We start from the raw sequence: 72,089 nt of genomic DNA on the forward strand, positions 1-72,089 counted from the left end.
GGGGGTACCTGGGTCCCAGGGTCTTCATCCATCTCACTGGGGTAAACAACTAACAGCAACTCCTCAATGTCTCCAGCAAACAGTAGCCCTGGCAGTCCCTCCATAGCTCAGGTACTGCAGTAGTTGCTGTCAGGGCTGAACTCCAGCAACAGATGAAAAATGTCCTTCTCCCCCTTTCCAATTGACCTGGAGGGCCAGCCTTTTATACTTCCGGTTTCTGTCCCGCCCCTCTGCTTCTGGTGGGGCAGGTGTGGGTGTCCCAGCTCTTCCCACCAGGGGGGGCTCACAGCTGTCCCTCCATCCATCCCCGAGGGAGGTCACATCCCCTCGCTACAGACAAGCAGAGCAAGGGGCAGCCCGTTTTGATGGGGTCTCATTTCTTGTGTGGTCTAAAGCATGCCAGCAGAATTCAATTGCCAACATTAAGACTGTGTCGAAAGTAAAATTGTGATTTTGTCAGACTCTCTTCTGACCCACTTACAACAATGATGATTGAGTTGTGTCTGCTCAGCAGCATTTTTCAAGCTACATTATGTCTGACACCAATGTATGTGCATGTCCATGTGTCCACTATGTGTCCCCTGGCGGCAGAATATGGTGTAATTTCCCTGCACTGGGGAGAGGTGGAATTTGATGGGGAAGGGGCATGACACCAACATCATGCAAATCTCTTCTCCAGGATGGCTCTCGGGATGACATTGTGCAAAAGACGTGAGGTGGTAGGACTGAGGCAAGAGTGGGAGGAGTGAGAAAGGCTCCAGATCTGAATCCTTCTAACCTCTCTGCCCGAGTAAAGTGATTGTTTTAGGATGGGGGGCTGTAGGATTCTTACAGGGTTCATGCGCTTGGCAACATTCAGGGCACACCCTGAGTGTTGTGTAGGAGCAGTGCACACACGGCTCCTCTCAAGGGCATGAACCTTGGAAACTCGCCCAGATGACATGAACCGTAGGAAGCCTCCCAGGACTGGGCTCAAGGCCCGAGAGCAAGGAATGCGGTAGATAGAAATTGTTAAATAACAATATTAAACAAAGCCAGTGTATTCCTTTTATCTGTTGGAGTATGTAATGCGCAGGAGGAGGGAGAGAAATAAAAGAAAGGGTGGAAAGCTGACAGGCAGACCAGCCCGTCGGCAGACCAGCCTGCTTGCTTGCTTAAAGCTTTGTGCTGTCTTGTATTTGAACCGCAACAACTGGCGCCCAAACGTGGGGCCCTCAGCACTCACCTCCCCCGGCCAGGGTTTCAGACACGTCACTCATCCGCTTCGCAGATCCCGGTGAGTATTTTTCGTCGTGGTAAGTATGGGAAGCTCCCTCTCTGCTTTGCAAGTGCAACACTGCAATGAGCTACAGTATTTGCTGCGTAAGGCTCAGCATGACTGCCCCACTCGAGAACTCACTCTTCTGCTACAGGAGGTGAGTGCCCAATGCCCATGGTACCCTGAAGCCGGAACCCTTAAGCTAGCGGACTGGGAGCGGTTGGGCCAGACATTGCACAAAGAGCCTCGGGCGGGCTTTACATGCCTGGCACCTCTGCCGCGACATGATACAGCGTGTCGCCTCGGACAGGCCCTCCGTCGCGCCAATAGAGACGCTGATGATCTCGCCACTCCCGTCCGCTCCTGCAGCCATCCCCCCGCCTGGCGATGCGACACAGCGTGTCGCCTCGGAAAGACCCTCTCCCACGCCAATAGAGGGGCTGCCGATCTCGCCACCCCCGTCCGCTCCTGCAGCCATCCCTCCTCCTGCTTTGCCCCCAGTGCCTCAATTACTGCTGCCTCCTTTGTCTTCCCCTCTGGAGCCAGTGAGTGGTCACCATCCCCCCGTGGGGCTCCATGCTCCGGGGCCCCCCGGGGGGTCATCCACATCTGCTCAGGGGCTTTCGCTGGTGCAACAAATGGTTCACGCAGCGAAGACTCGCCCAGATCTTACAACAGAGGAATTAGCTGATCTGGTCTCAGTTTGCCCGGTGACCTAGCAGGATGATGGCCAGGGCAATCAGCTTGCAAACTGGGTCAGTTTGCCTTACTCGGTGATCTGAGAGGTAAAGAAAGCGATTCGCGAGTTCGGCCTCACTAGCACATATGTACGTGGTCTCCTTGAAGGGCTAGGTACTGTGTACACCCTGATCCCTGAAGATTGGAAGGCGCTGTTGCGCATGATGCTGACGCCCAGTCAGTATGTTATTTGGCTTAGTGAGTATCAGCAGATGGCGGAACGCCAAGCCCAGGTATATATAGCGCAAGGTGTCACTTATGAGCAGTTAGCAGGGGAGGGCCCGTTTGCTACCGTTCAGATGCAGTCTCAACTCCCTCAGGCCGTCTTCCCCATTATTTCTGCCTGCGCCCAGCATGCTTTCCGGAAGGTCCCGGATTCTGGCAAGCCTACCAAAAGCTTTGCCAGTATTCGTCAGGATGCATCTGAGTCCTTTATGGATTTTACCAACAGATTGCAGGAGGCTATCCTCCGACAGGTAGATAACCCTGCGGCAGCTCAGGAGATTCTTTTAAAAATGGCGGTTGAAAATGCGAACGAGGATTGCCACCGTGCTCTCCAGGCGACACAAGCCGCTGGCGTTCTAGAGCTGTCGGACATGCTGCGGGCTTGCCAAAACATCGGCACACAAGCACATAATGCTGGGGTTCTGGCCGCCGCCCTGCGGAAAAGCGGGAAGGAGGGGAAGCGTTGTTATCGCTGTGGTAAGGAGGGTCACTTTCAATGGGAGTGCCGCTCATCGACAGCGCCCCGCCCGCCCCTCAAAGAAGTGCCCCAATTGTTGGAAGGGCTATCACTGGGCTAATCAGTGTCGTAGTGGGTCGGGAAACCACACGACGGGTCCCCCCCGAACTCAGGGCCAAACGGGGGTGTTCCCCACACAGACAACTGTTCCTCTGCCTTAAAATCCATAGACTCTATGAGGGTGGCGACTGCCGGAAGTGCAGGGCTTGATTTGATTATGCAGGAGGATGCTGATTTTCAGTTGCCGGGGGAGGTTTGTGCCATACCTACACAGGTGACGGGACCTCTACCTGCCGGATTTGTGGGTCTGGTTCTCCCTCGCTCACACGCTGGGAAACAGGGTTTTTTTGTCATCCCAGGGGTCATTGACGCTGATTACACCGGTGTTATTAAGGTTCAGGTGTGGACCCATCTTCCGCAGTCGCTCCCACGTGGACGGTCAATTGCACAATTGATTTTAGTCCCCTATCAGGTGCCAGCCACAGAGGATCGAGCCCGGGGCGGAGGCGGCTTTGGATCGACGCTGTCTCAGTCGCCGCCTCACAACACGTCCTCTCCACTTGTTGCTCTAACAATGTCGGTCCGCCCCTCGAAACCTCATTTAACACTTCTCTTAAATAATGTTCCTTTTACAGGGCTGGTGGACACTGGAGCTGACGTTACGGTGATTCGTGATCAGGACTGGCCGGTCAGTTGGCCAACAATTCCTTCTAAAGAGTTGTGGGGGATCAGGGGTAGCAAACCCGGGCGCCAAAGTTTGTCTTGGGTCACGGTCTCTAAACCGGGAGGCCGTGCCCTTGCTACAATCTGCCCTTTTGTGCTCCCTGTCCACCTCAATATCTCGGGGCCGTGACTTATTTGTAAAGCTGGACACCACCCTCGATATTAATATCTAATGGCCCCAAACCCTCCCCCACCCACCTTGCCTTCCACATTACCATTGGTATGGCAATCCTTAGAGCCCGTATGGATTGACCAGTGGCCCCTCCCTCTAGAGAAGCTAAAAGCGCTTCATTCACTTGTGCAGCAACATTTGCATGCACAGCGCTTGGAGAGCTCCACTAGTCCTTGGAACACCCCGGTGTTCGTTATTAAGAAAAAATCGGGTGCATGGCGGCTGTTACAAGATTTAAGGGAAATAAATAAACGCATCCAACCCATGGGCCCCTTGCAGTTTGGGTTGCCAAACCCGAATTTAATTCCTCAAACCGATCAGCTTTGTGTGTTAGATTTAAAAGATTGTTTTTTCATAATCCCCCTTTGCCCACAAGATCGCGAAAAATTCACGTTTACGGTGCCAGAATATAATAATCAGTGACCCTCTCAAAGGTATCAGTGGAAGGTCTTGCCCCAGGGAATGCAAAATAGTCCAACCTTGTATCAATTTTTTGTGGATCGGGTCCTTGCCCCTTTTCGTGCCTGATACCCCACACTAAAGGTCTACCATTATATGGATGATATTTTGCTTAGTGGTCCCCAGGTCACGGCACAACAGCTTGAATATTTGTCTCAGATTCTTGGCCAAAATGGCCTGTTAGTGGCACCAGAAAAAATTCAAAGCTCTTATCCCTACCAATATCTCAGGCATAAGGTTTTACAAACCTATGCTGCCCCTGTTCGCCCGGAAGTGGTCCTACCCCAACCCCTAACCCTCGTTAAATTACAACAAATTTTGGGTTATTTAAATTGGATTCAACCCTACTTCTGTCTCCCCACATCGATGCTGCAGCCGTTGTTCGAGCTCCTATGTGGAGCTCGGGCACCGGGCACAGTTATTGCCATCACTGAGGAGCACATTGCCTGCATTCGACAGATCAATGCAGTGTTGAGTCAGCAGTTTGTGGATAGACTCAATGAGGTTCGTCCCCTGCGGTTAGTTCTCCTTGCCACCCCTCATACGCCTACTGCAGCTCTGTTTGTACCTCATACAGACACAGCCGTCTCTATTATAGAGTGGATATATTTGTCATCCACTCTTCCTCGGAACATTTATCCTTATTTAGACGCCCTCTCCGACCTTGTTCGTAAAGCCCGCCACCGTGCAGTGCAACTCACGGGCACTGATTTAGTTGCCATTGTTTTCCCCTTATCACGTAGTGAATTTGATTCCTTGTACCACACCTCCTTGGCCTGGCAGGTTGCTCTTTGTGATTATGTGGGAGAGATTTCTTATAACCCCCCAAAAGATCCTCAGTTGGTGATCACACAAAAGGTGCCACTAATCGTACATCGTCTTAGCCGCTCTCGACCTATTGTTTCAGCTATCACTCTTTTTACTGATGGCTCTCCACATCGTGGTGTTGTCACCTATCAATTAGGTGACCCCCCCTCGTTGGCATTCTCGTTTTACGCTGCCTCAGCATTCTGCGCAGCGCTCAGAACTGGCTGTTGTTATTTTGGCCTTTCAACTTTTTGCTGATTGTCCCTTTAATTTAATTGTGGACACCCATTATGTTTATCAGGTAATTGATCATTTACCCCTTGCCCTCATTACCCCTCAGGTCGATGCGGACCTTCTTCGCCTGTTTTTGTCCTTACAGTATCTTATCACCACTCGTAATTTCCCTTATTTTGTTGCTCATATTCGCAGTCATACCCCTCTGCCTGGGCTACTCACTGAGGGCAATGCGCGCACTGATCGCGCATTACATGGTCAGGTAAATTCCCTTTTTTCTGACCCCATCGAAAGCCATTCCTTTTTTCATCAGTCTGCCTCTGCTTTGGCCCGACAGTTTCACATTCCTGCTGATCATGCACGTTCTATTGTTCGTTCCTGCCCCCACTGTGCCGCTGCTGCGCCTACCTTTTCTTATGCCGTTAACCCCAGAGGTACCACGGCGAATCAGCTGTGGCAAATGGATGTCACTCACGTGCCACAATTCCGCCCCTATTCGTTTTTACATGTTTCCATTGATACCTATTCGGGATTCCTCTGGGCGACCCCACAGCGTGGGGAAGCCACTCCCAAAGTTATTCACCATTTGCTAGCCTGTTTTGCTGTGGGGGGGTCGCCCGACCCAGATAAAAACGGATAATGCCCCAGCCTATTGCTCCACAGCCCTCTCCACCTTTTGTGCCCAATGGGACGTCCGTCTCAAACATGGGATCCCTTATAATTCCACAGGCCAAGCTATTGTTGAACGTGCAAATCGCACGCTAAAAACCTTGCTTGACAAACAATTAAAACAAGGGGAGCTACGTCTCCGAACCTTAGGAGACATTCAGCAACAATTGCATGTCCTTTTGTTTATTTTAAATAATTTAACCCTGAATACAGATCAGCAGACCCCCGCGGATTGGCATTTTCATAAGTCCAAGGTACTGGAAAGACCGCGTGTCTATTACCGTCAGCTGCCTGATCCGCAATGGTTGGGCCCAGTACCTTTAATCACTTGGGGTCGGGGATATGCTGCTGTGTCTCTCCCTGCAGGACCGTTGTGGGTTCCGGCCCGGTGTGTGCGACTGGCACTGATACAGCATGGCGTGGCACCAGGGACTATCGAACCCCATTCCGGAGTTTTAGCTGACCTTGGAGGAGAACGCGGTGCCTCCCGGGTCGACAATGGCGGGACGGAGAAGGAGGAGACGTAGCGTCCCAAGCCAGCCCGTGACATGAGGAGCAGTGAAAGCATTGGTCACCACGGCTCAACAAAGACTGGCAGCAAACCAACAGCCAGAGACTCCTGAGACTCTGTCTGTGGCCATTCTCGCCCAAATCACTGCTAATTCTGTATTGATTGTGTGCCTTATGTGCCTGCTATTTCCTGTAGAGGTTGACTCGGGAGCGCCTCCTCCGTTACGGGCCCGAATGACATATAACCTATGGGAAAGATTGGCCTCAATAGCAAATGTTACCCACTTTTGTTTATTTGATTTTGTAGCAGCAGAAGAATTGTTAGGTACGTGCCTTATTCCAGTATGTTGTCACCCTGAGGAAATTGGGAATGAGATGATGCTCGCTGCTTATGCGAACCTCTCTTCCCAGTACTCTAGCATGGCTAATTGGGGCCCAGCCAACTACACTTTACCTTCTTGGGCTTATTTCTTGCTGTTGCTGTGTGCAATGTATTTCCTTTTTTGTTAAGGCTTTGTCGAGAACCGCCCTGGCAGGCTCCACGAGTTATGACCTTGTCTGTCTGGGAGTTAATGGCTTGCAAAAGCAAATTGATGGCTACCATGAGTTGGCCGAGCACAAATAAAAAAGGAGGGGATGTAGGATTCTTACAGGGTTCATGCGCTTGGCAACATTCAGGGCACACCCTGAGTGTTGTGTAGGAGCAGTGCACACCCGGCTCCTCTCAAGGGCATGAACCTTGGAAACTCGCCCAGATGACATGAACCGTGGGAAGCCTCCCAGGACTGGGCTCAAGGCCCGAGAGCAAGGAATGCGGTAGATAGAAATTGGTAAATAACAATATTAAACAAAGCCAGTGTATTCCTTTTATCTGTTGGAATATGTAATGTGCAGGAAGAGGGAGAGAAATAAAAGAGAGGGTGGAAAGCTGACAGGCAGACCAGCCCATCTGCAGACCAGCCTGTTTGCTTGCTTAAAGCCTTGTTCTGTCTTATATTTGAACCGCAACAGAGGGGGGCTGCTGTAGTTTGGGACTGGATTAGTGACCCTGGAACTAATTAGATTGGGAATGGGTTGAGGATTTGGACCTTAAAGTCACATTACTGGAAGACCCCAGATTTACTTACCCAAAGTAAAACCCAGATTTGTGAATCAGCGGTTTGATATTAATAAGCAATACAATTATGTAGCCACATCATACAGAAGCACATAGTCACAACATTACTTTGTTACTCTACTAATTAAAAAACCTGACAAAGGCTAATACCAAAACATTGTTATGTGTCTGTGCAGGGCCAGCCTTTGGGGTGGGCCGCCAAAGAGGGCCAAGTGCTCAGGGTTTGGAGTCCCACCTGACCGGCTGAGGGCCAGCTAGGCTGATGGACGCGGCAGGCAGGCGAGCAGCAGTACTGGGAGTGGGGGAGCGGGGAGAGACCAAAGCTGCAGGGGACAGTTGGACGACCAGCCGTCCAAGCCAGGTGAACAGATGACTCCTCCTGCTCCACATATGCAGCCGCTGATGTTCCTGCCCAGAGCTGCCCGGCCACTGGGACTGGGAGCATCCTCCTGTCTGTTGGGGGAGGAGGGGCTGATGTTGGGGTGTCCCCTCACCCATGCAGCCGATTTCCACTGAGCTGGGGTGATGGGACATGGGGGATCAGTGTGTGTGCTGCTGCCCCACTGGGTTCCGAGCTGTGGCCGCTGCTTGTGTCTGAACACAAGCCTTCAGGTTACTGACCCCGAGTGCTTTCTTAAAGAGCCAGCACACTCATACACTCAGGCTCACACACATTCCCCTCAACACAACACACATACTCTGTCACACACCCACACATTCTCTCTCTCTCTCTCCCCCTCCCCCCCCTCCGCAACACACTCAACAGCAGGGGTCCTTGCATTCAGGTCACTTCCCCACCTGGGCTGTGCTGAGGCATCAGCAACTGCTGCTCTCCTGCCCTCTCCTTAGGCAGCCCCGGGGGTGCATAGGGCAGAGGAGCAGCAGTCCAGGGGGGAGCAAGCAGCAATGCTAGCTGGTTTGTGCAGCCAGATGTGTCAGTTTCCCCACGTGCATGCAGAAGGGGGATACAGAGGTTAGGGGCTCAGGAGGGAGGTGCAGGGGTAGGAGTGAAGGGGGCACAGTGAAGGTTAGGGGCGCAGAAGAGAGGTACAGGGGTTGGGCTGAAGGGGGAACAGTGCAGGGGTTGGGGGGAAGGGAGGGAGGGTGAGGAGCCCACGGGGGACCAGGGGCAATGGGGAGCACCATGTCCATGGGGGCCAGGGGCACCAAAATGCAAGTTCACCCAGGGTCCCTAAGGCCAGCTGTGTGTGTGTGTGTGTGTGTGTGTGACATTCCCAGTTAAAATAGCAAAGATCACTGTTCCACGCTGATGACAAATTACCATGCAAAGCATAAGGCGTGTAATGCAAATCAATTCTACACTGTAAGCCATCTATAGCTACAGAGAGGTGGCATAGTCTAGTTGATAAGGCACTGGACTAGGAGTCAGTAGGCGTGAGTTTTATCCCTATCTTTGCCACTGACCTGCTATGTGACCTTGAGCAAATCACTTCTTCTGTTTCCCTTCAGACCCTTTGTTTGTCTTGTCTCTTTTAGATTAAGTTCTTTGGTACATGGACTGTCTCTTACTATGTGTTTATACAGTGTCTAGCACAATGGGGCCTCTAGGCACTACCATCAAACAAATAATAATAACATATCAGTAGATTCAACAACATATATGAAATTGTATTATGGCAGGGTACTGGATATCACATTTGTTGCAACTGAAAAACACCTACAGACAAAAAAAGTATGAATTCTGGTGAAGCATTACAATTAATGAAAGCATGGCATGCAATAACTTAGTAGTGCCATACTGCTCAATCAAGCTCTCATTTCCATGGTTTTCACATTGGAAATCATCAGGGACAAGGTCTAATCCACATGAAACACAGAAACCAACTCTGCACTCAAGTTTGTATGGAGATGATATGAAACTTTTCATATGCCAGCTGTCCATCAACAGACCATTAATCATCATTGTAGATCACACACTACTGAAAGCTGATATTGCCATGAATACCAGCTTATTGTACAATAACCAAGACATGAAAGTGCCACTATTTGATTCAACAATATGTGCAAAACTAAATAGTCACCAAAAGTTTCCTTTTTCACTCATTTTAATATTTCAGGGATAGATAGTAATTGGTTTATTAACAATAAAGTCTCTATGATTTGGGCAGTGATGGCTGGGGTGAAGCTAAGAAAGATGGTTTAACTGTAACAGAAATACACATATGTGGATATCTGGGTATCCAAATATGAAAGCTTTAAACTAGCTGCTAATGTATTTCTGATTTTTTTAAAAATGATTTTATATGGGTATAGTTACACCATTTATTCAGATTAGACTGTAGGTGGAGCTAGGTATACAAATGTAATAGGTTATAATATTATACATTACTAGAAAAAAGTTGTTTTGTTTTTTTGAAGAAAGAAAGAAAGAAAGAAAGAAAGAAAGAAAGAAAGAAAGAAAGAAAGAAAGAAAGAAAGAAAGAAAGAAAGAAGCATTGGTAAGGTGCCCCATCAACTAAATCATTAATATCTATAACAGGCAGCAGATTTTTGACAGAAGCAACAGAAAATCTGTTAGTGAAAGAAGGGAAAAAATAAGCCTTAAACACCCAACTCAAGTTAAAATCCAGCCATAAAAATACTGAAAGGAAACCTGAATCAAAACCAAAATTTGAGTCACTCAAGAGAGACGCTAGTATAAATCTTAAATGACTCATCTGCTCACTACCCATACCTCACGCTATGTCATCTCCAAGGGAGAACCCCACTGTGACATCACTACACACCTACCAATTCATCAGAGGGGTGGGGGGAATGTCCAGGCACATGGGGATGCCTGTGTCAGTGCCGCTTCAACTTTTTATGGCACTCCTGCAGCCTTTGTATGCCCCACCCTCCCACGATGGCAAACCCCGACGGGAATTCGATACCCTGCTCCGATTTAAACATTCCTTCGGCTCTGCATCGCCTACACCCAACCTCCTCCCCCCTCCCGATCAGCTGCTCAGCTCGCCCTCTCACACGCCGCTCGCGGACCCTTTCCCGCGGCCGGCGGCTCGCCAAGGGTGCGTTTGGGGAAGGGGGGTTTTGCTGCCGCTCAGGGCAGAGGCCAGGGGAAGGGCACCAGCTTCAGCGGGGCTTCACTTTGGCAATGGGCATGTGCAGACACTGTGCACATGCCCATTAGGGCCGCATGAGGCCGGGCGGATTCTGCTGTTCCACCGGCAAAGCCCTCGCACAAGCCGCATCCTGAGAGAGCGGCAGAGCCAGACAGGGGGAGACCCACGCTCGCACTCACACGCGGCCAGACAGGGCGGGCGGAGGAATCGCCTAGACGTTTCTGGCTCCTGCTTTCTCCAGCGAGCGACTCCCCCGCTGCATGTGTTGGCCAAGCTAAAGGATCGCGTGATCCCAATGAAATACACAAAACTGTATCTCTGTGCTGATCCTGTGCCGGGAACAATGGGACCCGCGGCCGCCGGCGTGGGGCCCAGCCCCCAAAACGTGCTGCTAAGAGGATTTTTGGCGAGGTGAGGCTGGAAACTTTCCGGAGGAGCGTGAATGTACCAGTGACATGCCTGGCTCCCTCCTTCCCTGAGCGCCTGGTGATTTTCTGATTGGCAGCTTGTCCCTTGGAGGCTCACGGCGGCGCTGTCATGGGGCTGACATAAAGCGGTATCATCAGGTCCTCTTATTTCAAAGTGTGTGTGGTGGGTGGGGGGCGAGAGTCCTCTGCCTCGATCGACTCCGTTCTTAGTCATTTTGCTTTGCAACCGATCCGCTGTGACTTCTTCCAGCCAAGTTCCCCGCCCGACAGCTGCGGGAGGCGGTCAGCAACGCAACCCACCCGCTCCCGCGGCGGCCAGCTCCGGCGGGCAGGACACTAGGAGCCGCGGCTGAAGATGGGGCGAGGAGGCACCGCGGCGAGCCGCCGGCTGCCCTGAGGACTGACTAATCGTTTTCTGGGCGGCGGCAGGTGGGGAGGCAGAAGGGGGCGGGGGGTGGGGGCCGCCTGCTGAGCAACTCGTGCTGGAAAAGCCAGGAAGGCAACTGGCCCTGCGCTCCACGCGCGGCCACCTCCAGCCCCTCGGTGCCACGGGGCGCTGGTGTGATTCCCTCGCAAGCGGCGATTCCCCTCCGACCGGCGCGCTGCTTTAAAGCCAGACGGCGCGGAGTGTGTGGCAGGGGGCGGGGGACTGGCCGCCCGCAATCCATTCAGCCCAGCCCGGCTCACACGGGGGATCTACAACCGAGCAGCCGCAGCCCCCCTCCCCCCCCCCCCCCCGCTGTGTGCTGTGTGGGTCTGTGTGTGTGTGTGCGTGCGTGTGTGTGTATGAGGGGGATTGTTGTTGTTGTTGTTGTGGCGAGCACGCCTCCCCTAGCCGCTCCATGAGGGGGAGTGGGCGCTCCGCTCTCCTCGCTGCCTGCGCGGGCTTGGAGACCAGGCGGCAACCAGCGGCCAGCCCCCGCCTCCCCGACAAACTCGGCTGTGCGCTGGCGACAGCCGCGGTGGGCTCGGGGCTTCTGGCGCTCGCCCGGGCTTCCCTTCGCCGCCCCAGCCCCGCTGCCCTTGGGTGCCTGCTCCCCGGGGCCGGCTGGCGGGTGGAAGTCAGACAATGAGGCGCTGGGAAACTCCTCTAGGGCACAGCCGCGTTCCGGGAGGCAACGAGCCTTAGCAGCCCCCCCCAGCGCACACACCCACCGAGCGCCTCGGCTCGGCCGGATTTTTTTTTTTTTTTTTTTTTTGCCCGGGTGTATTTCAGGCCGGAGGGGCAGCTCCCGTCTGCCTGGGCTCCCCCGATGATTTTGCCTCGGCTCCGGGAGAGCTTCAGATCGCACCTCGCCCTCCTGAGCTCCCTCTGCACTAGGATGTTGCGGCAGGTTTTGCACAGGGGGCTGAGGACGTCTTTTTCCAGACTCGGCCACTTCATTGCCAGTCACCCGGTGTTCTTCGCCTCCGCACCTGTGCTGATCTCGATTTTGCTGGGCGCCAGCTTCAGCAGGTACCAGATCGAGGAGAGCGTGGAGTATCTCCTGGCCCCCAAACACAGCCTGGCCAAGATCGAGAGGAACCTGGTGAACAGCCTTTTCCCGGTGAACCGCTCCAAACACCGGCTCTACTCTGACCTGCAGACCCCTGGGAGGTACGGCAGGGTCATCATCACATCCTTCAGGAAGGCGAACATGCTGGACCAACATCATACTGATCTGATCTTAAAGGTAAACCTCTGCTGTATTCCGAGTTATTCGCCTCCTCCACACCTCATCTCTCTCTCCATCCCATCCCTCTTCTTTGAGCCAACCTTCCCCACCTTCCCAATGTGTGTTATAATAACACAGACACTGTCCAGATACACATTTATGCCTCTTGGGGTATGCCCTACCTTCCATAGACAATGTGTGTCTTGTGAACACAGCTACTAAGTCACATCCCAGCAACAGTTGGGATGACTACTTATTTTAAAAATCAGAAATCTCCCTTATTTGTGGATGAAATAACCTAGACAACACTGTGTATTTTGGTGAATAAGGAGGTCAGGGCAGTTTGTTAAACAATTCTTCCAGCATTCTTTATTATTCTTACAGTCATGCCTGTGAGTTAAGTTCACTCTGAATTCAGTAACTGTTTTTGAAGTTTGAGTACAAATCTGTAAACTGCTTGGGGGAGAGGGGGGTTGCTCTGTATGGATTGCCAGGTATGGACTGCCTGTGACTTTCGGGTACAGAATAGCTTGAAACCTCCATTTCTCTTGGAACCAAATTACATACCAGATTGATCATTTTTAACTGGTAGTATTTCCTCCTACACTCATTCTCACAAGCCTTTTTTGCGTTTTTGTTTTTTTTTTATAGAAAAAACAGCCTGGTTGTAAATTTGAGGCATTGTACAGTTTGTGATGTAGAGGATCAAGTTACATCAGGTTGCATCTTGTCATATAATTTATGTTGCATGGAATATGTAATCTGATGTAATGTGACATTTCATAATACAATTTAGCCTAACGTGTCAGAAATATGAATTTCTTTAATTTCATTATCTGGTCTAGACTGCAATAGTTGAGTAGGTTTTGGGGGGCAGGGAGGGAAAGTGGGATGGATGTAAACATTGAGCTGCAAGAGGGTCGAGTTCCAGAAAGAAAGAAGAATCTCTGGAACATTTGGAAATATTCAAGGTGTGGCTCTTAGAATCTACACACTTTAGCATTAAACTGTACGAGTACATGTTAACATTGTTCCCCTGTGGAAAGCATAAAGACTGTCAACACTTTTCTCTTTGCTGAATGTCAAACCATCAAAACACGCAAAAGATAATGTTAATGTGAACAGTAGAGAGTGTCTCTCCTAAAATGAGAAGGGAAGTAAAAAAAAATATATTCTGACAGAGTTCTGGGAGATTTCACTCTTTTCACTAAACTAAATGAGTTTCAGTGGATTAATTTTTCTTATTTCAACTATAGTACTATTGCACTGATCCACCCAAGTATTTAATATTTTTCCTTTTTGTTGGTGACATATCAACAAACAGCAATCAGCAAATAGACTTAATGAATGTAGTCTCAGTAAGTCTAGTAACATTTCAGTGGTAAATAAGAAAACTCCAGAGAGGACAATTTTCATTCCTTCATTTTCCAGTTTTTTCTGAACTGCATTTGCATCCAGGATGTGCATATTCATTCAGTCACAGATTAAAAGTTATAATGGATTTTTCCTCTGTAGTGCTATCTCTAGAAATCTGTAGTTTAATCAATAGAATAGTGACACACAAATAAATGTTACTTTGAATCTTTCCACAAGCAAACTTCTGCATTCGATTTATCATATCAGGGAGAAAGCTATAATTTAGAAAGTTCTATCAGTTTTAAATGCTGCCTCTTTTTTTATAGCTGAAATGTTCCCACAAAATGATTATTTTTCACTTACTGAGATCATGATTAACCACGCTATTGTCATTTGACTCCATTTACTTATTGTTAATCTGACATCATCAAGCATATAAAATACATTTTTACAGAAAATACAAAATACATTTGTTCTAATTATTGGTCTGTTTGTGGGCAGACCCAGGCACAGATAGCAGCCTAAAGAACCCTGTAGATGGCTCAGGAGATTGGTTATGAGCAGTGGGTCTAAACAGATCAAAATAGGAGGCGGAGCTCACAGCTCTTGCTCTTATGTGGTCATGCGGCATTGCATCGTCTTGTGGTGACAGGGCGCAGCAAGTGAAAGAGAATGAGAACTAGATGTAGGTTTTTATGCTGTACCTATCACCACTATATCTGAGCACCAAAAAGAACAAGAGCACAAATGTAATCTGAGGGGAGTTCATGTTTCCATGCAGTCCAAAAGCCAGCCAAACAAAGTACTGTGACTACATATAGTGTGGGTGATGGCGAGGTGCTTACCCCACCTGTTTTATAACCGCTGCCACATAGACATGATCAGGATAGAAAATGTGTTTAATAATATCCTGCATTTTAAAAGGTTAAGACATTTCAAAGAGAGAATTTGAACAAATCATTGTGCATTGTTTGTCTTTTCTTCTGTAGTGGAGGGGAAGTTGGCCTAGGGACAACAAGCTTTAGAGCAGTGGTTCTCAAGCAGGTGTACGCATACCTCTAGGGGTACACAGAGGTCTTCCAGGGGGTACATCAACTTATTTAGATATTTTCCTGGTTTTATAACAGATTACATAAAAAAACCATAGTAAAGTCAGCACAAACTAGAATTTTCATACAGACAAAATGAGAAAGTAAGCAATTTTTCAGTAATAGTGTGCTGTGACACTTTTGTATTTTTATGTCTAATTTTGTAAGCAAGTAGTTTTTAAGTGAGATGAAACTTGGGTACCGCAAAACACATCAGACTCCTGAAAGTGTTACAGTACTCTGGAAAGTTTGAGAACCACTGCTTTAGAAGAGGCAGATGGGAGACTTCAGGATGGGACACCCTGTCTTCTCACATCAGTTGCTGCTGTTCCAGCTACTAGCTGAAGCACTGGGAGTCACAGAAACTCCCCAGCCAGGCACCAGCTGCTTTTGCTGCATCTCCTCCAGATTCCCCTACCTGCTTTCTCCTTCACCTCACCAGCCAAGGAGAAAGGGGAGAGCTTTGGAGTGCTCGCATTCCCCCACTCACAGAAGGAGAAGAAGGAGAGCTCTCCCCCTGCTTTTAGCAGAAGAATGTGTGCTCCCACACAGTCACCCTGGTAATGATATGAAACATTTAGTCTGGTTGGAATCAGAATAAGGTTGATAGCACTAATACTTACCATCTAACAGCTTTTTGGTGGCCTATCTAAAATGGTTTGGTGGTCTGTGTCCAGTTCCCAATGGACAGATGTCCACAGTGAAGCGGGGAGGGAGAAACTATCTTCACAACAGGCGCTGAAGGACACCTTGTTGGCAGTCTGGGAAATGAGGTATGAAATGGAGAATAGAATGGAGTCTGAATCACCCTATCACTGGACCAGTTCAGACAATGCTGCCAAACCTAGAGACACAGCCCTCTCCCCCCAGTGGGCATACTGAGTGTTAGTGTGGTGTAGGTGCTCACGCCTCAGAGCCAAGTACTGATGAGTATAGAAGCTACTACACATGTCCTAGCAGTTTTGTGATGATAACTAGTGCATTCTAGAGAATCAGGCCATCTTGCCCTGTATAACAGCCTGGCATGGACACAATGCTGATTACCCTTTTCCTATTTAAGAGGAAGCCTCCATCCACTGTTCTCCTAACTCCCACCACAAACCAGTTCTAAACACACTGCTTGTTGCCTCCCCGAACTAGCACAGAAATTACAAAGTAGCAACAAAATAGCTTTATGGGCCTGTGACATTCATGAAATGTCTAATCCCTCTCACATCACATTGAGATAGAGAGATAAAGGTAGTAGGGCAGCACAGGAATTTTATAATTCCATTGCCTATGCTGTGCCTGTTCAGTAGTTAAATACAGGGCACTGACATCCTGCATTGTCAATCCAGACCCCTTTTCTGTCCAAAATTCAGTATTTTGTAGAGAGGAGAGAGAAATGTAATAAAAATATAACCAAATATATTGTTTTCACATCTGCACCTCAACACAGACCTGCAAGAAGAAAAAAATATTTGGATATTTGGTCCAGGTCATCATCCAAAAACATTCAGAGATCTTATGCAAAACTTCTCCCATTCTCTTTCATCTAGAAATGAAGCTGACAATACTGCAAGGGCTTCTTCTATTTTAGTGTGGTATTTCCACTTTCAGAGGAAACCAGGAAAATTAAAGGCACACAAAATCTGCAAAAAACACTAGTCAGGCACTTTAAAAAAAAAGTTTGATTTAGATTCAGCTGGAGTTTGATGTCAATATCTGGGTCTTTTGTTTGAGCCTCTTTGCTCAGCCCTAGTCACAGTGAGCCCACTGTATTGCACATTAATTTTAAATTAATCTTTTTTTCTACTCTACCTCTGTTATTATATTGATAAGAAACACTATAAGAATATTTTTGTTAAATTTAAAGTGGCTTAAAGTTAAGGTAAAAGAGTAATATGCCTGAGAGCAAAAAAGGATTTTTATATTCACAGTTGTGTATATACAGATATAGAGATGCTGAGTTTTTGAGAACTACACTAACCTCACATTTTCAGCAGCAATGTTTATTTACCCCTTCTTTCACATAGCCTGCCATAGTGAGAGATAGATATTTAAGTAAATATCTAGATATATGTGGAGGTAAAAATTAGGATAAAATATTTATTTCTGAAATTCATAGCTCCTACTTATTAATAAACAGGTTAATTGTAGGGGTTTTGTACCATTGTACTCCCCCTTGTTATTTGGTTGTTGTTTCTTTAATAGGTTGTTATTTAATTATTTCATATGTCAGTAAATATCACATCTGCATATGGTAGATAATATTTTCTACGATTTTCTCGTTCATATTCCGGATGGATAGTTTCTACAGATGGTGAAACTCATGGGGAAAATAATTCAGTTACGCTCCAATGTTTGCGTTATCTATAATCATTATCTTATAGATATGCTGCAAGTATAGAAAATCATTTTCAAAAGTCAATGGGGGCTGCTGGCTGCTCAGCACTTCTGAAAATAAGGACACCTAAGATTTTGGAGCGTAATTTTAGGTACCCATTTTTGACATCTTGGCCACCTCTTAGCTATAGTTAGTTTTACTAATACAAACACACATACAAATGTACAAGAAATATAGCTACGTGACACTGCATAGGTATGTATATAGCAAATTTTAACTATTTTGCTCAAAAGTTGAAAAACAGTTCTAACTGTGGCCAAACTGTGAAGTGAGCTGAAAATAAAGGGCCAAATCATGCCTTTAGGAAAAGGCTGCAGAAAGAAGGAAAGAATCCTCATGTAAGAGGAAAGTGTATGAAAGCAGTGGAAGTGCAAGACATTTGTCCTAACAGCACAATGTCATGAGGCTAAAATGTGCCTTATGCAAAAACCAAGTGGAATTAAGATATGCAGTTAAGATCTGGGTACAGCCAGGTGAGAAAGAAAAATACATAGGAACATGGTGCAAGAACAGCAAGGAAATACAAGTGCAGAAACATCAATGTCAGCATTAAGTTACAGTGACTTCTGTGTGTGAGATGATACAGGCTGTCAGGAGCAGATCTGTCTGTACCAGGACCCATAAAGTTCCCTGCTGCCTTTAATTCACAAAGACCTCTAATTTACTCCCACACATGTATCCCCTTCTGCCACCATTTAACAATAGCTCCTCCAGCTATTCTTTGCCTTAAAGAGGTCCCCTCTGCACTTCTCCTTTGGCCCTTTGATGATTTTCAACAGCAGCCACTATCCCTTCCCTGGGATGGCAAAGATCATGGCACAACCTCAACAGCATGATGCCTCAGGAACTGAGTGGCTTCAAAGGCACAGAACTTTGAGTAATGCTCCTCTTCCAGTGGAGGAGATGACACGGACCAAAGTTTGAACTAAAATGATCATTGATGACTTTACAGCTTGTGACAGACTCCTTTCCCAAACAGAAAGAGAGTTTTATTTGGGACATTTGCCCTCTATAAAGACACGTACCAAGTTGCCAGCCTACCTTAATAATGACTCAAGAATTAGAACAAAAATTGGGGGGTGACCTAAATCTTCCCATCTGAGTGTTAAAGCTGCAGCATTTTATCTTAGCTGTAGCACAAATGTTCTTCTTTCAGATGCTCCAAACAGGGATCTACCTTGGCTGTGCACCATGTGCCTGTTGGAGCAACAGCATCTGAAACAGGGTAGCCAAATGAATCGTGTTCAGCTCAATGTAGCACACATTCAGCCTGAATTGTCATGACATTGGTTGAAATGAAGATCATATTGGGTACAAAAGCTTTTTTTCCCTAGATTAGAAAAGAAAATTATTCATACAGTCTCCTTGAATTTGGAAAAAGAAAAGGAGTACTTGTGGCACCTTAGAGACTAACCAATTTATTTGAGCATGAGCTTTCGTGAGCTACAGCTCACTTCATCGGATGCATCCGATGAAGTGAGCTGTAGCTCACGAAAGCTCATGCTCAAATAAATTGGTTAGTCTCTAAGGTGCCACAAGTACTCCTTTTCTTTTTGCGAATACAGACTGACACGGCTGTTACTCTGAAACCTTGGATTTGGAGCCACTAGGAAAATGGATGGAAATATGTATACTGGAAAAGCACACATTCCTGTAATACTCAATTGTTAATGCAAATAAAATAGTAACTTAAGTAACTTTCTGTATTTTGAAAATCACTGAAGGATTTTAATTACATTGAAAATTGTTTAGTAGTTCTGTTCCCCTCATGTTTTGTGCAGATTACAAATAGTGCTGGTGAAAACATGACTTATTTAATTAATTGTAATGTCTCATTCAGACTTTACAGTCTGGGTGAACATATATATATATATACACACACGCATATATATAAAAGTCCAGTATCCCATACTGTTTGTTTATTGCATATTCTCAAGTTACAGGTGAATTGCCGTTAGTCTTTAATATTTACTTATGAACTGTTATGGTCTGTTGGTTTCATCCATCTGCTTTGCATGCAGGTTACAAACGCATACTGGAACTTCTTGTGCAAGACAGTGCTTTCCATCGCATTGGTGTACACTGTTACTGTAGACACACAAAAGTGAGGCTGAGAGTAGAATCTGGCCCATTATGAAATGTTTATGGCACAGTTACACATCTTTCCCCTTCATCCTTCATGTGTTCATGTTTTTATAATGAAGAACCCTTATTTAAAACATTGCTAAAGATTCAGGGCTCATTTCTGTCCACATTTGTACAATATGCAAAGTATTTCCCCCTGTAAATTAAGAGAGCTGTGTAAATATGTTCTCTCACTTAATTCAGATGGATGCATTCCTCTTTACTGGGACAATTTTCTGAAAATATTCAATCAAAAAGCACTATGCAAAAATAGATGGAGATCATAGAAAAACAGAAGAACTTTACAGTAGTTCAATAGAGGTTTTTTCCTCTTTTTCCTTTCCATTGGCACAAGTTACCCGTAAAAATTACCAACAAAATAAACTAGACAAAGGCAACTTTAACTTAAAATGAAACCATAGGCTTAAGTAGCATTGCCAGCCGCAAGCATTCAGAAAATCATGAGATTGTAAACAATAATACATTTGGAGTTCTTTGTTTGCCTTCTGGGTTTTAAGCTTTGCTCGATAGCCAGGAAGGTATACGTTTTTTGGTTTTGTTTCTTTTAATGAAAGTTGAGATGATCAAATAACCTACATGACTTCAGGAGCTGGGGCTTTAAAAGAAACACCAAATACTGTGAGAATCACAATACAATTGCAAGAGTTGGCAACATGTAAGGTCATCTCCAATACTGACCCATCAGATGCCCATTGATCCTGCAATTTAGAGACTAAACAAATTACAGTAAAAATATATTTATGATATGGCATCACAAAGCTCAGACTCTCATAACAACGTATGTCCCTATTTTTGTCAAATTACTCATTTTAGGAGGAAAATATTTCCATCTAACTAATTTTATTTAGCTAGCTATTTCTCTACGATAGGTCAAGTGACACAGCATAATCCAGTGTGACGCTATGTATTGTCACCCATAAAATATTATACCACATCATTTGAAAACAAAACCAAAAACAAGTACATTTTTGAAACCCAGACAGCAAGCTGCAAACATTGTGTGAATCAGGTAAAGCACAGTTCACGCATTACCACTATCCAAATTATGTCTGGCTAGTTTTACACATGCTTAGTTTTAATAATCTGACTCCATTAAAGTCAGAGTCTCTTTAATGGGAGTTGAATTAGGCCATAAGATTCCAGTTGATTTTTGGTAACTCATTTGCCTGGAAGTAAATTTATACCATTAACCACAGAGCCTTAAAACCTGTAACAGACATGGGACTATATGTGGTTCTTCAGCTGCTTTCTCTGTGCTGTTCAGCCATGACTTTGATCACAGTACCATGTTGTATAGCATGGTTTTACAGGATTTCTTGGAATGCATCATTTTGCAAATGAATCAGCAGTTTCAACCCTTTCATCTGGAATATAATTTGTTTACTTTAAAGGGACATTGCTAACTTGAATTTTTATAATATGTCTTTTGATAGAGCCCCATTTACATAGTATGTGCAGACTTCTAAATCAGAAAGTTCCTTTTTTAAAAGGGGAGGAGGATTTTTCCCCTTTCTGAGTTTAAAAGGGCCTTCTGAATAGGCATAAGGGCAAAAACAAACTGTCTCCTTTGTCCTGAGCATGCCCCTGACTGCTGCCTCTTTGCTTTCAGTTCCAGAGTTGCTGTTACTGATGCTACTGGTTAATGCCCTCTAGCAGTTCCTGGAGAAGGACTTCACCATCATCAGAACAGTGAAACTGACTGTAGAGAAAGGTCCTTATTCTCAGTTTCTCCATTCCTGCACTTGAGGCAGATATGGGGGGACTGGGAGCCAAACGTTACTTTAAACTACCTTTGCATTTCCCATATTTGGAGCTATGCAGGGATCTAGATGATCACAGTGGTCCCTTCTGGCCTTGGAATCTATGAATTCGTGCCCTGCCCAACCCAACCCCTGCCCTAATGTAAGTTATAGCAGCCTTACATTCTATTTCCCTTTGACCTCCTATAGGTCTTGGGAAGCAGAAAAGTGGGGGGACTGGGAATGTGAATTTTAGTTGACAATGCCCCTCTAAGCAAGAAAACTTGAAGGTTGTCAATTATTATTTAATTCATGACAGATGCACTTTCAGGTACAAGAGCAAAACCAGCATGCTATCATGGCTGAAGTGATATTACAGAATTCTCATGTGCAGTGCTTTGCTGCACCAGCGATATGCTGGGTTCTAAAGTTACACCGTTAGTGAACTGAGAAACCTGTACGCCATGATGAACCAGCACCACTTGCCCTTTGAGGATCTCGGATAAAAAATATTTGTGCAGATTATATTCATATTACTTCAATTCTCCCTTTCTAGGTATAAGACTATGAGGGATGGGAAAACTGATTAGGAATAAATAAGACTGTCTGACCCGTCCTTACTCCAAGCTTCGAATGTCACATCTTTTTAAATCCTTATTACTCACCATTAAACTACTTTGCAATGTCTAAATGTATCCTCATGCTGTCCCAATTAAACAGTAGTCACAACTATTCACTAAACTAAACACTTTCCCGAAGGGATGTCATAATATACCTTGTTCAAATGAAGTTGTATATAGTGTAATCATTTAACTTCATAGCACCTTTCAGCACAAAGCATTTTACATATTCTGTATCCTACAAAACAAAGAGTTTGGATTTCTGCTCTAAATGAAAAATTCAATGCCAATCTAACAATCAAGTTCCTAAAATGCCTTCATATAAGGAGAGCCATGGAACTGCAGCTGTCTCTGGGAAAGAGGGAAGTAGCCAACTGACACACAGGCTGATGGATCAGCGTGGAGAGGTAGATATTCTATGATGCTGTTGCACCAAACCAAATTCTTCCCGAGTGTTCCTTAGTATTCACACACAAGCAAGAGTGGTTTAGTTTCTAAGATCTGGTCTGAAAACAGCACATAGTAAACTGGAGGGTACTGAATGTATCTGCTTCCAGGATGAAGGTGTGAGTCAACCTTCTTTATGGCTGAAACAGTGCTCAGTGCATGTAGTGGGTGGGGAGGATATGAAGGGAAAGGTGGTTTTACACCACTTTTCCACCCATCTCTGATTCTTGGCCAGGGGTCAATTTGGCTCTCGGCACAATTTAGAGCAGCCTCAGCGCTGCTCTAAATTGCACCATCTTGTAATAACCTTCAAGGGCCGTTATACTATCCAGGGATTGGCAGAGCACAGTGCATTCTGGTTGCTCCCCTTCCTTCCCTGATGCATCCCTGGAATGTTCCCTATGCTGGCAGAGTGGGGAAGCCCAATAGCCATCTCCAGGTTACTTGAGCCTTCTCCTAGGTCAGAAGATATCCCGTCTGTCTGGCTAAGCCAGTATTATAGCCCATTTGCTCTGCCAGTACGCAGAAAAAAGACCACACTACATGATATGATCTGGTCTCTGAATCAGAAATGATGGCCTCCAGGGAGAATGAGTATTTCAAATACCATGTTTAGCTACTAGCTTTTTAGTAAAGATAAACAGAATTGTTGGCAATACAAATTATTTTCTAACCTAAATAAGAAAAGGTTTCGGACACACAAGAAAAGGAAATACAAGAGAGTTGAGGCAAAATAGGTAAGTAGAGTAAATAATATATATTTTAAATTATATATAATATATATTATTTTAATATAGATTTTAAAATAATATATATTATTTTTAAAAGTTATATCATTGTTTGGGGGGGGTTAAATTGCAGCATCCTACTCTGTGCATCCTTCCTCAAAGAGATCAGTTGCTAATCTAATTCAGGCAGCAAATAATTCCATTTTAAAAAGTATTTTATTCTTGTCAGCTACACTTCTATAAATGGCATTTGTTTTTACAAATATAGTTGATGAAATATATTTATTGGCTGCTACCACAAAAACTCTAAACAGATATCTACATTTGATTTCAGGACACTTCCATAACACCATGAAGTTGAAGGATATATTCTGAAATAACTGTTGCATTAGTTTTCAAACAGAACAGAAGCCTTTCAACTTGGGACAGTCTCAGAAGACAGGAAGATGACCCATTACCTCCAGCATTTTCCTGTGAAGTCTTCTATTTTGTTTTGCAGGACTGTTGTGCAAAAATCTTTAATCACAAATTCCTATTTGTAATCTCTCCATGAGGGAGAACTTAGCCTGCATACTCTGGTTAACATTATATCCTTCCAATCCTCTGGAGAGGTTTGTTGTTTCATTTCCTTTTCCCAACCTAGCTTCACGTTGTCAGTATTGCGCTATAATTTTACAGAAAATAAAAGTTACTCAAATACAAGTGAAACAAGCCACATAATTGCAAGACAAACAAGTTCAACGGGCAGGAATTTTGTTTCTTCTTACACATATTGTTTATATCATAAGAATTGGAGACAATTTCAACTAGATTTATCCCAATAGTGGACTATGTAAGATAATTACAAGATAATCGAATCACTGGTAAAATAAATAATACATGGTATGCACGTTTTTCTACAAATATGGTGAAATTCTGGCTACACTGAACCCACTGTGTTTAGACAGCTAATCCATCTCCACCAACAGAGCCTGCAAGCTCCATTGTTATTGTGGGTACCTTCTCTCATTTTCTTTTTCAATCACAGTTTTCTTCTACAGAAAACATGTGTGCTAAATATTGCTTGAATTCAGTCCCTTCACTGTCTGTATAAACAGAGAATCCCCCGGGATTCTGTGGATGGCAGCAAATGTAATATAAAGAGGAAAGGATTTTTTTCTTCCCTAGGACAGTGCTCTCTGTCCTGCCAGGCAGCAGGTCAGATTATAATTACTCATCATTTAAAAAAAATTAGAGACATTTCTAATTCAATCTCCCAACTCATCAGTAAATGTGTGTTAATATCCCTGCTTTACAGATGAGGAAACAAGAGACTTTCCTGACACCAAAGAATCAGGAGAACCAAGATCTTTTGATTTACTGGCAAACCCCTGCACTTTACAAGCAAGTCATTGAGCTTTTCCATATGTCAGTTTTCCTGTCTTTAAAGTTGACCTAATGAGAACACTTTGCACCTACAGAGGGCTTTTCCATCTATAGATCTCAAAAACGGCAAATGTGGTCAAGCAAACATGAGTAGACAGCTTTCATAGGCTATACACACACAAGCACTTAGACTGGATCCTTTTTTTCTAAGAGGAACTGTGCTCAAGTGAATGAGACATGAGTCTATAATCTGATTCTGTTCACAGCTCTGCCACACACCAAGTGATCCTGGGCAAGTTAAGTCAGCTTTGTGCCTCAGTTAACCCATCTGAAAAATGTCAAAGATATTGTTGGTCTTCTGCAAGGAGTGTTGTGAGCCTTCACAAAAAAGGGATTGGGGAGTACATTGAATTATTAAAACCAGTCAGATAAAGGGATGGAAATTGAATTTGGGATATTCTGGCTCCCAGCCCCATGTTTACTCCCCTACACTTTGAGAAGGCAAGGGGTCCCTTTGACCAGATTCCATGTTTCCCTGAAGCATTTTCACAGCAGTCTTGATCATTTCAGAGTAATTCAGGGGCCTATGGAGTGTAGCACTTTGAGCTAGATCCCCAGGTGAGCCAGAGCAGTGCACCAGGAGAGGAAGGGAAGGACACCTTCCTACCTTCCTGATTTTGAGAGCTGCCAAAGACCAAGCCAGCTCCTGGTGCAAGTTAGAGCAACCTCAGCACTTTTCTAACTTGCACCAGCTGATGATGGCCCTCAAGCGGTTGCTCCATCAGCCAGGATGGTCGGAGTACATGACATTCTAGCCCAAGCCACTCCCATACCCTGTGTAAAGAGTGGCTATCATACGGGTGGCTTTTCATGGAATCTTGCCTCCTTATGGCAGGTTTAAGTACCCTTTGCACCACTACAGCAGCACAAAGAGGACTTAACTCGTCCTGAGGATCTGCCTCTATAAGTTTATCAGGGTACCATATGCAAAATAAACAATATAGTTTGCAAAGATTCCTAACACTGCCAAGTTAAAACATTTTTTCACCAGAATACTGAATGGGCCTTCACTATACTTAAGGCTATTCCCCTGCCAAATTTCAACCTTCTAACTCCACCTGATTTAGCTGGAAGCTGATTCAAAAGAAGTCACAAGATTTTATTTTATTTTTCCCATGGGGACAGTGCAATTTTCCCACTCTTTTCCTCTTTCAAAAATAACAGCCTTTTTTGCTCACATTTTCCAGAACAATTCACTTTTGGTCAGAGATTAACCATGGAAAATTTCAGCCTAAACAGTATGCTTCAGAAGAATACAAGCACCTCTGAAAAGGAGCTGGGATACAACTGTAATGTAGCAGGCCCCAACCAGCAACTCCTAAAATAAAAGGTTTTGCCAGCTAATATGTTCTTCCAGGAGGCTCTAACGTCTAACTTTAGCCTCCCTCATCATCTCAACTCTTTGCTGTAGTTTGGGTGGATAGGACTACAATTTAATTAATGCCGGATAGTTTGGTCCTGCTATCCTGACAATCCTGGCACATAGGACATGCAGCTGTGATCTTTCCTTTGTCCTGAGAGAGGGTTAACTCTCCCACTACCAGTCAACAGGGTCTACTACACTCACCCTAGTGGCACATTGAAATGACATGTCATGTTGCTTTTCTGTACTGCATTCCTGATAGTTGTCTGATGCAGTGGTCATTTAGCAATCCTGATTATTATTACATTGCCATAATGTAGCTGGTCTGTAGCTGTGTCTTTTGCTTCACTTGGAAATGAAGCATTCTAGTTTATTGGAATGATGTTTTGTTTTGGGAGAGGGTGAACAGCAGATGCACCTAGCATTTATAGAAGTCAAAACATAATTGAGTTATGAGTAAAGGAAATTGGGGGAAAATATCAGTACTTTAGTGCATGTTTTGCATTTTTATAATGTGCTTACTATTAATATTGTAGCAATTAGAAATTTTTTTTGCCTAGAGTAAATAGGAAATGGACCGAGATGACAAAGCTGCTGTCATTCTGCCTGCTATGGTGCACAATTAACTGATGAATAATGTGTGTGATTTTTCTCCTCCTTACAGTTGCACTCAGCTGTGACCAGGATCCAAGTACAAAGACCTGGTTTCAATTACACATTTGCCCATATATGTATCCTGAATAATGACAAGACTTGCATAGTGGACGACATAGTGCATGTACTGGAGGAGCTAAAGTCTGCTCGATCTTCTAATCGAACTAATTTTGTTATCACATATCCAATCACTCGCTTAAAGGATGGCAGGGAAGTGTATAACGGGCACCAGCTTGGCGGGGTTACCGTGCACAGCAAAGATCGGGTGAAGTCTGCAGAAGCCATCCAGCTCACCTACTACTTGCAGGCGATCAACTCTCTGAATGACATGGTAGCAGAAAAGTGGGAATCCATCTTTCGTGACACTGTCGAACTTTTCCAGAAATCCAACAGGAAAGTCAAAATGTATCCCTTCACTTCGTCTTCGCTGAGGGAGGATTTCCAAAAGACGAGCAGGGTGTCAGAACGTTACCTGACCACAAGCCTGGTCCTTGTGGTCACTTTGGCCATACTCTGCTGTTCCATGCAGGATTGTGTCCGCAGCAAACCTTGGCTTGGCCTTTTAGGATTGTTAACGGTGAGCTTAGCCACACTGACTGCAGCTGGAATCATCAATCTGACTGGTGGGAAATACAATTCCACCTTCCTGGGAATTCCCTTCATCATGTTAGGTAATTATCTCATTCTATTTTTTGGTGGGGGTTTCTGGTTCTTTGACATATTTCATGGGCAGCAGAAAAGAAGCCAAGTATCACTGCATGAATCCCAGTACCCATTCACTGTGACACTGCAGTGTACTCCTCCTCATCATGAATTCATCTGGTATTTGCAATAATAATGCTTATGGACATTAAAAAAAAAGGCTCCACAGGGACTCGGTTGTTCTGTAGCACCATTTGGTGTGACATTCTGCTCATGTGGCAGATAGAGACAAGTTTGTGCTAGTGAAGTATATTATGCAAGAGAGGGGAACCAACAGCAGCTTCTCTGTGGAAATTTGATTATGTTTTTTGGTACTCAGCTTTATAAGGAAACCTTTGCACAGGACCCTTTTGTGAAATTAAAATATCAGCTGCCTTGGTAAATAAAAGGGGCACTTTTCATTTACAGAACAATAACTGTATCCCCTTGAGTACACACTGTTGTTTTATCATGGGCTTATGTTTTAATCAGTCTGTTTAGGGAATAAATGCAGTAGTAGGCAGTTTTTTGTGGCATTTCACTTGAAAAAAGTGAATTTGCCAAGGCACTTTAAGTAGCAATATGCACTGTCTCTTGCTGACCAGGCCAGCTCACACCATTCAGCATCAAGCCCTGCAAATGATTAAAGTATTGACAGACAATGAAGATTGTCCTGTGCAGACCTGGTGGCTGGAGGCGTTAAAACAGAGATTTCTGTCTGTCTCTATTTTTATACTCCACTCACCCACCATAATTTTTTGGGTATCAAGACTAGGAGAGTCAGATTGTACCTGATCTGAAGTCAGTGGAAAGACTTTTATTGACTTCAAGTGTCTTTTGATTAGGCACATTTTGAGGAAACTTGGCACTAAATCAGAGCAGGCAGAGGACTTCACTAGTGGACATAAAAAAGATAGCTGGAAAGCTCATTCTGTTTGCTTTTGCATTTAGTCCATGAATGGTAAACACTTTGTACACTGCAGGTGTCTGATGTGTCCTTGTTCGCAACATTATTAATTTGTGAAGAATACCTCATGCATTGATTTGATAGTTTTCCCAGCTGAAAATCAGTGTGCAGTACTACACATTTTCAGCACAAGTGAATCTCCAATTATTAAGACACATCATGTAGTGATGTTACATGTTTCAGTAGGATTGTTTTATATTCAAAACTAGGCCTACTATGATGTTCATATAATATACTTGTGCTCCTGACATGTTTAATTGAAAGGATGTTACATTTTATAAAGCAGCCATTTAGGTGCAGAATATACGTAGTGAAAAACAGAAAGCAGACCCTCAAATGTCACATCAGAGGCAGCATGTAATTCTGATTTTCAAATCACATCCAAAAAATTAAAATAAAATGTAACATGATCAAAAATATCTTGCAGGAATTTTCAGTCACAGGGAGGCTAGCCATCTGCCCTGTTTTCATATATTTGACTTTATGTAATGTAAAAACGCCTTGATCAAACTAAGGAGATTATGCAAAATATCCTGTTTTTCTGTGTGTGTTATAAAGAGAATATTCACTGCAAAAATTAAATCTAAAAGTCCATCCATAGAAATGAAAGTATTTTGCATGGAGTGACTTTGAAATATGAAATGTTAGCTAGATTAAGGGATCAAATCTCACTCTGCTTGAAGACAACCTTTCACATTTTTAATTCATTGGCAATGAATATGCTGCAATATGCACTTCTTGGGGGGGTAGAAGGGGCGAAAAGTTAACTATGGTAAATTTGCATGCAGTGTTGTTCTAGCCACGTTGGTCACAGGATATTTGAGAGATAAGGTGGGTGAGCTAATACAGTTTTACTCCGGATCTCCTCTGATTGCCAAACACTATAGACCAACATTATTTTTTAATTCAATTGTATTACTCTTTTTTTAGGAGTGAGCTTCTAGCAAGTAATTAAACTCTAAATAACTGTCAGAACCTAATAGCCCATTTCACTTGAATCCTCCATATGCTTTGCATGGATTAATATAAACTCCTAAAAATCAGACATGGACATGAAGGACAGATATACATTTTTTTAATGAGAACTGGTTTAATCAAGGGGACAATTGGAAACACAATTTTTTTTCTTCTGACAGCAAAGTGAAGCAGGACATAGAATGATTCTGAACAGATTTCAACAAATATTTCACATATATACATTTAAAATATAAAGTCTCCCTTTAGGTAACTGAAGGCTAGAGGTTCAATCTAACATTGATTGTAGTCAGTGGAGATACTCTCAGTTAACTTCAGCAAGGACTAGATCAGACCCTAGATTTACTAACCTTCAGAGAATATAGATTTCTGATCTGTGGTTTAGTGTGGTAGCTACTACTTACCCATGTTTTCCTAGCTGAACATGGGCTCCCAGAGTAACACAGTGGCCTAAAGAGTGAGTGCGATCCTGGGATGCATAAACAGGGGAATCTCAAATAGGAGCAGAGAAGTTATTTTACCTCTGTATTTGGCACTGGTGGAATACTGTGTCTAGTCCTGGTACCCACAATTCAAGAAAGATGTTGGGAAATTAGAGAGGGTTTTGGAGAGCCACGAGAATGATTCAAGGATTAGAAAACATGCCTTACAGTGATAGAGCTCAATCAATTTAGTTTAACAAAGAGAAAGAAGGCTAAGGGGTGACTTGATTACAGTCTCTAAGTAGCTACATGGAGAGCAAATATTTAATAATGGGCTCTTCAGTCTAGGAGAGAAAGGTGTAACATGATCCAATGACTGGAAATTGAAGCTAGAGAAATTCAGACTGGAAATAAGGTGCAATTTTTTAAAAGTGAGGGAATTAACCATTGGAACAATTTACCATGGGTCATGGTATATTCTCCATCACTGACAGTTTTTAAATCAAGATTGGATATTTTTCTAAAAGATCTACCCTAAGAATTATTTTGGGGAAGTTCTGTGGCCCATCATATATAGGAGGTCAGACTAGATGATCACAGTTGTCCCTTCTGGCCTTGGAATCTATGAATCCATGATCTCATGACTACAAGCAAAAAGTTGACCGAAAAAAAAAACTTATTCCTGATACAAATCCTGACCTTACACAGATGCCACTATGCCACCACTGTGATCAACTACAGCTGGTCAAATAATATTTCTCAAATAATTTATTCATAACATTTCACAATATTTGTCCAGTTATTCACTGAATGTTTTTAGATGATTTGCCCAGTTACATACAGCCAGACTGATAATTCAGGTTTCAGAGGGGTAGCCGTGTTAGTCTGGATCAGAAAAAACAATGAGGAATCCTTGTGGCACCTTAGAGACTAACAAATTTATTTGGGCATAAGCTTTCATGGGCTACAGCTCACTTCATCAGATGCACGGAGTGGAAAATACAGTAGGCAGGTATAAAAATACAGCACATGAAAAGATGGGAGTTGCCTTCTAAGGTGCCACAAGGATTCCTCATTGTTTTTACTGATAATTCAGGCAATATATTTGCAAAACAAAGTATTCAGTTAATTTTGTACTATTTTTAATAGCTTATTGACAAATCCTTCTCTTAATTATTTACCTTGTGTCTGCCTCAACCCCTCCAACAGTGAACAATCTGTAGTGCAGAAAAGGTAGCTTCAGTTTCTGTATTTATTGAATTCTTTGCCTCACTAAGTCTTGATTGTGGTGGCTTTTATGTTGTTGTCAGGCTTCTGTACCACAATTAGGATTCATCAATGCTTATTAAAACAAAGCAGAAATCAAATGAAGTCATTGAAACAAACAGGCTTCTGAGATATGCTATTCAGTGAGCTTCAGCACTAGTCAGAAGTGCAACAGGAGCCTCTCCACCTGGTCCCAAAAGGACAAGATTCTACTCTCACCATATACGAATGAGGTTTTAGGCACAGGGAGGACAGGAAGAGCTGCAAAGATTGGAATCTTATATGGCTCTGACAAGTGCTGTCTCAGCCATTGAGCTAAATATGGGAATTTTTGCAACAATCTTGTTTTCACTGTGAACATTTTGCACAGCTCTCGGTTAAATAACTGCTTCTTGGAGCAGCTAGTCCTGGAACCCACAAGAGGAGAGGCAGTTCTTGATTTAGTCCTAAGTGGAGCACAGGATCAGGTCCAAGAGGTGAGTATAGCTGGACTGCTTGGTAATAGTGACCATAATATAATTAAATTTAACATCCCTGTGGTGGGGAAAACACCACGGTAGCTCAACACTGTAGCATTTAATTTCAGAAAGGGGAACTACACAAAAATGAGAAGGTTAGTTAAACAGAAATTAAAAGGTACAGCGTCAAAAGTGAAATCCCTGCAAGCTGCATGGAAACTTTTTAAAGACACCATAATAGAGGCTCAATTTAAATGTACACCCTAAATTAAAAAACATAGTAAGAGAATCAAAAAAGAGCCACTGTGGCTAAACAACAAAGTAAAAGAAGTACTGAGAGGCACAGAGGCATCCTTTAAAATGTGGAAGTTAAATCCTAGTGAGGAAAATAGAAAGGAGCATAAACTCTGGCAAATGAGGTGTAAAAATACAATTAGGAAGGACAAAAAAGAATTTGAAGTACAGCTAGCCAAAGACTCAAAAAGTAATAGGAAAAATTTTTTAAGTACACCAGAAGCAGGAAGCCTGCTAAACAACCAGTGGAGCCACTGGACGATCGAGATGCTAAAGGAACACTCAAGGACGATAAGGCCATTGCAGAGAAACTAAATGAATTCTTTACATCAGTCTTCACAGCTGAGTATGTGAGGGAGATTCCCAAACCTGAGCCATTTTTTTTAGGTGACAAATCTGAGGAACTGTCCCAGATTGAGGTGTCATTAGAGGAGGTTTTGGAACAAATTGATAAACTAAACAGTAATAAGTCACCAGGACCAGATGGTATTCACCCAAGAGTTCTGAAGGAACTCAAATGTGAAATTGCAGAACTACTAACTGTGGTCTGTAACCCAGCTTCTGTACCAAATGACTGGAGGATAGCTAATGTAACGCTAATTTTTAAAAAGAGCTCCAGAGGTGATCCTGGCAATTACAGGTCAGTAACCTGACTTCAGTACCGGGCAAACTGTTTGGTTGAAACTATAGTAAAGAACAAAATTGTCAGACACGTAGATGAACATAATTTGTTGGGGAAGAGTCAACATGTTTTTTGTAAAGGGAAATCATGCCTCACCAATCTACTAGAATTCTTTGAGGGGGTCCACAAGCATGTGGACAAGGGGGATCCACTGGATATAGTATACTTAGAATTTCAGAAAGCCTTTGATACCGTCCCTCTCCAAAGGCTCTTAAGCAAAGTAAGCTGTCATGGGATAAGAGGGATGGTCCTCTCGTTGATTGGTAACTGGTTAAAAGATAGGAAACAAAGGGTACGAATAAATAGTCAGTTTTCAAAATGGAGAGAGGTAAATAGTGGTATCCCCCAGGGGTCTGTACTGTGCCCAGTCCTATTTAACATATTCACGAATGATCTGGAAAAAGGGGTAAACAGTGAGGTGGCAAAATTTGCAGATGATACAAAACTACTCAAGATAGTTAAGTCCCAGGCAGGCTGCGAAGAGTTACAAGAGGATCTCAAAACTGGGTGACTGGACAACAAAATGGCAAATGAAATTCAATGTTGATAAATGGAAAGTAATGCACATTGGAAAATATAATCCCAACTATACATATAAAATGATGGGGTCTAAATCAGCTGTTACTATTCAAGAAAGAGATCTTGGAGTCACTGTGGATAGTTCTCTGAAAACATCCACTCAATGTGCAGCAGCAGTCAAAAAAGCGAACAGAATGTTGGGAATCATTAAGAAAGGGATAGATAATAAGACACAAAATGTCATATTGCTTCTATATAAACCCATGGTATGCCCACATCTTAAATACTGCGTGCAAATGTGGTCGCCCCATCTCAAAAAAGATATATTAGAATTAGAAAAGGTTCAAAAAAGGGCAAAAAAATTATTAGAGGTATGGAATGGCCACTCTATGAGGAGAGATTAATAAAATTGGGACTTTTTAGCTTGGAAAAGAGACGACTAAGTGGGTATAGATAAGAGGTCTATAAAATCATGACTGGTATAGAGAAAGTAAATCAGGAAGTGTTACTTACTCTTCTCATAACACAAGAACTGGGGCCCACCAAATGAAATTAATAGGCAGCAGGTTTAAAACAAATAAAATGAAATATTTTTGCACACAACGCACAGTCAACCTGTGGAACTCCTTGCCAGAGGATGTTGTGAAGGCCAAGACTATAACAGGGGTTCAAAAAGAACTAGATAAATTCATGGAGGATAGGTCTATCAGTGGATATTAGCCAGGATGGGCAGAGACGGTGTCCCTAGCAGAGTGACCAGACAGAACCAATAAAACAAAATGTCAGACCAGAGACCCTTTTCTTGAATATCAGCCAGGTAAGGTTTGGACTAGAAGAGAGGGAGTTGGAAAGTCTGTGGGCTCACTGACATCTGGAAGAAGCAGATCGAGATGGGACAAGGGGCTATATGAAGTCAAGAGAAGGAAAATGGGGAATTAAGTTGATGACCAGATTGACGTGAGCATTGTGAGCAGGAGAAGGGAAATTAAAAAAGCAGGGTAGGAATTGGCTGTGTTTGAGGGAGAGAGGGACAAGGGCAGAATGTGAAAGTGAAAAATGGAAATGAAAGGAACTCTAAAGGTCTAAAGATGTTCAAGCTTGTGTGTAACTAAACAAAACCATGAAAATGTGAAGAGCAGTGGAGGTTCAGGTGGCCCTTCCTAGCATAGTTTGAAATACCAAGTGCAATTTCCTGCACTTTGGAAGATTTTAGACCAAGATTTGAACAAACAGGTAGTCTACCTGCCATTTCTCTGGAACTCTGAAGTAAACTACTAGTGGTGAACTGCATTCTGTTAAAATGTAACCATGCTCAAAAATATCCCGGGCTCTAAAAGCACTCATCATATTCTTCATCAGACACAAAAAATATTCATATATTCTTTTAAAACCCTGTGTCAACATTAATTTCACATACAGAAACATTAGTGTCCCATACTAAGTTCCTGAACAGCGCTCCCAAATTTCCTTCATTCCACATTTAAAGGTACAATACACACAAATGTTTGACTTTGTAGAGTATTTTGCCACCAATCTTTGTCATAAATTAATAAAAATGAGAAGCTTATGTGTCTCCCTTGTTTTTATTCTTTTCACTCAGCTTTCTTTCCTTCTCTATCAGCCTGTCTCTCTTCCATGTCTTTTTCTCCTAAGGAGAACTTTATCTCCCCTCTAAATGTGTGTGTCCCCAAGTTTCTGTCCCTCCACCTCTTCCCCTTCCATCTCATTCATTCCTGTTCTCACTTTCCCACAGTCTTCACTCCCACATCCCTTTACCCTGCCGAGGTTTGTTTTCCCTTGCTTCCACTCTGCTCTCTGTATCCTGTTTACTGTCTCTCCATGTTGTGTCTTCCAGCTCCCACTTCAACCCTATATTCTGATTTCTCTCCCTAAGCTTCCCTCATCATTTTTGCTATTTTTCTCTGCTTTTGCTTAGGCTCCCATCTCTTTCTTGACTTCATCTTCCATTTCTTTCCCATTCTCCACCAGCTCAGTCATCTGCCCCCAGTCTAACTTCAACAAACCCCAGCCTAAACAATCCATCCTCTGCCTCCTAAACTTCTAAAATTGCTACTTTGCCCACAATCCGTTCCCTTTCCCCTCGTCTCTCCAGTGAACGCTCTGGCCCTGAACAGTTCTTTGCCCTGATCCATCTTCTGCCCCCACTTCATCTCTGAATACAATATCTGCCTCCTCAGACCCCTGATCAGTTCCCCAGCCTGTCCTCCGCCCATCCCACCCCTGCTTATCCCCAATGCATTTTCTGCCCACAAAAGTCCATTCTGTTCTTCATCAATCCATCCTCTGAACCCCTCAGTCCCTCCTTTGCTCTTCCAATCCAATCTGATCCAACTGCATTCTGTCTCCAATTGATTTTTCTGCTTCTCTCATCTCCCTGCTCCCTAATCAATTGATTCCCTACCTACCCCAATCATATTCCTCTTCCCAATCCATCCTTTTCCCCTCACTCACTTTAACAAATTTTCAGACTTCCAATCCATCTTCCGCAGTCCCACCCCATCAGTCCTGGAGCAATGTTTCTAGTCCTTTGATTATATGAGCATAAATCCCCCCCACAGCCATGCCTGTCCCCCCGTTCCCCCGATCTCAACCTATACTTTGTCCCCACAGATCTCCAAACAAATTCATCCTCTACCCCCAAACCCACTGGCAATTGATCACCCTTCTTCCCCAAACAACTGCTGCTCTCCCTCCCTCCATTCTGCCTCCAGTCCATTGAGGAAAGCAAAGGAGGCATTAACATTTGAAAAAAATGTATTTAAAAATACAAATAGTTCCCAAACATTTTATGCCATGTTCTCCCAGCTCTCTTCAAGTGCAAAGAAAATACATAGCTTACAAACTGGGGTGAGATCCACGGCAAATATTAGTGCAGCAAGAACTGTGTTTTCCCCTATAAAAGGTCAGGAAGCAAAAGTATGTTGTACTCAGATACATATCCTTGTCCCAAGTGAAACATATCAGAGATGGTTCAGCATGGGTATAGGAATCAATTTAGGAATACAACCTCCGTTTGCCAGAAGCTGGGAATGAGTCACAGGGGATGGATCACTTGATGATTACCTGTTCTGTTCATTCCCTCTGGGGCACCTGGCATTGGCCACTGTTGGGAGACAGGATACTGGGCTAGATGGACCTTTGGTCTGACCCAGTGTGGCCATTCTTATGTTCTTAAAGGTGTTCCTTGCAAAAAAAAATTCTTTTTAAAAAAATCAATGAACCAAATTCTGATCTGTTACATCTGTGCAACCCCAGCAGCTTCTATGACTTGCCTGAATGTAAGTGGGAGCAGAATATGGCTGAATAATTTAAACATTATGGCCCCAAATCATCAGCACACTTAAGCATGGGCATAAATGCTTTGATAAACAGGAATATAATTATTTAAATGCTTGAAGTTAGATACTTGAATAATACTTTGCTAAATCAGGGCCTATATACTTTTAGCCTCCAGAAGTATGTAATGACAAATCAAATTCTTCATAATTATATTAAACAAATTATATAGGTGGGCATGAACTGCAAAGCAGAGATCCAGATTTTGATTTACCATAGCCTCCCCAACCAAAGTTTTGGGGTGTTTGTTATCTGGGCCCAGGCCAAAGTGATGTATCAAAATACCATGGATCACCATATCTAGTAAGTGTCATTTAATGATTCCTGATCCTTAAAAGTATATCCACTTCCTCAAAAGCACTGTGTGTTACATATCAAACCATTTAAAAATAAGCTGTGCTCATGAGACAGTCTACATGTTATTTCATATAGCTATAATTACACATTGATCTTAGACAACTGAAATGAAAATTTCAGTGTTAATCTTTCCATTTTAAAAAGGCAGTCTGTTATTCCTTTAGAAAAACTGTACAGTTTGTTCAAGAAGATTCAGCTCTTTTAACTAGCCACATTCACTGAAAGAAGCATCCATGTAAAATAATTGTGGGATGTCAGACTGCCAAATATGGGGAAAGATGCAGTAAATGTTCCACTGGCTTATATTTAGCTTCTGATTTAAAAGTGCATGTAATGCATTAAAATAGGCATGGAAAAAACAGTTCATCAGAAATAAAAATGGCCTAAACTTTCAGCCATCCATAAACTGATCAAACATTTTGCTAAGTTTGATAAAATACAGATATGTGCAGTGCCAACACTCACAGTCCTCTACAAGCCTCTTTCCTTTGTCAAAACATTCTTTGCAGTCTCAGCAAATTGAGGAATCTCTGCTGAGCCAGCAGCAATCTTCAAAATATGCAACTTCTCAAACTTCCTTAGGCTCAGAGGAGAAGGTAGTTCACATGGCAGTTAAAGGTCTAGAACATGTGAAATTTTAGCACGGGTATAGGCATCAATTTAGGAATACAACCTTTGAAGCAAAATTAAACATTGTCAGAATCTACCTGGTTTTGATCTCCTGGTGTTTTTCCCATGTTTCATGAAAAAATGTTCCATGACCATGAAAAAATTTAATCAAATTTGGGCATGAAACTTTGTTTTAAAAATAACTTTCTAGAATCTGAACATTTTGAGGAAGTTTTGTGATGCATTTTGAATTTTGAGCTGGGCTGGTCCCTGGGCAGAAAGGGAAGTTACATGGCATATATTTATGTTTGCTGATTGGCTGAGCCTGTCTCAGATACTCAAGAGGGTGAGCAGAAACCAATTTGACTCTTTTTCTCGGGGGGGGGGGGGAGAGTGTGTGTGTGTGTGAGAGAGAGAGAGAGAATCCCATGTGTCATAACAGTCTTGTGGAGGACAGCGGATGTATCCCTGAAATACCAGAGCGGGGAGCAGGCCCATCTCTCTCTCAACCTGATGTAGTCCAAGGATGCAGTATATGACAAAGGCCCAAAAGGAGAAGCATAGAAAATTATTTATTTAGGAAACATGCATAAATGCTGTGGGGTTCCTTCCTTTAGTGTAAATAACTTCAGTCATAACATCAGTTTCATGATCCTGTTGTAAATAATTTTCAAAAATAAAATGTCAGTTTTCAGCATAACAGCCGTGTTAGTCTGTATTTGCAAAAAGAAAAGGAGTACTTGTGGCACCTTAGAGACTAACCAATTTATTTGAGCATAAGCTTTTGTGAGCTACAGCTCACTTAGTGTACACTGTAGCTCACGAAAGCTTATGCTCAAATAAATTGGTTAGTCTCTAAGATGCCACAAGTACTCCTTTTCTTTTTTCAAAAATAAAATGAGACACCAAATTTGTATGGAATATAACTCATTTTGGACCTAAAGTGAATGACATTTCTCAAAATGAGAGACAACTGTGAGGTATGTGTAGGCCTGTCATCTTTGGGCAATCGGACAGGGTGCTGGGAGGGACAAAGGAAGAGAATCTGTGACTAGGCCTGTTGGGGCAAGGGTGACTGTGTAGGGACAGAGGTCCATGGCAGGTTCGGGGAGTTGCCTATAAATTTGGACATTTCAACTAAGTATCCAAGATAATCTCTAAACCTGAGATTTCCCCATCACTAAAGTTACTCTGTCTCCTATTTTTATGAAGTTTTTCAATGTTATGGGCAGTTTACTGTATGGTTTTCTATGTTAATCTGTTCTATTCATTATCCTGGATGCAGGGCAAAAAGTATTTAAAGGGATAAAATTAGTGCATTATTGAATTATATTGGTTTCAGTTTTATTAGGCAGATGGGGAAATTGGAAGCGTTTAAACTACTCCATATTCCAGTAGACCATGGATCCAAAAAAGAAAAAACATAACCCAGAATCAAAGATGCTTTGGCTTCTGAATTCAGATCCAAAACCTAAGATTTTGCCCAAACTAAAATACACCCAGCCTCATTCCATCCTTTGGTAGTATTCCTGTGTACCATACCCAAACAGTGGTGTTTGGCTGTTGTGTTACACACAAAAATTATTTTTACATGGGCAGGTTGACACGGCCTCAGTTTTCTTTTTGATTGCTGTTGCTTCAATTTTATATATTTCATGTAAGGTCTGTCAAGAAAACTCATTTTATTCTCTGTTGAGAAGGTCAGCTCACAGTACCTTCTGCTCTTGCCTAACAGTTATTTTATTTAACTTTCATTTGCTAATCTCAAGTACTTTGAATATCAGTGGATAGAATAAAAGGACGAATCGGTAGTACTTTGCATATGGTGACATGACAGCAATGGGAATCTGTCTGGGAGGTCTGTCTTACCTTGTGCCTGCTGCCCTACGCCAGCTGCTGGCATTCATGCTGAAAGCTCTTCTCTCTTGATTAAACGTGGTTTGGCGCACCTGAATGCTAGGGAAACTTTCTCTGTTTGCTTTTGCTGTGTGTCTGCAGTACCAGTGTCCCCTTATGTTTCCTAGCAGCATGATTGAAGTCTCTCACATTCTATGCAACTCACCCCATTCCTCATGCAAGGTAAAGTATCCCTAGATATTCTGTGGTCCAAACCTCTGCACCATCCTCCATCCTCTGCAGCCACAGTATACTCCCCTCTTCTTCTCTGTATCCATAACAGGTGTGTGGTTAACCAAACAGAATGTTTCTCTTTCTGTTCCTTTCATGCTCTCTCCACAGCTAAGAACTCAGCCACAGTACTGTGTGTTGGAGGGGGTTTGCGCATTTTTCACACATTTCAATGTGAAAGACCACCCAGTGGCAGATTTTTGAGGGCACAAATGGCAATTAGGCCCCCAGCTCCCATTGAATATCAACATGAGTTAGACCCCTGGCTGTCTTTTGTGTCCTTGAAGATCTCCCCTTTAACAATCCAAAAGTTTGTTTTGAAGTGTAGACCAGTATTTATTAGTGATCAGCAAATCTCCAAAAAACTTTAAGAACAGATTCAGTTCAGAGAAGCATATAAAAAGTTTGGATCGTCATACATAAATAAATAACCAGCCAGCTAAAAGCACATAGCTAAAGAGCAGCACAAATCTTTTTCAATGTGCTAAAAGAAACATATGATCTGACATTTCAGCCTCAGCCAGTTCTCTCTCAGAGTGAGTGGAGTAATCCACAAGTTGAAATAGAATTGACATTCTGACGTTTAAACACCAAAACAAGCCTTTGACATGGAAGCGTATTGGATTATTTTCTTAAGACAAATATTTGAACTGTAGGAAAAAGTGGTTTTCTCAAACGGTTTTCTGCTACCAGATTAAATATTCAATTTAAATAAAAACAGATTTTGAACCATATTTTGCCTTGCTTATCTCTGCTTCTCAAAATAAACTTGTCTCTTAGATGTTTTTCTATTTATAAAATGTGCTGACATTTTGCTGTCACAATAACAAACACAAACATTGCATTGGATCAGTATCCAAAAATGAACGCTGCAAAAGAAACAGTTCCAACCCACATTAAAAATATCATCCTCTGAACTCCCAGTCTACCCAACCAGGTCTCTTGACTCCATTAAAGTCAATGGGACTACACAAAGGGCATAAAGTTAGCCATGTGCAAATGTCTTTGCTGGATCGGGTCATAATTCCTATACAAGCTCCACATGTAGAGCTTTTGTCCATTTATTTTATTTGGATTTGGTATGCTGCATCATACGCTGATTGGGAAACATAATATATGGATAGAGATTTTTTTGAAAGTGGACATGATTAAAATATGTTGTGTTCAAAGTTTAATGATTAAAACATAAAATAGAATCTATCAGATTATAGGTTTCTAGTGTTATTGCTCATGATCATATTAAAACTAGGAAGAGAGATTGTGACTAGATCATTGAAAAAAAAAAGAACTAGTTAAATTCATGGAGGATTGTTCCATCGATGGCTATTAGCCAAGATGGTCAGGGATGTAATCCCACGCTCAGATGACCCTACACCTCTGACTGCCAGAAACCAGGAGGGGAAGATAGGGTGAGTCTCGCCAAAGTTGCCCAGTTTTCTACTCTCCCCCTGAAGCTGTGGTACTGGCCGCTGGAGACTGGATACTGAGCTAGATGGACCAACGGTCTGACCCAGGATGGCTATTCTTATTTCACTCCAGTACTTTACACGTACTTCTCCTTTTCCATATTCCTCTATCTGTTATATAGATCAGGGTAGAGAGACAATGGAGATGAAGTATACATATCTTATGTGCATGTGTTTGTACATACTAAGGACTTACATCTAGACAGTAATTCTGGTTTGAATGGTACTACAGATAACATAGTTTGTTCTTTTTATAGCCATTCCTAAAGTGTATGTCCATTGTTATTTGTCTGTCATGATAAAATACTATTATTTATATTATAGTAATTTATATAAATATTTTCATTTTTAGCTTTAGAAAACTGACACCACTCACCCTGGTTTATTATTCTGTGATAGGAAATATTGGGGAAGAGTTGCATTTGCTAGAGCCCTCTTTGTGCAAGTTTGGGAGAGTAGAAATCAAAAAGGGTATGGCCTGACCAATATTAAGTGTTCCATCCCAGAACAGAAAGTTGGCCCTATGCCGCCTTTCCAAAAAGGTGCATTCTTCAGCAACGTAGGATGGGTGAAATATTCTGTGTCTACTGTGGAACACCCAAATGACCGAGGATGAAATTCATCCCGGGCAGAGGGCCCACACAAGTCCTATTCACCACCTAAATGCCATATCAAGTATTTTGAGGGCTTGTGTGGGTCCTAAGTGATACATAAGGCTTGTGCTAGTGAATTTCACCGTGAATGTGCAAGATAAAGTAGTGTATCAAGCAGTTTGACTAATGGCACATGCATGTCTGTTCCAAAGATCCAAATACTATAAGGTGAGTGCACAACTGGTTGAAAGACCATTCTCAAAGAGTAGTTATCTCTCACTGTCATACTGGGAGGGTATATCTAGTGGGGCTGCACATGGCTCAGTCCTGGGTCCGGTACTATTCAATATTTTCATTTATGACTTGGATAATGGAATGGAGAGTAGGTTTATAAAAAATTGTAGATGATGCCAAGCTTGCAGGGGTTGCAAGCACTTTGGAGGACAGGATTAGAATTAAAAATGACCTTAAACTGGAGAATTGGTCTGAAATCAACAAGATAAAGATAAGTGCAAAGTACTGCACTTAGGAAGGAAAAAAATCAAATGCACAACTACAAAATGGAGAATAACTGGATAGCGGTAGTACTGCTAAAAGGGAGGGGGGGCTATAATGGAGCAAAACTGAATATGAGTCAACAGTGTGATGCAATTGCGAAAAAGGCTAATATTCTGGGGTGCATTAACAGGAGTTATCCCACTCTACTCAGTACCAGTGAAGCCTCAGCTGGAGTACTGTGTCCGGTTCTGTGTGCACACTTTAGGAAACATGTGGACAAACTGGAGAGAGTTCTGAGGAGAGCAACAAAAATGATTAAAAGGTTCAGAAAACCTGAGCTAGAGCAAAGGCTACAAAAAACTGGACAGTTTAGTCCTGAGAAAAGACAACTGAGGGGGGACCTGATAACAGTCTCCAATATGTTAAAGGCTGATATAAAAAGAAGAGTGGTCAGTTGTTCTCCTTGTCCACTGAAGGTAGGACAAGAAGTAATGGGCTTAATCTGCAGTAAGGAGATTTAGGTTAGGTATTAGGACAAACTTTCTAACTATAAGGGTAATTAACCTCTGGAATAAGCTTCCAAAGTAGGTTGTGGAATCCCCATCATTGGAGGTTTTTAAGAACAGATTAGACAAACACCTGTCAGGGATGGTCTAGATTTATTTGATCCTGCCTCAGTGCTGGACTTGATGCCTTCTTTTGGTCCCTGCCAGCCCTACATGTCTATGATTTTATTATATTCTTCCTTGAGGTCCACAGACCCAGAAGAATGTTGTCCTCTAAGAAGAGCAAGCTATTGTACATTTGCTATAGTTTTCCTTATCAGCATGCATTGATCATGTTTGTACATGACAACTTTTACCTCTCACCAGTGTTCCTCTCTCAGTGCAACTAATTAACTGTGTGTAAATGCTGCAACATAGTCAACACAATCGCTACACAGGTGGACATTGTTAAACATTTCAATCTCTATTCCTTTTCTCCCAAATGGATCCCATATAGGACTCAGACAGACAATGTATCTGGAAACAAGGAGCCAGATTCTTAGTTCATGTAAATGAAAATCTGGCCAATGCACTCTAATTTTTGATCCATAGAATAAACCAATGAATGAACCCTAAACTGGGATGGATATGGGCATACCTGGGTTTGTGACTATGATAATGATAAAAGAGTAGAGTTATGAGCTTCTGTCAGGAAGGCAGCCATGTTTCAGACTTGGACAGCAGATAAGGTAGTATATGGTTTGCTGCCATCTGCAGTGTGGACATAAATGTTGTAGAGTGCTACCCAGGCCAGTAAACAGTTACAAACTCAGTAAAAAATGATAGTATAAATTAACTGTGGTTCTAGTTCAATCAGCTTCTTTGAATTTTATTTTTCTCGTCAGGAAGATTTTATCTAAACTGTGTGCTCACTCTTTTGCTCTATGTGCATGTTCATGAACATTTTGAGACTGCTATTCACTGGTGTGTTTTAAGTTCCAACCATATTTGAAGGGAGAGGTCACACCTGGCAAGTCAGATAAGATTTTTACTTTGTCTTTGATTGGCTGTTCTTAACCCTGGTGATCAGGAAGGCCAGCAGTGGCCTTTTCACTTAGCTTCACAGAGGGTGGAGCTGGGTTTTAGGTGAGCTGTCTGATCCTGCTGGAAAAATTATGGAGCGAATCATCCCAGGCTCTTTGTCTAATTCTGGAATGCAGTCACGTAGCTGAGCAGAGCACAGTTTTATTTTTTATTCTATCAGCTAGTGGAATCTAGTGTGTCTTCATTATATCATATACTATTACCTTTCTAGTTTTGTAAAAGAAAATTCCCTGGGCCTGATTCTGATATCCCTTACCTAGGTTAGCTCTTTTGACTTCAGTGGAATTATTTTGGATTTACACGGATGTAAGTGAGATCAGAATCAGGCCACCTGAATCCATGTGCAGCAGTTTCCCACACATGCATAAACCTTGCATCAACATCCATATCTAGTCCCTGTGACTGATTATCCCAGGAAGACAGTAGCCCAGATTAGCTCATTATTATTCTTAGTCTTTAATGCAGAGGTCAATCATTATTAATGTTTTGTGTACAAGTGTGCTAAGATGGGGCAAATAAAACTAATTATTCATAAAATCATGGGTGGAGTTTGGGGGGCAGGGTGGGGCATTGCACCCCCAAAACTGCAAGCATCAGGCAGGCAGCCTGAGTGTGCAATGAGTTCTGCAGAGGAGACAGGAGACTTCTCCCAGCTTGGGCCCCTGTGAGGCAGGGAGTCAGAATTTTGTTTATAAACAGTATCAGAGGGGTAGCTGTGTTAGTCTGTATCCACAAAAACAATGAGGAGTCTGGTGGCCCCTTAAAGGCTAACAGATTTATTTGGACATAATCTTTCATGGGTAAAAACCCCACTTCTTCAGGTGCAGGGAGTGAAAATTACAGATACAGGCATAAATATATTAGCACAAGAAGAGAAGGGAGTTACCTTACAAGTGGAGAGCCAGTGTTGACAGGGCCAATTCAGTCAGGGTGGATGTGGTCCACTCCCAATAATTGATGAGGAGGTGTCAATACCAAGAGAGGGAAAATTGCCCTTGTAGTGAGCCAGCCACTCCCAGTCCCTATTCAAGCCCAAATTAACGGTGTAAAGTTTGCAAATGAATTGTAGCTCAGCAGTTTCTCTTTGCAGTCTGCTTTTAATTTTTTTTGTTGAAGGATGTGTACTTTTAAATCTGTTATTGAGTGTCCAGGGAAATTGAAGTGTTCTCCTACTGGCTTTTGTATGTTGCCATTCCTGATGTCCGATTTGTGTCCATTTATTCTTTTATGTAGAGACTGTCCGGTTTGGCCTATGTACATGGCAGAGGGGCATTGCTGGCACATGATGGCTTATAGCACATTGGTAGATGTGCAGGTGAATGAGCCTCTGATGGTGTGGCTGATGTGGTTGGGTCCTATGGTGGTGTTGCTAGAGTAGATATGGGGACAGAGTAGGCAACGGGGTTTGTTATAGGGATTGGTTCCTGGGTTAGTGTTTCTGCGGTGTGGTGTGTGTTTGCTGGTGAGTATTTGCTTCAGGTTGGGGGGCTGTCTGTAAGCGAGGACTGGCCTGCCTCTCAAGGTCTGGGAGAGTGAGAGATCGTTTTCCAGGATAGGTTGTAGGTCGTTGATAATGTGCTGGAGAGGTTTTAGCTGGGGGCTGTACATGATGACCAGGGGTGTTCTGTTGTTTTCCTTGTTGGGCCTGTCCCGTAGTAGGTGACTTCTGGGTACCCCTCTCGCTCTGTCAATCTGTTTCCTCACTTTCCCAGGTGGGTATTGTAGTTTAAGAATGCTTGATAAAGATCTTGTAGGTGTTTGTCTCTATCTGAGGGATGGGAGCAAATACAGTTGTATCTTATTGGCTGTAGACAATGGATTGTGTGATGTGTCCTGGGTGGAAGCTGGAGGCATGTAGGTAAGTATAGTGGTCAGTTGGTTTCCAGTATAGGGTCAGTAGGTTTCTGGTATAGCCAGTAGGAGAACACTTCAATCTCCCTGGACATTCAATAACAGATTTAAAAGTAAACATCCTTGAACAACAACAAAACTAAAAAACAGACTGCAGAGAGAAACTACAGAGCTACAATTCATTTGCAAATTTAACACCATTAATTTGGGCTTGAATAGGGGCTGGGAGTGGCTGGCTCACTACAGAAGCAGTTTTCCCTCTCTTGGTATTGACACCTCCTCATCAATTATTGGGAGTGCACCACATCCACCCTGACTGAATTGGCCTTGTCAACACTGGGTCTCCACTTGTAAGGTAACTCCTTTCTCTTCATGTACCAATATATTTATACCTGTATCTGTAATTTTCACTCCATGCATCTGAAGAAGTGGGTTTTTTACCCACAAAAGCTTAGTCTTTAAGGAGCCACCAGACTCCTTCTTGTTTATAAACAGAGTGATTAACAGGTAATTAAGATAAGAAAGGGCTGTTAGGGTGTTTCCTAAAGTTAAATGATCTGTTCCAAGCTTGATGAACTGCAAAAAGAAAGTAGCCTACATGATAGAAAGTAATTGTAGATTTTTCTACAATTATTTCAGTTGTTGGATTCAAGTAACAAAGTTACTAATTTTTTTTGAGATGATAACTGATTTTTTAGACAAAGGAAATGCAGTAGATATAATCTACCTGGAAGTTAGTAAGGCATTTGATACAGTTCCACGTGAGAATTTATTAGTTAAATTGGAGAAGATGGGGACTAATATGAGAACTGAAAGGTGGATAAGGAACTGGTTGAAGGGGAGACTCCAATGGGTCATACTGAAAGGTGAACTGTCAGGCTAAAGGAAGGTTACTAGTGGAGTTCTTCATCAGTCTTGGGACCAATCTTATTTAACATTTTTATTACTGACCTTGGCACAAAAAGTGGAAGTGTGCTAATAAAATTTGCGAATGACACAAAGTTGGGAGGTATTGCCAATGTGGAGGAGGACCAGAATATCATAGAAGAAGATCTGGATGACCTTGTAAACTGGAGTAGTAGAAATGGGATGATTCTTAATAGTGCAAAGGGCAAGGTCATGCATTTAGGGACTAACAACAAGAATTTTTGCTGTAAGCTGGGGACTTATCAGTTTGAAGTGACAGAGGAGGAGAAAGACGTGGGTGTACTTGTTGATCACAGGATGACTATGAGCAGTGAATGTGATGCAGCCGTGAAAAAGGCTAACATGGTCTGGGGTGCATCAGGCCAGGTATATCCAGTAGAGACAGGAAAGTGTTAGTACCATTGTGTAAGGCACTGGTGAGACCTCATCTGGAGCACTGTGTACAATTCTCATCTCCCATGTTTAAGAAAGATTAATTCAAACTGGAACAGGTGCAGAGAAGGGCTACTAAGATGATCTGAGGAATCGAAAACCTACCTCATGAGAAGAGACTCAAAGAGCTTGGCTTGTTTAGCCTACCCAATAGAAGGCTGAGGAGAGATATGATTGCTCTCTATAAATACATCAAAGTGATAAATACCAGGGAGGGAGAGGCATTATTTAAGTTAAGCACCAATGTGGACCTCAAAACAAATGGATATAAACTGGCCATCAACAAGTTTTAGCCTTGAAATTAGGTGAAGGTTTCTAACCATCAAAGGAGTGAAATTCTGGAGCAGCCTCCCAAGGGGAGCAGTGGGGGCAAAAAACCTAACTGGCTTCAAGACTGAGCTTGATAAGTTTATGGAGGGGGTGGTATGACAGGACTGCCTACAATGGTGTGTGGCCCATCAGCAACTGTAGCAAAAATCCTGTAGCAAAAAGCCCAATGTCTGTAGATGGGACACTAGATGGGGTGGTTTCTGAGTTACTACAGATAATTCTTTTCCAGGTATCTTCTTGGTGGATCTTGCCCACATGCTCAGGGTCTAACTGATCACCATATTTGGGGTTGGGAAGGAATATTCCCCTGGGTCAGACTGGCAGAAACCCTGATGGTTTTTCGCTTCCTCTGCAGCATGGGGCATGAGTCACTTGCAGGTTTAAATTAGTGTAAATGGTGAATTCTCTGTAACTTGAAGTCTTTAAATAAGGAGGTGAGGACTTCAGTAACTCAGCCAGAGGTTAGGGGTCTATTACAGGAATGGGTGGGTGAGGTTCTGTGGCCTGCAACATGCAGGAGGTCAGACTAGATAACCATGATGGTCCCTTCTGACTTTAGTAAGAGTATCTGAAAAAGAATATACATTACAATTTTAAACCTAACCAGTGTCCCATAAGTGACTTGCCACAAGATGTCAGAACATGTAAGTATTAGAACTGAGTAGGTCTAATATTTATTTAATTTTCTTTCTTGATATAGGAATTAAATATAGTGCTCCTGTCAGATAATTTCTAAGTTATTATCTGCAAAAAAAAAAAAAAGAGAGAGAGAGAGAGTTTTCAGTTGCCTAAGTAGCCCCTGGAATCACAGTTAAAGTTCCCGCCCTCCCCCCAAAAAAATCTGAAATGGTGTCCCTGTGTGGTGGCACAGAATTTTTTTCCCTCCCCCTGCCCCGCCCCACCCATGCACGTCCCTGTTGGCTTGACTGGAGCCACCCTCCAAAATATAGAAGTCAAACTACACCTAAGCATAAAATGCTACCATGTGTAACAGACAGCCATGGAAGAGTAGAACTTCCTCCTCCATCTTTAGCGGGTGTCGCACTTTCCAAGGATAGTAAACAAACACTTGAAACCAACACAGGGCAGTTCCACACCACAACGTACTGCTATATTCTATCTATGTGCCTGTAAAACTAAAGTTATGTCTATACTCGCGTTTTTGTCGGTAAAACTTTTGTCGGGCAGGGGTGTGAAAAAACACATGCACCCCCCGCCTGACAAATGTTTTACTGACAAAAGCACTGGTGTGGACAGCGCTATGTCAGCGGGAGACACTCTCCCACCAACATGGCTACCACTCCTCATTAGGGGTGGTTTAATTATGCCGGCAGGAGAGCTCTCTGCTGCTGGCATAGAGCGGCTACACGGGAGACCTTGCAGAAGCACAGGAGCAGGGGTACAGCTGTGCCGCTGTAAGGCTCGTAGTGCAGACATAGCTTTGTGAAAGGGAACTAATATTTGATTCCCAGTCTCTCTCCCTGTTTTCCTTTCCTTTAAATACATACATTGAATCTTTTTATGGGGGCTGTGAGAAAACCCACATAATTTTTGTATAAAATTAAAGAGAGCACATTGCATTCTTTAAACAAAGACAATCTAACAGCAGCTGTTATTTTAGGCTGGCAGTGTTGCCTAGTGGAGAGAGCACTGGACTGGGACTCAGGAGACCTGCCACGGGGCAATTCATTTCACTTCCCTGTGCCTCAGTCTCCGTGTTGTAAAATAAGGATAATGATACTGACCTCCTTGATAAAGTACTTTGAGACCCTGATGAAAAGTGCTGTGTAAGAGCGAGGTATTATTTATTACCTTATTTTCTAAAGACAAAGATGAGTGAGATAAAAACCCCAGGCTGCTGCAGAAAGTACAGTCGAAATGTGTACAGCCTGAATTCACAGAAGGGCTTAAGCACTGCAACACAGACATGCATACACGCTCCCTCCCTCAGCCATTTTGTGTGGAGTTAGGTATACTTGGACCACACCTACTGGATGGCGTCCCATTCGGTGAGAAAGGTGGGGCAACACCTGTCTTAACCTGATTTGAGGATCAAACTGGAGTTTAGGTGTGAGATACGTATTCTGGGATTCCTGCCTGAGGCAGAAATACTGCAGACATTTACGCACCGAGTGAGTTTAGGCACCTACAGGTTTAGGCAGCAGCTGTGTAGGGGTTTTGTGGATTGCAGTAGCACCTAAATCAGGGGTGACTCTCTGTGACTCTGGGCCTACTCTCTGAGCTGCTTTAATCAGTATTGCTGTGATGGATCTCGAGCAACAGCAAACATGACAAGGGGAATCCTGTGTCCCAAAGGACTGGCTCTTTAGTGCAACAAGAGGATTTTTGCCTGACTTTCTCCAGTGCTATTATTAGTTATTTGTATTATTGTGGTGCCTAAGAGCGCCAATCACAGACCAGGACCCCATTGTGCTAGGTTTTGTAGAAACACAGAACAGACAGTCCCTCGCTCTCATTTTTCCAATACCTCATTGTCATTCCTCCAACAACCTCATTTTCCCCTTCAGATCACACTCTCCAGCCTCCACAGCCCTGTCTTGGCTCTATCTCTACTCATCTTCCTATTACTGGTGCCAGCTAATGCCACCAGGTCCTGCACCATCATGTCTCACTTTTCCTCTCCACCCAGAGTGAATAAATATTTGAGAGCGTATTCACGGCTCATTTATTATTGCTATTTACACAAAAGATTGGTTAAAAAGAGTTGTGAATAGTGAACAAACTGGTATAAACAGAAAAGGGGACTCTGCCTGATGATACAGTTAAAGTCACCCAGCCAAACAACAAAATCAATACCTTTTGATCTAGGTGACCAAGTGGAGGGTACACACAGTGAACTATGAATAGTAAGTAAATGTTTGTAGTGAACAGTTTGCTAATAACCCATTGGCTAAATGTGTTCGCACATTATTTACTGCACAATTGTGAAAAACAAATCAGTACAAATAATGTATTGGATAACTAATTAGCAGGAAAAGGTTTAAAATAACAGGATTATTTATTTGCAAGGAATGATTTGATCACCTCTAGCTGATGGCTTATAGGACAGACATCATAACATTGAGAGAGAGAGGAGCAATAGAAGTCAAAAATAGATGGGCAGATGGTGGTAAAAATGGAGAACATGAAATCAGCATAACCATAGAAGGAAAGCCAAATTCGTACAAAATGCCTCCATACACTGGACAACAAGAGCTGATCTTTAACATGCTGTGCCTAATTACCATATGAAATTAAGGCCTGCTCCTTTCCATGGACTTCTGTGGGCACTGCATCAGGCCCTGCGTGTGACTGCATGTAAAAACTGTGACTTTGGGTTAGACAATTAAGGACACTTCGCAGACTTCCCATTTTGAAAATTAGGCCTTCACTACCCTTCACAAATACTGTATGTTACAGAGCATGGTTGAGAAATACACAAAATTCAAACCGAAAATACCAATCCATAATGTACGGAATGTATATAAGACAAAAAAAGTAACCCATAAAATAGGATGATATGCGAGGCAATCATTTTTTTCAGTTAGCTTTCTAGATTATATGCATTTGAGCCTCACTCATTTACTTTAATCATTTTATTAATCCAGTTCCTTTTCAAGTTATCCTCCACAATTATGTAAAAGCAAAGTAGAAAAAGTATCCTAAAGTATTCTATTATTAAAATTTGTCCTTGTTGTAAATGGCAATCAGAAGCATAGGCGCAGAAATGAGGGGTATGTGGGTTGCTGCAGCATCCCCAGGTTTTATGAGTGGCCACGGGCCCCATGCCCAGGGCTCCACTCCCCGGCTTGTGTCCCTGGGTTCAGCCCCATGCCCCGCTCCCCAGCCACTGGCTCCACACATAAAACCTGGGGGTGCTTGCCATGCCTATGCCCTCCTCCCAGCCCTCTGTCTGCACTCCGCTCCCCAACCCCTCATCTGGGCTCGGGTCCTGGCCTCCGGCCCCACTCCCCAGCTGCTGGTCCTGTACCTGGGGCCCATGCCCAGGGCCCCACCCACCAGCCCCACTCCCTGGCCACTGGCCCTGTGCCTGCCTGGTCGCACCCCCCACTCTCAGGCCTCTGCTCCTGGGGCCCCACGCACCTGGCTCCATTCCTGGGGCCCCGCACAGCCGGGGCTCTGCTCTTGGCCCTGCACGTGGGGTCCCTGCTGCTGGCCCCTGCCTGGGGATCCACTCCTGCCCCCACACTCGCCCCCAGCTGTGGCCTCGGCCACCTTAATCCCTTAATCCTCTTGGTCCCCCCAGAGACACAGTCCTTCCCAGCCTCAACTCGGGGGGGTGGCAGCACGGACAGGAGTAAGGGGGCTGGCTTTCAGCACCCCCTCTACTAAAAATGTTCCAGCGCCACTGATCAGAAGTCAGTCATCAGACATTACTATTATCCAAAACATACAAACAAAAATCAGACCTTGCATCATTTTTAACTATATCTAAATTTTGGTGTATTGTAAGGACTAAAGCCTTCCAAATTAATGCTTCTGTTTGAAATTGTTATGCAAGACCTTATTATTGCTGGAGCATTTTTTTTTAAAATGTGTTCAAACTAAAGCTCATGGTGAAAGTAATTTGTAATACGATGCTGCGTGGAATAGTCAGACATGCCTGTCTGCAGGACTTATGGGAACCATAAAGAGATTAAACCTCTCATTCCTTGCTTTGGCAAGTGATCCGTGACTTTTAAATAAAGGTCAATCTGTCTTTACAAAGAACACAGTGAAAGCAAGTTTAATAGTTTTCCCTACTGAACCTAGAACATAACTATTTAAAACATAATTAACAACGGGGTGTCAGTCGCTGATTGTACTTTTTCCTTTTTCTATGTCTGGGAAGTTTTGGCATCCCCAATTAGTTTTAATAGGGGGCACTGTACTAGCTATCAAATTGACAGTCTTGACCTGCCCTCCAGAAGCAGCTGTAAAACAATATTTGGACAAATTAAGATAAATGCCTCATTGGAAATATGACTAATGTTACTACAAAATGGATATTCATGTTTTATGCCATGATGTAGATTTTTTTTAATCTGATATGCATGAGGGCAAGCACTCTGTTACTGTAAATAAGAGACGCTGGAGAGAAAAGACACTAGTTACATTAACTCATTTTAGTTCCATATTTCAAATTTCTCTGTTGTTTAAAAGTATCTGTGAATAGTGATTTCATTGTTTTCCGTTATTACCAGAATGGACAGCCATGCCATCAGCTCAAAACTTAGATATGCTAATTCCTGCAACAAGGCCAGGGTTGTTATTATCAGTTTTGTGGATAATCTGATTATGTAAAGGGGGCTGACTATAAGAACTACTTAGGCAGGGGTGTCAAACATACAGCCCACAGGCCAGATCTAGCCAATGGTATGTATGTATGTGGCCTTCATGACACACACATGCTCAAGCATCGATTTATTTTTTAAGAAAATTTTCAGCGCTAATGGTGGCAGAGATAACCTTCCAAATGTAAACCAAATGTAATCAATGCAAAGATGTCTGCCCAAGTTTGCAGACAGTATGAAACAGTAGTGCAGAGATGGAATGCCTCGGACCCTGAATCAATTATTACAATCCAATTTACACTTCGATGCCCTCATTAAATACGTTTTAATCACTGAACATTGGTAGGGGAAGGAATGAGGATGAAGATGAGAGCAAAGCAAGCCTACTGGGTTGGGAATTGGGCGTTGCTGAAGAGAAGGAAATGCAGAGAAAAAAGCAGAGTAGACTCACAAAGGCAGGGAGGGGGAGAAACACAAAGAAAGCAGGAAGGGAAAGGAAGAAAAACAAAAGGGAGATACAGTGGCTGGCCCAAAGGGGAAGTCTTATCACTGAATGACAAATGCAACAAGAAGAAGAAATCATAACTAACTAAATTTTTAGGCCCAAATTCACAAAGGGAGTTAGGCACGAGTCACCTAAGCTAGCCAGTGGGAGATGCTGACAAGAGGGGAGTATCCTAAACCCCACCCCGCTCAGAGTCAGGCACCTAAGTTTCCTGACTCTAGGAAGGAGGATCCCAGTTTGTGGCTCACCAGTGAGACAGTCACTTCTCTGCAGTCTGGACTTAGCACCGAAGTCAGTTTCTGAGAGAATGAGTTAGATCCTGCCCCACGCCACACAAAAGAGCCAGAGAAGGTGGTGTCACCACCACCCCATCTTATAACCTCTAGCTCAGTGGTTAGAGCACTCACCAGTGATGTGGGAGACCCATGTTCAGTTCATCCCTCTGCTGAGGGGGAGAAATGATTTGAACAGGGGTCTCTTAACCCTTTCAGGGTGGGGCTCTAACCACTGAGCTATGGGATATTCTGATGTGGGAATCTCTCCTGTTGAAGCTGTTCCACTGTGGATAAACACTTAAAGAGTCATTGGGTGAGAGAGTGTGAGCATGATTCTTCAGGTTAGTGGTCAGAGGACTCACCGGGGAGTGGGAGACCCAGTCCCACTGCTACAATAAATCCCACCCTTAGTTCCCACATAAAAACCATATTTTCATTTGATCTCTGTGCAAACTTCAAACTGAAACCAATGGGCATTCCACTATGAGAAGTATACAGTCCAGAATATGCACCCAGGCCCATAATTAGCTTAGAATTTAGCCTGGGGGAGGGCTCAAGGAATTGTTAAAGGGGTGCAGAGACACTGTCAAATCATCCAAGCCTAGGACTAGTATCCCAGAAATCCTGAGTCTAAACACTGACGCCCCTTCAGGAGTCACTCTATCTCAGTTTTCCTAGATCAAATCAGTTTAGTACTTACGTACTTCCCAGGAGTGTATTTTTAGAGTTGATTAGGTATCCATCAGCTGGCATTTTACAAACTTCAACTTATTTCTAAACATTATTTTTACAGAACTTTTCTCCTCTAAAATACGTCTAGTTGTGTCTCATAACTGTTCCCATCTGATAGCTCTTTGGTGATGTATGTAAACTGAATCTGTGTTCACAGTTTAGTTCTGCTGCAAATGAGTAGATGTCCACATCACCAAAACCATCATCACAATTGGTACCTTTGTTGGCAGGTCACAATAGAGAGACCAAGGATTTAATGGGCATATAGGACAAAAGAACCAGAGACACAGGGAAAGCCATGCATTTTGCCAATCCTATATTTGTTCTGTGGTTAAACAGAGGATTTCAGTCTCCAGGTCTTTCAGTTCAGCTCTTTCATGAACACTATATTTATTTTAAGAGGTAATTAAATAAATTACAACATTTAGGGTTTGTTGAAAAATTAAATGGATCTGCATTTAGTTTTGCAAACTGTGTAAGTATACACATTAAAGTAAGGAAAATAAAGCATTATGTAGTTTTGTACATATAAGCTTGTTATAATCCTCATTAATTCTGCTTTTGTAAAATTTATTCATGCTTTTTTGTTTGCTACATTTCTATGATTTATCTTTTTTTTAGCCAGAGGATGTGGCAAGGGACTGGGAAAGTCTGTGATTGATTCACCCAGCAAAACTCAACTCAGATACAGCATTCCTTCACTTTATTTTTTCCTAGTTTTTCAGCAAGAAGACCAAATAATGCCCAAGCTCATCCGGTTCCTAATCACTTGTTCTAATCACTAGTCAGATCTCACCACCTTAAAACATTACAAACTTATTGAATTTCAAAGCATCCTCCATCTCAGGCGCTCTTGAAAACTAAAACCAATGTCTGAGAAAAACAAGTATTTTACCTGGTTACCACCAACCCAGTAACACAGATGTGTGGAAACTCTAGTGAATTCTTTACAAAGACATTAGGCTTCCACATGTTGATCCTTACCAAAAATACATGATGAAAATACTTGGGTTTGCTAACGGCTTTTTTCATGATTAATGTGCTTCTGCAATTTACAAAATCTTAATATTTTTTATTCCACAAGACCTTTGCTACTTAAATTATAACTGGGGGCCAATTATAACTCCTTTGTGCCTTTTAGCATGTCCATGTTAAAATTTTTCCATGCTGTTTTGCCCTTCCTGACTAAAAAGATACAGACCTTAAACACTTGCTTTGTTCTTTATTCTAGGTCATGGGTTATATGGGACTTTTGAAATGTTGTCCTCCTGGAGGAAAACTAGAGAAGACCAACATGTTAAAGAGAGAACTGCAGCTGTGTTTGCAGACTCCATGCTCTCCTTTTCTCTCACCACTGCCATGTACCTGGTCACTTTTGGAATAGGTGCCAGTCCCTTCACTAACATTGAAGCAGCTAGGATTTTCTGCTGCAATTCCTGTATTGCAATTTTCTTCAACTACCTCTACGTACTCTCCTTTTATGGGTCCAGCCTGGTGTTTACTGGCTACATAGAAAACAACTACCAGCATAGTATCTTCTGCAGAAAGGTACCAAAGCCAGAGGTGTTGCAAGAGAAGCCTGCGTGGTATAGGTTTCTTCTGACAGCCAAATTCAGCGAGGACACAACCGATTCAGAGGAACCAAATACTTACGAAAGTCATCTTTTGGTGTGTTTCCTCAAACGCTATTACTGTGACTGGATAACAAACACTTATGTCAAGCCTTTTGTAGTTCTCTTTTACCTTGTTTATATTTCCTTTGCCTTAATGGGCTACCTGCAGGTCAATGAAGGGTCAGACCTTAGTAACATCGTAGCAACCGCGACACGAACCATTGAATACACTACTGCCCAGCAAAAGTATTTCAGTAACTACAGCCCAGTCATTGGGTTTTATATCTATGAGTCAATAGAATATTGGAACACAAGCGTTCAAGAAGATGTGCTAGAGTATACGAAAGGGTTTGTGAGGATATCTTGGTTTGAGAGCTATTTAAATTATCTAAGGAAACTCAACATATCTACTGGATTGCCCAAAAAGAATTTTACTGACATGTTGAGGAACTCATTCCTGAAAGCCCCCCAGTATGCCCATTTTTCAGAGGATATCATCTTTTCAAAGAAGTACAACAATGAAGTTGATGTAGTGGCTTCTAGGATGTTCTTGGTGGCTAAGACAATGGAAACCAAGAGAGAAGAACTTTATGATCTCCTGGAAACCTTGAGGAAACTCTCTCTCACATCCAAGGTGAAATTCATCGTTTTCAATCCATCATTTGTGTACATGGATCGTTATGCCTCCTCAGTGGGAGCCCCCTTACAAAACTCCTGCATCAGTGCTTTATTTCTGCTCTTCTTCTCGGCATTCCTGGTGGCAGACTCTCTAATCAATGTCTGGCTCACTCTAACTGTTGCCTCAGTCGAATTTGGAGTCATAGGTTTCATGACCTTGTGGAAAGTGGAACTGGACTGTATTTCTGTGTTGTGCTTAATTTATGGGATTAATTATACAATTGACAACTGTGCACCACTGTTATCAACCTTTATCCTGGGCAAAGATTTCACAAGAACTAAATGGGTAAAAAATGCCCTAGAAGTGCACGGGGTAGCTATTTTACAGAGCTACCTCTGCTATATTGTTGGTCTGATTCCTCTTGCAGCTGTGCCTTCAAATCTGACCCGTACACTGTTCAGGTGCTTGTTTTTAATAGCATTAGTCACCTTCTTTCACTGCTTTGCCATTTTACCTGTGATACTGACTTTTGTGCCACCATCCAAGAAAAAAAGGAAAGAGAAGAAGAATCCTGAAAACCGTGAGGAAATAGAGTGTGTCGAAATGGTGGATATGGATAGTACCCGAGTGGTTGACCAAATTACAACAGTTTGACTTGCTTGTTTGTTGTCTTTTCACAGTAGGTCTTATTGAGAGAAAAGAGATCATTATTGACTAAATATTGGATTTTTGATTTTTCTTTTCCTAAACTAAAACCAAGAATAGCCAAAATGGTGGGGGGAGGAAGGGAAATTGTACATTAATTGGCCTCCATAACAAAGGTATTATTAGTGAAAGAATTTATACACACACACAAAGAGTGTGAATTTTAGTCCCTTGACGTAAGATCTAATAAGGGAAGATCGGTTACTAAGAACTGTTCTGCCATCTCTATACTGCAGATACAGCTATTATTATTGCTGAGCCCAATCAAATTGAAAGGTCAACTGTCAAGGCTGAAGTAACGCTCAGTGTTCATCCGGAGGTAAAGGCTTTACAAACTTTCTGCACAGCAATAATTCAGCTCAATGAGTCAGCTCTGATAGGTCTTAGCCATCACATTGAACTTTTCTTTTCTCTTTTCCTCGAATGAAAACAGTCGTGCAAGTTTGTATAACAGAAAGCAAATTTAACTAGGGAAGAAGGCTGTATGCAGCAACCAGACACTTTCAGAACAAATTTGTGTTACAAATCATTTTCTTTTCTAAAAATACAGTTATTTTAAAATGTAATTCATCCCCAAGAACATTTTTAAAGTCATGGTTTTTGTAGCTGTTCCTTTTTAAAAAAACAAAAACAAAAAATGTCAGTGACTCTGGTATGGTAGAAGATGTACAATTCTATTTTATGAATGACTTGCTACTAGTTAAACAAGGGATCTGCTTTACCAACTGTAGTTTTGTTAGTACTGTACTAACATATGCCACTGGCTCTAACAGCAGATAAAAGATGGTGTACTGAATACTTCAGCACCAAAATCCATGAAACAAGCCTCAAATACCTAATGTCACCAAGGAAAAGTGAATGTTAGGGCTCCTTTAATAAGAGTCTCTTTCAGGCCATTCACTCGTAATGCACACTAAGAGGATTAATGGATAGTTTTACATAATGTATAACTTAATCCCTCAATCTTCCTAGAGTAGCTGTAAAGCAATAGCCTTTACAGTTATGGGCTCTTCCAGGAGACAGCAGACCACAATGAGAGTTATATATTACAGTTCAAAGGTAGGACCACACTAACGGTATCATGTTTAACTGTCTCCCCAAAGAACCTGTATCAAAGGGGCCTATTGAAAACACCACATTTTTTTTTTTTACATATCTGAATCTTTTTGGAGCATTCTGTTCTAAATTAATAATTATGTCAGCATCCGTGATGTGGAGTAATGTGGATAAAGAAGCATCCTCATCCCCACCCCCACTTAAGAACCACAGGACACTGTTGTGCGGTTTTATACCAACCAGTCAGACCCCCTTCTGGGAACATAGATCAACTGACTTGGTTTTGCTAGAGCAGTCTAAATTAGTCAACTAAAACCAGTAACATGCAGCTGGCTTTTGTGTGAGATGTTTGAGTGACTATTCTCTGTTAACATCTGTCCAGAAAGTAAAAGTACTTGAAAGTATTTCAATAACTGGGAAATTGTTCACTTAAATCATGGGTTGTGGAACTCAAACTGATGTTTTCAGGTGCTGTGTGGCTTGGGCTAACCAGGGTGCTTTAGTTTCAGGAGGCTGCATGTGTTACACAATGATTAGTGCATCCATTGTAATGAATTGGTGGTTTGCCCATCACTGCCTAGTACCATGCTTTAGCACGAATTCAAAATGGCTCCCATTAGACCTGTATGAAATCCTCAGTTTCCATTTTGTGAATTTTAATTTTCAAAGAGATATTTCTTACAACTTTTTGCTTAGCCAAAAATTCAGACCTTTTACCATGAAGCAAAGTTTGATGACTATCTAAGAGCAACTGGAAGCTCTAATGCAACTTCATTCTCGGCAGAAAAACTGTCAGACGTTGTCAGACCTGTAGAAAGACAACAGAACCTGGGGATGGGTGGAAAGGTACTTTGAGGCGCGCTTGATAGCCTCCTTAAGGACCTGTTGTTTGAGGTTTTTGTTATGTTCTTTAGGCTCAAGCCTTGGTCTATAGTTTCCAGCCAGATGGGGGATGGGAAGAGATTTGGGAACACAGAAAATCAGCTTTGTTTTGGTAAAAATTCAAGAGTTTTCCTGTGATTGTCTACTCTAAAGTGTGATTCTTGTCTACCTGTTTCACTTCCACTGTCATTTTTTTCCACAGAACTCTAAGCACACTGTTGCTTTTTGTGAGCTGAACTTTGAGAGTCCTTTGAAAGGTCCAATGTTTCATATCTGTTTCTGAGCTTGATGTGAGTAAGTCTTTAAATTAGGTCCCCAGATGAATATTTATTTCAAATTTTATGTGACAGTCATTATTGTCATTCAAACAACACTTAATTACCCTGCATTAGAACTGTTCAACAGATAGATAAATACCTATTTATTGAAGTTTAAAAGCTAGTGTAACTATCAGTAGATTTACCAACACACACTATTATAAACTTCTTTACATTTAAGTTAAATGAATAGCTGGGACTGTCTTTAAGTGCTCCTGAGGGAAGAGATGCTTGTAGCTTCATAGGTCTCTCATTAAATCTGAGTAAAGTGGGACATTTTGATATCTCCAAGAAAGAAGGCAAAAAAGAGTTAGAACACCTACTCTTTTGTCCCAAAATCTGCTGGAGGGAGGATGTTGAGGCAAAGTGGTATCACCCTGTTTTAGAAGGCCATCTTAGTTTAAGCAACCAGTTTTTGTCACACCCCTGAGTGATCCCTTGCCATGGGTTTCACTGTGTTTTTAACTGCAGTACAGAAGATCCCTTTTCTGGGGGAAAAAAAAAAAAAAAAAGGTTCAGTCAGTGTCTAATACTGGGTTTCTGTCAGGCACTGACTGAAAGTTAAATGAGATATTTTATTATCCTCAGATAAAGCTATTATTCTGACTTTTTATTTTAAACAGGTATAAATATGATTACCCTTCTATTCAGAACATAAATTACAAACATTAAAATTTCCATTTAATACCTTATTGTTCAGAGCAAATTTCTAATAATGGACAAGCATCTTAAAAAAAAAAAGAAAGAAAAGAAAAGAAAAACCAAAATGCATATGACCATCAAGTTCAGTCTAGTCTTTCTTGCAAGATTATTCCCTATGGTGGCTTAACATGAGTTCATTTTCAGTTTACAAGTATTCCATTCTGCGAAAACACTGAGAGAGAAAAACTGGAAAATCTGGAATAACTTCACTGTAAACAGAAATTGGCCATGGCAGAATTTTCTGCCCAAAGCTTTATCAGAGAATTTTCTAGTTGGATTAAAATTAGAACTGTGAAAGCTGAGAAAAACCTATCTGGCAAGGAACAGCTCCTTTTCCAAAAACAAAGAAGCTCAGTGAGGTCAGTTTTATGAGCCTAAAGGGAGAGTGCATCACTGAAGCAGCTTGATATGTCTATGAAACATACCAGCATTTTCTTCAGATCTGAGAGCCTTCCTGATCCAGGGCTGAATTCAGACAAAATGGATGAAGAAGTGGCAGGCTGTAAAGTGACTGTTTGTCTTTTTAAATGCTGTTCTGGATTCAGTCTTCTCCTTCCTGCCAGTTGCCACATCCTACCCCAACCAAAAATTTGATTTCATTCGTTTAAAAAAAATAAAAGTTAAAGCAATGTCACAACCTGATAGTCCGTGTTAAGAATGATGCCCACATCCTTAAACAATAGAGAAGCAAAGCCCTCTGTTAAGGCTGAGTTCTACAAAAGGAAACACTAGTTATTTCTAGCTTTCAAATGTTAACAGATACATGGTTTCCTGTTTCTTAAAGTTTGAAAGTAGATAAAATTACTATGGGCCAAATCCTCCCACAGTAGGCCTTGTATACAGTTCTACTTCATGGGGATGTGGAGACTGGAAGCAGAGGGCATGGATAAAGAGTCCAGGCTCCCTGTGCTTAACGGAAAGGCTACAGCTATTCTAGTGTGGATAGATTTTGGAGACCAGATTGAGGTACACACTGGGGAAAGTGTAAGCTGTGCTCCTTGCATTAGTGACTGTTGCAGGACCCCAACGATAAACCCACTCCCCACTTTTTTCAAGACTTTGCATAGTGGAGAGGATTTGTCCCCAAATATTTCCTGTATAGTATTACTTAGATATCAATACTTAATGCACTAAGTATCAAATGATACTATTATCTCCAAACAAGATGTATTTTTCCCCCTTTTTATAAATACTTAAATTTGCTAATAAATATTTCTAGTGATAAAGTTATCTACCTTTGAATGTTATTAAATTAGGAACAGTATCTATTCATTTCAATTCCAGTCATGAAAACTGACTACCCAATATGTCTTTGGTGAAGCAGACTGGTAGCATCAGCAGGAAACAAACAACTAATCCACTTACCATAGGTGTACGTATGGGCCCTGATCCTGCATTCACCCACACACAGATGGACCCTTGTCCCACTGGGGCACTGCACCGGCACAGGGGTCGACCTTCCTGACTCGGATAGCAGGATTGGGGCCTTAGGTTTAAATTCTGGCAGAGCATTGCGTATAGGAACCCACCCATGAAATTCATTCACCGCAGGGCAGAACTCTTCTGATCCTATCCTTGCTAGAGCCATGGTAGAGGCTGCTCGGCAAGCCTTGCCTACTTGCAGATGCAGAGAGGCGCTCCTGACTGCTTACGCTGAATCACGGGGCATGGCTCACATATTTTTGCAGATATTCCCCCTTATCCAGCAGTGGCACCTAGGCGTGCACACACACACATAGCCCTACATAGTTTAGTCATGCTTCTAGCTGTTGCTACATAAAGGATGGGTGCATAATGATGATTCATTTGCAAGCATATATTGTGTGGCCTTTTGGGAGGCACATATTTGTTAAACTTGAATTTGTCTCTGATAGTCTGCCTTCTAAAAATCTTCACAACCATTTGTTTGGGGGGGGAAACAGATACAAAAAATTCTAGGTCATTTTGAATTTTCCAGCTCCAAGATATTCACAGGTCTTAATCCATGTGGTAAATTAATGTCTTGCAAAATTTCAGGTGATTTTTGGTTACTATTTTTGTATTAATTGAGGGAAAAAATTGTATAACAAATCTCAATGTACAGCCAATGCCTAAAATAAAATGTCTCTCTCTCGCGCGCACGCTCTCTGCTTCCTGTGCTCCCAAACTGCTGCAGAATCATATTCTGTCCCCTAATTAAGAAACTGATTTATCGGGCCAAATCTTAAAGCTGTGCACTAGGTTCTCCACGAGGGCCAGGTGGAGAAGGAATCTTCCCACAAGTCTGCACATTAACAGCAGAATTAGCAAATCTCTCTCTCTCTCTCTCTCTCTCTCTCACACACACACACACACACACACACTTTTCCTCCATTGGCCTTTTCATGCTATAAGTAGGGCCCTACCAAATTCACGGCCATGAAATCTGGTCTCCCCCCAAGAAATCTGGCCTTTTCTGTGCTTTTACCCTATACTATACAGATTTCATGGGGGGAGACCAGTGTTTCTCAAGTTTGAGGGTTCAGACCCAAAAGGGAGTTAAGGGGGGGTCACAAGGTTAATTTAGGGGGGTTGTGGTATTGCCACCCTTACTTCTGAGCTGCCTTCAGAGCTGGGTTCCTGGCCAGCAGCTGCTGCTCTCCGGCTGCCTATCTCTGAAGGCAGCGCTGTCACCAGCAGCAGCACAGAAGTCAGGGTAGCAGTACTGCAACCCCCCTAAATTAACCTTGTGACCCCCCCTGCAACTCCTTTTCGGGTCAGGACCTCTACAGTCACAACACTGTGAAATTTCAGATTGAAATAGCTGAAATCCTGAAATTTATTATTTTTAAAATCCTATAACCACAAAATTGCCCAAAATGGACCATGAATTTCAGGCCCTACCTATAAGAGGCCCCCACAGCACATAGCCCAACAGCAGCACTGGGACATTCACTCTCTACGCAGGGTCCCCATTACTTGGTACAATGGAACAAAGACAACTCCACAGCAGGCAGGTCCCTCCATGTTCATAGGATTAGCCCTTTAAATATAAACAATAATATTATTCCTTTGCCTTAGCCAATTCCTGCAGCAGAATTCCAGCCCAACCGTGATTTTAACCAATTATTTAAAATTAAAATCTGGAGATAGCTGCAATTTGTTTGAGTGGCTCAAAATGCAGCATTATCTTGATGGCCTGAACAATGGTTCCACCATTATTGCCAAAAAGACTGCTCTTAAAATCTTCCTTACCAACATCCCCAGATCTGAGAGATACACTCCTCCTGACATTTGATAACACAGAGGACATCAAGGCAGATCCCTGTCCATTCACAGCTGTGAATTCTTCCTGTGCATGTCTTTCTTCCCTCTCTCACACACACAGGCCAGTCATTGATTTGTAAAGCATTGTCATTTAATGTATGTGGCCAGATTTTCAGAGGGCCCAGCTCCCATTTACACATCTAGATGAAATGACCAGGGAAGCCGCTGAGTTCTTTTTCAAATCTGCCCAGTAATTACCACCTTTATTCACCTTCCCTCCTTTTCCCACTCAGAGCCTCCCACCAATACTGGAAAGCCAGAAGCCAGCTTCCCTCCGTGCTTTCCCTGAGCTGATTGTCATTCCTTGAGGTCCATTTGGACCGACTGCTTCAGAACTGAAGTAAACAATTACACTGAGTGACAAGTGTGTTAGCAGCAATTGCTATGTCACATCTGGGTGCAGCAATCAGCTGAAAAATATGTCCACTCAAAAGAGCAAACGAGCCAGACACAAGCCTAAGACACAATGAGAAGCAGGAAGTCTGGGAGTTGCAGAGGGTTTGACTGCCGGAGTTTTGCTCTTGGACACTTTAATTTAAATGGAGATTGTGAGTCTGGAAGACAAATGTCAAATTCAGAGGTAGATTGTCAACTTAGTTACCATTGCTGCTCTAGTCCATTTCAATAATTCTTTATCAAATTATTTTACAATCTAGATTTTTAAGCATCGATAGCATAAATTCTGGCTGTAACAAAAAAAACCATTGATTTTCTGATTGCTAATCTAATGTAAGAGAGGCTACATCATCTTTCAAGAACTCAAGGAACAAAATTTTAGTACAGTGCTAATGTGTATCTCCCGACGTTACCAAGAGCTGTGTGACTAATTCTCCATGCATGTAACTGACTAATAATACCTTTTTTAAATGTACTAATATATTATTCCTGAAACACACATTCCTGCCTATAGTCATATCTTTAGGAGGTAGGCACATTGGATCTGATTTTTAAATAAGTGAGGTGTGCAGTTGTGCAAAAATGACATGTCCACATTTCATGTGCAATTCCTATGTTAGGGCATGCAAATCAGATAGTTTTAACTACAGATTAGCATAATTAGTCACTTATGCAATTACCTGATTTGCATGAGCAATTGCAGTAACTTGCACACATAAACAAGGCGTAAATTTCCTGTGCACATAGAAACTCCTGTGTGCTAACATTTGCACTCACCATTTAAGGACGTGCAAGTGTTAGCATTTGACTCATTAGAAAGAACTGGGTTTATTTTGTTAGTGAAAATATGAATACTTGCTGGTGTTAGACAACAAGCTCGTGCACAAGTGTTCCCTTTGTAGCAGGTGTTTGTGTGTGGGAAGTACAGATGCATAAGAAATTTTACACACACACACACACACACAGGTGGTGGTATAGGTCCAGTTTAAAGTTTACCCCTAAAGGAGATAAAGAGTTGTATAGCTAAAGAGCTATCTTGCCATTTGTCATATCCTATGTGTATATAACCTTGTAGCATAAAGGTATGCAAAGTATTCCATAAATGTTCTCTTTGGCCAAGTGCACTACACTTTGTGTCTGAGTTGAGCAGGCACAAATGTTCCCAGAAAGCAAATTTCAAAGTTGCATCAGTGAGTTTGCATAGAATCAAAATTTTAAATGTATACATATAAAGATTTGTGCCAGAAGTATTTGAACACTGTCCAACCAGGGAACAGAAGCAATACCATGTGACTTATCTGACCTATCACAAATGAACAATCTAGGAATAACAAATGCCAAATATTTACAGAGCACTGTTCACAATCAATCTATGGACAGTTATAAATAGTGTTCAAAAAAAATCAGTCAAATGCTTTCACAAAGTGACTACATTTGAGAATATACCAATGTGTTTGCTGATACTATAAACAAAAGTGGTTAAAATTGTCAGATAAATTATTTAACAACCAAATGTCCAACAAATACATATGCACTTTATATAATATTTATACATACACACACACAGATTGCAGTATGAAATGTTGAATACATTTCAGCCCATATGCCCAACTCAACTCAGGCTGATAAGAGTAGCAGGAACAGCCAATCCAGCAATACATTTGAGTGTTGGTTGGCAAAGCTACTTTAGTGGCCTTGAAAGCAGTAATGAATCAGCACAGGGGGAGCAACAGGGAAGCTGTCAAGGAGTTCAGGAAAAAAGAAGCTGGATGAACAGATGCACAGCCAGAGGTGTTGAGGAAGAAATAAACAGACTATCAAGTGACCAAGACAGAAATGGTGTAGAAGCTGTTGAGTTTGAAAGAGAAAGGATGCACTGGTGAGCAGACGGAGATAGAAGTATTGCTTGAGTGTGTGTGCAGGATATGGAGCTGGAACATATATTAAGATTACCTAACATAATTTATACAGTAAAAAAAAGTCTATAATTCCATCTCTTATTTGTACTGGTAACTATAGAAGATGGTCCAGCTTGACTCTCATTGTATGTGGCATCAAATTTCACAGCTGCCTATATAAATAACATATATAAAATCAAATCAGAAGTAGACTTAACATCCCTGAGCTTTTGGGTAAAATATGGAATCTCAGAATTGGAACCCAGATCCAGAACTAAATTCTGGAGAACTCAAAACAGAACTCCTCACTGATATTTATAACATAATTTGGAATGAAAAAACAATCTGATAATTTGACCCTTTGGGTCAAAACTCATTGGCCAATTATTCCCTTTCAAAATGTCTGTATTCTAATAATTGAATGAGAGAGAAAGAGAGAGAGATTTAGAATCCTAGCAAAAGGATTTTTATTTTATATATATAAAGAATTATTGAGGATTATAAATTCTAAAGAAGCAAATGACTTAACATTTTTAAAACCTACATCTTCCCTATAAAATATTCATGTGTTGGATGGTTTTGGTTTTTTTTAAATGTCATCAATCTTTTTTCGTGCTTAAAAGTGAATCCATGTGGTACATTACCTGTCACAGGAAGTGGGAAATGTCAGTTCTCTCAGAAGATTCTTGAGTCAGGATCATCTGCAATTGAATTTTTCCCTTTTTTTTTCTTTTTTTTTCCCCTTTTTTCTTCTTCTCAGCGTGTTATTTATTGATCAGATTGTGAGCTGTCCCAGCATTGCCTATTCACACCACTATACAATTCAACATACCGTGACTCTTATTGTGACTTTTGAATCTCTCCATCTCTGCTGATTCCTTCACCTGTTCTTACTGTGAGCGTCCCTACTGCAACTCCCAGGGGAAGTCAGACACTGTGCTGCTCTCATGCCTCTGATATGGGTAACTAACACTGTGAAGCTCACTTGGGTTATTCTGGGGAACACTTCAAAGCCGTATGTCCAATACACACCTTGTTATTGTTTATTGCCCATGTACATGCATACGTAGTTTCTAGACAGACATTAGACTATTATAATGCGGCACTAGCAGAGGAATGGAATACAAAACAAAAGAGGTGATGCCACTTTAGCTATTTGTTAGACACATCTGAAATACCTTGTGCAGCAATGAGGGAAAGATCACTGCCTTGCGGACAGTGACAGCCAAGCCTGAAGAAACTGGTTTATAAGGAAAGGTTAAAGGAACTGGGCTTGTTCTCTTTGGGAAAAGAGAAACTTGAAGTTGATGTAATAAGAGATTTCAAGGCTTACAGAGTTCATTTCCGCCTCCCCTGCCCGCTGGTATGTAGTTCAAAAACTAAGGTACTGAGTCTAAAACAATGTACGGAATGAAAATATATAAGAATATTTAGGGATAGGTATTTCACAGAAAGGATAACAAACACACATTTGAAATGGGTAGTTGACAGGAAAGACAAGTGACATGGAGACAAAAAGTGAAATCAAAAAACACCTAGATTTATTTTAGAGAAGACAATAGAAGAGCATTATGTAAAAGCCAAGCAGAGAAGAAGCATTCAAATATACTCACAGCCCTGAACAAATCTTCAGGTGGTCTGTTCCATCAGCTTGCTGAAAATAAGGTAAGAATTTTAAATTATTGATTTTTACAGCCTACCTCACTTTAAACTGGGGGACTGGGGAGAGAGAAAAATGTAAAACGTGACTGGGGAAATTCTTTTCAACAAATAACTCTTGGTGATTAATTAGCTGCAAGTGAAGAGATGAAATTTAAATATACTTAAAACTAAAAGACCAGAAATTCAGCTAGTATAAATCAGTATATCTCCATTGGAACTATGAAGATTTACGCTGGCTGAAAATTTGGCTTTCTATGTTAAAAAATCAGGTCCTCCTTCACTTAGCTGCCAAGGGCTGAGAGTACAGTTATTGGTTTCTCCTCTAAAGTTGGTAGTATCTCTTAACATTGTCTGGAATAGTTGGAAGTACAAGAAATGCATCCCTATAATACCTCAGTGGGTAGGAGACCATCAGCTGTTGAAAGAGAAGCAACCTGAGCCCACTTGGAAGTGCAAAAGGCCTTTAGTTAACCTTTTGTTTAAAAAAAAATGAAAACATATTTTAAAGGAAACTATTTTTAAAAGTGTTCTTTAAAAAACTTACAAAAAAACCCAGCTGTGTCTTTCTTTAACTTGTATAATGTTTTATAAAAGCAGTAACAGAGACACCTGTACTGGATGCCTGCACATCTCTAGCACTTAATGGCACTCAGCCTTTGGCTTCATACCTTGCAACCCAGCTGAGAGTCATGTGACAAGATTTTGTTCTCACAGTTGCTTGCTGAAAAAAACTTTATTTGTCTGTGAACAAGTATTTACATGCATGAATTAGTATATTTGCACTACAAGTGCTCACCCACATATCCTACTTTTACTGGGTTTGTGTGTTTGGAAAAGAGGGTGTCAGAGACAGGAAGAGAATAGGAATTTGAGAAAAACCATTTTTAAAACGAACAAAGGCCCAGATTTGGAAAGTGGCATCTGATTCAGGTGCATGATTTTTAGGTATCTAACTTCATGTACCTATGGCCTGATTGTTAAAGGTGTTGAACATTCACAAATCCAGCTGAAGTCAATGGGAAGCTGGTGTTTTCTGTACTTCTGAAAATCAGACTATGGCAAGTACTACTGCTGGCTGGAAAACATTTTTCCCATGGAAAATATCAACAAACATGAAAAAAATTGCGTTCTTTGAAATTTTCAGCAGAAATTTTTGATTTTTCAATAAAAAAAACTCTGAAAACCAACAATTTTCAGATTTCATCCTTCCTGATCAAAAAAATAAAAATTTTGAGGAAACGGACACATTCTGCCGAAAATTTCATTTGGTCAAAACCCCAATTCTCCATTAAGAAAAAAAAGTGTTGATGGAAAGTTGTCTACCAACCCTTGAGGCACACAAAATCAGTGGACATTTTCCTTAAAAGTGGCCTAAATAAACACAACTGAGTGATCACTCATCATGAGCAATTAAGAGAAGCTAAAGGTAGGTAGAAAGGGGATGTCACTGCAGAAGAATCTCTGTTCTGAAGTCATGAAATGTTTCAGCCCAAGCCATGGAGCAAGGTATTTGCAGTGTGGCCAGATATTAAGGCAGTTGTGGAATCAGTGTCTAGATAGAACTGCCCTATGGAACAACCTCTAAGTGTATGTAGTCCTGTGGTAACAAGGATATCCATCAGGTTGATTTCAAGATGCTGCTGGAAGGAATGATAGCCACCAGCCCTAACTCCATCAACAGGGAAAAACAGGAGGGGGCAGGGAGCACAGCAAGCAGCAGTATCAGTCAGGAAAGGGGAGGCCCACAGCGACAGTAATTAGCTGGTGTGAATGTGACAAGAGAGAACTGAATGCAGACAGCCAATAAATCTAGGTTACAGCTTTCTCTATCCCTCAGTAAGGAAAGAGTCCAGCTATTTAAAAATCTGGGCTCCACCATTTGTTACCAAATATTCATACTTGTGCAAAAAAGGACAAGAAAAGCTTTTCAAAGTCCTAAAATTTCTTAGACTTGTTTACCTCCTGCTACTGTCTCTCTCACTGAAGTAGCTCCAACTAACGCTCTCTCTCTGTCTCAAATCCTCAGTTATTTCTTTAGGTACTACCATAGCTCCTATTGATATGTTAGGTCATCCAATAAGCAAACATAATCCATAGCACATGATCTAGCTGACCATGCACAGAGCTCAAATAGCAAATACCAAAAACTGATTGCTTGAAAGAGCACTTGCTACATACAGCTTGTAAACATTCCAGAGGTCCACGTTTGCTCATAAAACTGTTCTTTTAACAATTATGAATAATGAACAAATCTGTAGAAATGAGAATCTATTTGTGGGCAATTTGCTTATAAAAAATAGGCCAAATAAAATGAACAAATAATTTTCCCAACAAATAATTTCACTATGTCTAATTGTGAAGATAAAGTATCTCTGTTCAGATCCATCTAAAGAGAATGCTGGCAAGATGTACAGAATACATAAAGAAGAAAGCAAGAATGCATATGATCCCAGCGTACCTCTTTAGAACCTGGCAGTTGACCTTCCCGGGCTGAGAATAATGAGCTGTTTGGATGACTAGTACTGCATCCAGTGGCTGATTATATTTTCCCCCCACAAAAAATGTAATCCAACTCTGCTAAAGAGTGCCAAAGATAAATATTGGCCATGGGAGGCTTCGCCATTAGCATCCTTTCAAGGAGCATGAAAAAGAATCAGAACATTGTAATCAAATGAATTTGTGATAGCTCTTCACTTTGAATTTCTTTAGAGGAGGTTTTTTAAACCATTGCCAGGGGGGAGGATCAGAAATAAAAATGTTTCAAAGCCCAGAATTTACTTTAATATATTTTTCCTTACAGACAAACTGTCCTCAGCCCCTTCTTCTTTTTCTCTTATGAAATTCCCAGTCTTCAGCTATTGTGGCTCAATAGCTCCCCTAACATACTTTTGCAATTGTAAGCACTCAGGGGTTCCACTAAAAGGGTGGCTGGATGCAGCTTCAGGACTAATTGTATCCTACAAGGTATAGAATTATGCACCAACAGCTAAAAGGACACAATTACAAGTTGAACTATTGTGACACACACTGTGTAATGTCATACAATCAAATGCAATGTTTAGTAAACATAAACCTCTTTGTCATTTTGTATTTATTTATACAGGTTTAAAAAATAAAGCACACATTTAAAAAATATAATTTCTCTACTGTATCTCTGTAATAATATGCACTTTTCTGAGAGGCTGAAAGATGAGGCAAAGATGAGTTTGAGAAATAGGGAATGACTATTAGATTGCATTAAACTGCAAAGAGAATATTTTCATTCAGCAGCCTGCCATAGCTTCTTTGGGAGCTGTTTCAACCTACCAGGCCAAATAAGAATTGGCTTGTTGAGGAACCAAAATTCTACTGATTAGCGAGACCTTAACTAGGTCATCACATAGAAGAGTGAAATGCTCCAAAGAAGCTGTTACGATCCATTGGGTTGATAAAAAAAATACTGAAGAGCTTATAAAGTTAGATTCCCCCTTCTGCTACACAGCACATGTGGGAGTAAAAGGAAAAGAAAATGGATTGAAAAGCTGTGAAGCTAGTGGACAAGGAGACACATCATGACACACTCCTTCCCCTTCCCATAAGCCAGTGGAAGTCACTCTGCAAGGACACCAAATGGTGGGCTGCCTGGAGGTTTGAGGGAATACTATGGCTTCATGAGGATGAACTTGGGGAAGAGCTGCTGTCTGCAGCAGGCTCCTTTCCAACTCAGCAGATTTCCAAGAGAAAATTTCAAGGGGGGTTAATACTGTTCTAAGCAGCAAACCTTCCAACCTGAGTCTTTCGTACGGCAGAGAGGATGATAAAGCACTGGGACAGCCAAGCAGCACAGGTCCTCAAAGCAGGAGGAGGACAGGGACCAGTATGGAGAGCCAGGGACTCAAAAAGTTGTCTCAAGATCCACGGATTTAGAGCATGATATTCCTCCATAAACTCAGATTCCATGGAATTTAAAGGGGGTGCCTCTCATTCATATGAAGATTTTTTCCTATCTGTATCTTCCTACTCCCTTTCCCTTCTCTTCTCCCCCTCCCCCCCACCTGTCCCCAGCCAGCCCACCACATCCCCTTGTGGGACATACCACAGCAAAGGGAGCACATAGGTCAATTTCTACATTTACACAACAGCCCTTTCAGGCCAAATACAGCTCTGACTGAAATGGGCATAACATCCATTGATTTCAATGGAAGGTCAATGATGTTTTTCATGCAATAGGACTGACTACATGCTCCTCTTTCCATGTGAAAAACACAAGAAAGAGTAGGGGAGCATATGCCCCAAACAATAGTATCTTAAGCACCAGTAAGAAAGCTATCATGCATGACATTTTTATTAGTACTTTTAAAAGGAGACTTACTACCTTAAAAACAAATTAAGGCCTCAATCCTGCAAACACAATGGATTCAATGGGACTATCCACAGGCTTAAAGTTAAGCATGTAAGTAAGTGTTTGCAGGAATCTGGCCTTAACTAAAATAAAATTAACCACAAAGAAAGGAAATTTAGAGTTGACTCCTTTATAAATCTCCTTCCATTACTCATCCCTTCAAATGCAAATACTGGCATGGGATTTGATGTATAGTGGCCACCACTAAACAAAATAAATCATTATTTGCCAGTGGTTGCCATGCAGTTTTTGAGAGGCCAGTTTTTTTACCTATTCTTAGAATAAGGCCATGTCTACACTACTACTTATGTCAGCAAAACATATGTCGTTCAGGGGTGTGAAAAAACACCCCCCCCCAAGCAACATAAGTTACAGTGACATAAGGGCCGGTGTGGACAGTGCTATGTTCACTGTCTATGTTGGCTTAATAAGACTAAAATAAAGAGCTCTTTCGTAGCTGGTATTTTCTCCCTGCAAAGATACTTACGGTAATGAAGTCACCTCTCAGTCTTCTTTCTGATAAACTAAATCAATTAAGTTCACTATCAGCCATTTTCTCCAGCCCTCACATTATTTGTGTGGCTCTTTTCTGCACTCTCTCCAATTTTTCAACATCCTTTTAAAAATATGGAAGCCAGAACTTATGCAGTATTCCAGTATTTGTCTGGACAATGCTATATACAGAGGTAAAATCACCTTACTACTCCTACCCTATTTGTATATCCACGAATCATATCAGCTCTTTTTGCCACAGCATTGCACTAGGAGCTCATGTTGAGTTGATTGTCCACTCTGACCCCTAAATCCTTTCCAGAGGAACTGCT

The 72,089-nt window shown here is 42.1% G+C and overlaps 1 protein-coding gene across 1 annotated transcript; it reads left to right on the plus strand.

The window, feature by feature from the left end:
* Window positions 1–11,401: 11,401 nt before the first annotated feature.
* PTCHD1 (patched domain containing 1) lies at window positions 11,402–57,275 on the plus strand. The gene is made up of 3 exons (XM_073357350.2): window positions 11,402–12,610; window positions 26,554–27,214; window positions 54,981–57,275. Exons 1-3 carry the CDS (start codon window positions 12,191–12,193, stop codon window positions 56,633–56,635), a joined length of 2,736 nt encoding a protein of 911 aa, XP_073213451.2. The 5' UTR covers window positions 11,402–12,190; the 3' UTR covers window positions 56,636–57,275.
* Window positions 57,276–72,089: the final 14,814 nt, after the last annotated feature.

Source organism: Lepidochelys kempii, chromosome 1, assembly GCF_965140285.1.
Source record: "Lepidochelys kempii isolate rLepKem1 chromosome 1, rLepKem1.hap1, whole genome shotgun sequence".
Taxonomy (NCBI): Eukaryota; Metazoa; Chordata; order Testudines; family Cheloniidae; genus Lepidochelys; species Lepidochelys kempii.

Bases quoted from the DNA above. Each gene is read 5' to 3' on its own strand.
- PTCHD1 (XM_073357350.2), top strand. From the start codon at position 12,191: ATGATTTTGCCTCGGCTCCGGGAGAGCTTCAGATCGCACCTCGCCCTC. The intron at 12,611-26,553 runs GTAAACCTCTGC...TCCTCCTTACAG, and splicing joins ATACTGATCTGATCTTAAAG to TTGCACTCAGCTGTGACCAG. The intron at 27,215-54,980 runs GTAATTATCTCA...TCTTTATTCTAG, and splicing joins AATTCCCTTCATCATGTTAG to GTCATGGGTTATATGGGACT.